This window comes from Diceros bicornis, chromosome 3 (assembly GCF_020826845.1).
Source record: "Diceros bicornis minor isolate mBicDic1 chromosome 3, mDicBic1.mat.cur, whole genome shotgun sequence".
Lineage (NCBI taxonomy): Eukaryota > Metazoa > Chordata > Mammalia > Perissodactyla > Rhinocerotidae > Diceros > Diceros bicornis.
Window position 1 is genome coordinate 45474814 of NC_080742.1, and position 72089 is coordinate 45546902.

Here is a 72089-nt window from a genome sequence, read left to right on the forward strand (position 1 = left end):
AATACCTAGAAGTGGAATTGCTGGGCTATAGGGTAAGTGTATGTTTGTAGGAAACTGCCAATCTGTTCTCCAAAGTTGCTGTCACATTTTAAATTCCCATCGGTCATTTCTGAGAGTTCCTGTTGCTTCATATCCTTACCAGTACTTGGTATTGTGAGGTTTTTTTTGTTTTTTTACATTAAGCCATTCTGGAAGATGTTTAGCTGTATCTCATTTTGGAATTAGTTTGCATTTCCCTAATAACTAATGATGTTTAGCATCTTTTCATGACATGTTGGCTATTTGATACCTTATTTGGGGAAGTATCCATTAAAATATTTTGCCTAAATTTTTATTGGTTCTTTAGTTTCTTGTTATTGAGTTATATGATTTCTTGATATATACTGGACAGAAGTCCTTCATTAGATATATATATTTAAATATTTTCTCCCAGTATATGGCTTGCCTTTTCATTTTCTTAACAGTGTCTTTTGAAGAGCAAAAGTTTGTAATTTTGTCGGAGTCCAATTTATCAACTTTTTTTCTTTATTGCCTTGTGTTCTTTTCAGTCCTAAGAAATATTTGTCTAATCAAATTCAAAAGGATTTTGTCCTGTTTTCTTCTAGAAATTGTATAGTTCTAGCTCTTATATTAGATCTATCATCCATTTCAAGTTAATCCTTGTGTATGATGTCAGCTAGTGAGAGAGGATCATTTATCTGCATACAGATATTCAATTTTTCCATCACCATTTATTTAAAAAATGATTACCATTGAGTTACCTTGGCACTTTGTATATCAATGATATTCTTTCTTCCTTAAATGTTTGATAGGATTCTATATTGAAGTCTTCTGGGCCCTGTCTTTCCTTTGTGGAAAGAGTTTTAAGGACTAATTCAATTTCTTTACTTGTCATAGGGCTTTCATATTTTTCTATTTCTATTTGAATCAGTTTTGGTGATTTGCGTGTGTGTGTGTGTGTATTTTAGAATTTTTTCCATTTCATCTCAGTTGTCAGATTTGTTCACATAAATTTGCTTATAACAGTTCTTTTAATCTTTTTCATTGTTGTAGGATGTTCAGTAATGTCCCTTCTTTCATTACTGAAAGAATCATATTGATAATTTGTATCAATTGTATATCATATGCAAATAAGTGGAACACTCATTATGATAGATCATATGTTAGTCCACAAAATAAGACTCAATAAATTTTAAAAGATTGAAATCATGCAAAGGATTTTCTTTGTATGCATGCATATGAAAAGAATGGGTATTCTGCTATTGTTTCAAAGTGTTCTATATATGACTGTTGGAAACAAGTATTGATCTCTCCAACTATAATTGTCAATTGTTTACTTCTTTCAATTCTATCAATTTATGCTTCATGCATTTTGGGGCTCTGTTATCAGGTACATAAGTATTTTTAATTGTTATATCTTCCAGTTCTATCGACATTTTATACTTATGTATAGTATTGTATACTTATGTGTCATGCCATCCTGTATTTACATGTCTGGTAATTTTGCTTGCAAATTTGTATGATAAATAATATGTGGTAGTTACTGGATTCTGTTTTACTTTTCTGAGGGTTGTTGGGTTTTTAAAAAAATAATAGACTTCATTTTTTAAGACTGTTTTAGATTTATAGAAAAATTGACAATCCTTCCTAACTAGAATTTTTCATCCAAAAGGGCTATATATTTGCCTTCCTAGTAATGATTGATAGATACCTAGACAGATACCTAGATTGACAGATACTTGCAACCTCAGGTAGGTGGAGCTAAAAAATTGGTATGATTTTATCTAAGTCCATATTTTAAAGTTTAGGTTTAAAAATATATATATATTTATTTATATAGGTACACTAATACATAAATATACATATATATAGAGAGAGAATTCTAACATACATATTCTTAGGTAATATTCAGAACATCTAAGCTATGGCCAGGAGATAAAATCCAAGCATAAAGATCCAGGTGTTTCAACATTATTATATCTGGTTACCACAAAAGGCACGTGGATCAGGGCTGAGGTGAGTGAACAGAAAAGCGTGGCTGTTTACACATTTTCGGGTCTTAAGAATTCTTGTATATTTTGGACATTAGTCCTTTATTAAGTATATATTTTGCAAATGATTTCTCTCGGTCTATGTCTTATCTCTTCATTCTCTTAACAGTGAGCAGAAGATTTAATTTTAAAAAAACCCAACTTATCATATTTTTCTTCCATGGATAGTGCTTTATGTGTTGTATCTAAAAACTAATCACCAAACATATGGTCACCTAGATTTTGTCCTATGTTATCTTCCCAGAAATTCTATAGTTTTGCATTTTGTATTTAGGTTTACAATTCAAGTTAATTCTTTCAAAAGATTTAGATCTCTCTAGATTTTTTTTCATATAGATGTCTAACTGTTCCAGCACCATTTCTTGAAAAGATTATCCTTTCTCTATAGAATTGCTTTTCTCCTTTGTATAAGATTAGTTGACAATATTTGTGTGTGTCTATTTCTGGGCTTTCTACTCTGTTCCATTGATCTGTCTAGTCTTTCACAAATACCACACTGCCTTGATTATTGTAGCTTTATAGTAAGTCTTGAAGAGGGTAGTGTTAGTCCTCTGACTTTGTTCTTCTGCAATGTTATGTTAGCTATTCTGGGTCTGTGGCCTTTCCATACGAACTTTAGAATGAGTTTGTTGACATCCACAGAATAACTTCTTGGGATTTTGATTGGAATTGTGTTGAATCTGTAAATCAAGTTGGGAAGAATAGGCATCTTAACAATAAGTCTTTCTATCCATAAATATGGAATATTTGTCCATTCATTTAGATCTTTTTTGATTTCTTTCATCAGATTTTCTAGTTTTTCTCATATAAATTCTGTACATAACTTGTTAGATGTATACGTATTTCAATTTTTATGGTGCTAATGTGAAGGAATTATGTTTCATTTCAAATTTCAAAAGTCATACAAAGCAGATGACTTTTGTATGTTAACCTTTTATCTCCCCTCTTGAATGAGTCCATGAGCTTTGCCAGTAAAGCTGCTGATTTTGGCCATCAACCTTGAACTGAGTCAACCACCACTGACCACTCATAAACCTGCAAATTTCACTGCCTAAGCTTGTGTGTGGGAGTGGGGTGGGATTAGGAGCATCCCCAGGTAAGAAGGCCACAGAATCACCATTGGTTTTCCTCAATGTAGTAGCAGTTTTTCAAGAGTAAACACATCTCATTTTGTTGTATGTCTTTGGCCACCTCCATATTAGGCATAGATGTTAAAAGAAAATACTATTCTTATGATACTTATATTCAATGATATTTCTTCCATAAAAAGAGAACTCATGGCATTACAGACTTGGAACCAGGTAGGTTGTTGGGAAATTTGGCACAAACTAATCTAGTCCATAGAATTACCAGATATATGATGGCAATCTTTTCCTTGATTTAATAAATAAGCACTAAATGCTTGAGGAGAGAAGTGAACTAGTATCTAGATCCTCATAATATGGTTCTGATGAAGTTTTAATGATTATGGAAAATGTATTTCTATCCAAACATTCATCATGCTTTCTCTCTAGTGTTGAGGAGGTTATAAGACCCATTTGGTCTCTGTTTGATGAATATAGCTCATTAGATTTAGCTGTATCACTTAGGCAACTGACTTAGGGAAAGGACTTGTATAATGAAATATTGGAGCCAAAAAAATAAAAAGCCTAATTCTTTCTGTCAAACAAGCACCAGAACTAGGAAAGCCTAATTTCCTATAGAATTTTCTTGGAAGTGGAGAATAAAGAGTTCTGATTAAATCCACATTTGATACAGCTGTCTAGAAGTAGCATGTAAATCTTAGAAAGCTGCCAAGGCAACACAAGCTGTCTTCACACATTTCAATTAATCACTAAATTAAGTCTACAGATGAGAATGAAAGGACTAAATAATAGCAGCAAAGAATAATTCAAAAATTCATGAATTATGTTCTATTTCTACTTGATGACAATTTATTTCTATAAGAAGTTCCTATTAAGTCCACTAGTCACAAAGGATAAATGAAAATGAGCTTGAACTTTGCAAGTATATTTGATTTTATACTTGCATTGCATAATAATATCTAGGGTCACCAATTTAGACACTGATACTACTAGAAATTTGATAAGTATGCTTATTTATGTGCATATTTGTCAATGCTAATCTTTGGTAATAGACTTACATGCATTAATGATTATCAAGTTTTACAAATGTGTATGTTGTTGATATTTTGGTTCCTCTATACTGTATGCTTCTTGGATTCCATAGCTCATGATTATAGACACTCATTGGCAAATTTCACTCAATTCATTGCCTTTTTCTCCCTCTGTCACTCTTGACTGTCCACAATCCAATCCTGGCAAGCTGGTGTCGCTTGTAGATGCATGGCCACAACTTCAAATGGGTACATTATCACAATGTTTTTAAGCAAGCTCCGTCTCTCACTGTGCTACCATGCTTATACCGCAGCTTTCCTTCAACCTACCATCTCCTACCTTTCTCAAATATAGCTGGAATCTTTTCCCCATATTAATGATCTTTCCTCAAAAATCATGTTCTACTCAGTGCATCCTCATCTTATTTGCTGGCAACTCTTTCTTACCATTTTATCAGGCTAAAAGTTTTGGGGTCAATCTTGGCTCCCCTCATTCTCTCACATTCCACCTCTGATACATCAGGAAGTCCTCTTTATATTCAAAAGAGTATCAGAATCTAACCACTTCTCTCATTGTCTCCACTGCTTCCAGTCTGATCTGACCTACAATCTGGATTATTGCAATATCTTCCTAACAGGTCACTGACATTGGCTTAATTTTTTTGGCTCTAATTGCCATCACTTAAAATAATGCTGGCCACATATTAAATACTCAATAAATATTTGGTACGTTAAGAAAGTTTGATTAAATGAATGAATCAGCATTCAAACATAGTTTAAAATTCCTATTAAAAATAAATTCACTTATTTCAACAAATGTGCTAGGACTTAATATTGTTAAGATGACAATACTACTCAAAGCAATGTGTAGATTCAATGCAATCTGTATCAAAATGCCAATGACTTTTTTAGCAGAAATAGAAAAATCCATCCTAAAATTCTTATGGAATTTCAAAGAACCCCAAATAATTAAAGCAATCTTGAAAAAGAACATTGGAAAAATAAATTCATTAACCATCTCTTATTTCCATATCCTCTTCCAGTTAATGCTCCCTTTTCTACCACCACTTCCCCACATCCTCATGCCCACCAAACATCACAAAAGATTTGCCTACTCCTGTTGTGTCTACCTTCTCACTTGATGCTTGCCCATCATCTTTCTCTGGATTCTGCATTCATGTCCCGCACCACTTCATGTTCAAATTCTAACACAATCCGTCCTTACCTTAAATCATTTCTCTGCAGGATTTGAAACTCTTTTATTTTCTATGTCAACAGGTCTCCAAATTTTCCTCATACCACTCTGTGTTCTCATTACTTTTCTATTTTGCAAGTTATTTCTCCAACCAGACTTCAAGTGTAAGAGATCCTCCAGATTCAGGACCAGGCCCCTTGTCTTCTCTCTCCATACTCTTGTCTTTTCCTCCAATACCTCCCACCCCTGTTCCTCATGGCACAATCCTTCTTATCCCTCAAGTATCAGCTTAAATGTCATTTAAAGAGGGCTTCTCCTGATGACCCTCATTCTCCCTTCCCTCCTTCCATTTTCTGGTCATTCTGCTTATTTCCTCATAATTCATTTTACCCTTCTTAATTTTCTCTCAAATCACACTTTGAATCAATCAGTTTTGAAGATTGTCACATATTTGTATAATCTCTTAAATTGTCTCATAATTTATTGAAAATTGTTATACTATGGTAGAACACAGTCATAATTGTTTAGGAACTTCTGTCTGAAAGCTTGAGCGATATTCTTTTTTATTTTTGCATGTGGTGACAAAGTTACCAATGACAGAGGAAAAGAAATGTTATTTTTGAAAGTGTGTTTTTTATTATTTCCCACTTGTTCCCAAAATTACATCTTACCAAAGAATTTTTAAAATATTTCTTCATAGAAATCTCAACCAAGGTAAGTATAAATATATATACTGTAGTTATATTATTATTATATTTTTATGATGTAAACATTTATTTTTTATAATATAGATTAAATACAACACACATAATAACTCATTGTTCTACTTTTATGGAAGGTGCATGACAGGCTTGCCATCTCTTGTGCATTTCCCCATTTATCCCACAGAACACCAACGTGAGCCCTTTAGCCATGGAATAGAGAGAAACAATCTGCCTCCCAAAGTCCTCCAGGATTCCAAGCTGAATTTGTAGTTTATGCCCAGTTTGAACAGAAAAATGGCTGAGCTATAGTTAACAGCATAAATTTGATTCCAATAACAACATAGTCTATGTGCATTATAGAGAGACATAGGATGTGACCTGGGTGATTTGGGGAATTGTCACTCGATTTCCATTTTCTTTTGAACCAGATAAACTCCTTGGTGAAATCATGCAAAAAATAAAAGGGAAGGAAACATAAATGAAAGACACTAATTATAAGAAATAACACCTAAAATAGGAAGAAAAGTCAAGTTTATCACAGAAAATAGTTTGGAAGGGTGCTTATGTTAGAATCTGGGATATTCATATTTGTTACCTCAACACTACCTTTGTGCAATATATATAGTCATCAGGATGTATAATACACAAATGCATTATCAGATTGTAAACTGAGTGATCAGAATAACAGCTAAAAACATTTCTTTCTATTGGGTCCATGTGGCAGGCTTCAAATATTTTGAGTGCAAAAAAAATTTTTTAATTGAATGATTTCTAAAAATCTCTATGAACTAAATCCACTAAAATAGAAAGAGCATGAGCTTGCAGACAGCCAAATCTAATCTATTATAACATTATAATAGCTACTCAGGTTATTATTAATTTTCTCAACCTCTTTGGTCTTCATTTTTCCCGTGAAATATGGAAATAAGAAAGTTTAGCTCATAGAACTATTGTGGAAAACAAATCATATGACGTAAAGCAGTAGGTACAAGTAGCAATTTTTTTTTTTTTTTTTTTTTTTTTTTGTGAGGGGATCAGCCCTGTGCTAACATCTCCCAATCCTCCTCTTTTTTTACTGAGGAACACTGGCCCTGGGCTAACATCGTGCCCATCTTCTTCTACTTTATATGGGACGCCACCACAGCATGGCTTGCCAAGCAGTGCATCGGTGCGCGCCAGGGATCCGAACTGGCGAACCCTTGGCCACGGCAGCGGAGTGTGCGCAGTTAACCGCTTGCGCCACCTGGCTGGCCCCTACAAGTAGCAATTTTTAAATGAAATTTTCCTAATTGAAGTATATTGCTTTTAAAGTCTGTCATATACCTCAATATCTAGATTATTCAATTATATTACTATTTCCCCCCACTGTCTGAAACATTAAAATGATGATGTGTATGAAAATTCCTCTCAATATCAGAGATTTTTGTAAATGTTAGCAATTAAAGTGATTGATGGTGATTTAATGCTCCATTATTCCTATCTTCCCAGTTCTCTGGAAAATGTTTTGCAATCTTTGTAAAAACCCCAGTGATCTGATAATACTTTAGTTGTTTTCAAAGATATATGAAGTCCTCTAACTTCCTTAATTGACATTTTTTAACTGCTGTGCAGAGCTCGAGGTAAACTGAAGAAGAAAGAAATTGTAAAGGGGATGAATAATTCATTTAATCTTTGAGTTAAAAAATAAATGCTATTTAGTTTGTAAAACACCAGTACTGCAGCCACCATTATTAACACCACTAATGGGTAGTTGAGCAGCATTTAGGAAAGTGTATAGTGATTTACACTGGTGATTTTCAAAGTTCAATGTGCATATAAAACATCTGGGAGCTTTTTACAATGCAGATTCCTGTTCAGTGGGTCTGGGCTGGGAGCTGAAAATCTGCATTTTTAAGCTCCTAGGTGATGCCAATGCTGTAGGCCTCACACTACGCTTCTGAGTAGCAAGGATTTTGAAACCTTTGCTTGTGTAAAGAAATTTGAACAAGAAAAGGAAATCATTTAAAAAAAGATTTGGACCATGCAAAGAAATCATCTCCAAGAAACCTTTATATTTTCAAAAGGCAAAGTAAAGAATGAATAAATACATATAGAATAAACTCACCCTTTGTACTGGAAATAGTGTGGGGTTTGGTGCTGGAGACCTGGCTTTGAATTCATTTGGGCCACTCACTAATTGTGTGATCCCGGACAAAACATCCTGAATAACCTTGATCTTCAGTTTACTTATTCATAAAATAAGTTCGATAACAACTACTTATGAGATTGTTATGAGCATTACATGATAAAACTTATCATCAGCATGATGAAAAATGAAAGTATTTGTTTCTCTTCTTCAGCATATAGAGTTGTATTTTTATATGCTGTCTATACTTTATACTATATATTATGCTTTATACTAGCAGTATTTACAATATGGATATGCCAAACTGTTTTTCTATTTTAAATAATTATGCAACTGTTAATCATGTCATTGCAATTACTAAATAATGTCAGTCATATTTAATGGTGAGTCTTTGATAGGAATCAAAAGATTTAATTATATAATTATTCCCATGCTAATGTACAAGTTTTTTATAATACATCTACTGAAACACAGTATCAAAAAATTGTAAATTGTCTATTTGAGTTTTCTACATGTACACAGTCAGAAGATCTGAATTCAAGGCTCAGCTCTGCCAATAATTTATGTTTCCTTGGGAAAGGCACTTAATCTCTGTGGACCTTGGTTTCCTACACTGAAAAATCAGATTGGATTACAACTAAAATCTCTCCCATCTCAAAGCTTCTAATCCCCACCCAATTAAGGTTCTTACAGCTTATTGGCTGAAAGTTTAACCATGACTATGCAGACACCATGGCACAATCAACAGTCAAGTATGAAATGAGCTACATAAATTCAACACTCACCACATGAGTATATTTACATTCAGGTAATATTTGATGTTGATAAAACCACTTACATGAATCTAAAATAACAATTAAGTATTGAGCTTTTGCTAGCTACTCTTCCAAGCCTCTGTTACAAAAATTAAGTCACTTCTTCCTCATTATAACCCTATGATGTAAGTACTATTATTATCTTCATTTTACAGTTGAGGCAACTGAGGCAGAGGAATGTTAACTTGCCATGTTCACTCAAGGTTTTGATCCCCATAACTTGGTTCTGGAGGTCACATTCTTAACCACTATGATAAGCAACCTGTGTCACCATAACGATAAATGTTTCCTAATTCATAATTTATTTAGTCTGTTAGGGAGGAGCATTGAATTGACTTTTTATTAATTGATTTATGTATATGAGGCTCCCATAAAATCATTCTTTCAACCACGTTAAAGATTGACCCCACAAACGTTTTGACCAAAACAGCACCGTATGTAGACACACACTTAATGACAGATTTTTGATACCTGCTTTACCCCACCACCCCTTGCCTCACCACACCACCCTTCCCTCGTGCATGGAAGAGAAAAACATGCTTAAGGGACCCAAGAAATAAAAATCATCAAAAAGTCACTCATTCTTTTTTTGCTAGCACATTTGAAACTCTTAGGGGAAGGTTTTTCTTCTTGGTAGCATTGCGACACATTATGCAATATCTAAGGAAAATAACTCACTGCATTTTGTTAGTAACAAGTCGAGTAAACATAAATTCAAGACCAGGTTAAGTAGTTATGCTTTTTGAAGATTTTATATCTGGTGTGGTCTGCTCAGTGTCACCAGGTTTCCACAGCAATATAGCTGTAACATTCCTTCTGAGAGAACTTGCATCGGGCACACTGGGGGAGATTTATGTCATCGACTCCCATAAGGTATTAATCATTCTTCGAGGTCATTTTCAACTATCAAAGTAAGCGCATTTGAAAAAATTGCCAAAACTGCCTTCAAGCCAGGTCTCGTGGTTAGATTGCAGTGGTGGAAAAACAAAAGTTGAAAATTCACAAAACAAATTTCTTGGCAGAGAGAGTATGAAGCTTGAGATTCAGATGGGGGTGTTGCCATTCATTAGCACACTTACAAAATGTCTGTGTTATGAAAACCAGGGCACACTTGGAGAAAAATAAACAGATTTATCAGCCTGGCTACGATTTTATGAGGTACAATGTTGAAAAGTTTCCACTGTCTGTGTGAAATCCTGACAAGATAATTTAGACATGGCTGGACGGATGTGTCTTTTCTGTCAGGTGCTAGAAAAAGTATTAAGAGCCAGGTACACTTTTCTCATTCAAGACTGGGCCAGGTTCTAAAGAACTGTTTATATTTTCAAGATTTTATCTTTGTAAAAGTCAAACAACTAGCTTTGGTACATGTTTGGGAGCTGGTTACTACCTCACTAAATATCTGTAGTCAAACTGAGGGGAATGAGAGTGCTGACATTTAGTCAGGAGTAGTCCATTGTCAAGTGCCTCAGAACTTGGCTGACAGAGGAATTGCATCTCCATAGACTTGAACTATTCCTGAATCTGGGCTTGCAGTATAGGGAGAGGGGGTAGATATTAAAAGGTCATCTAAGATATATAAAGATTACAAGTCCGTGGAAAAGAGACTCATAAAGGGTCATATCTGAGGTTTCTATTTATGTGTGCATGGGTGTATTGTACTTTTATGTACATAATTTCATTAGAGAAATAGATATAGATTTTTTTTTTTTTGGTGAGGAAGATTGGCCCTGGGCTAACATCTGTTGCCAATCTTCCCCTTTTTGCTGAGGAAGACTGGCTCTGAGCTAACATCTGTGCCCATCTTCCTCTGTTTTGTATGTGGGATGCTGCCACAGCATGGCTTGATGAGTGGTGCATCACTCCCCGCCCAGGATTCAAACCTGCAAAACCCCAGCCACCAAAGCGGAGTGTGGTATCTTAACCACGATGCCACTGGGCCAGCTCCCTAAAATTTTTAAAAGGAATAACCAACTGAAAGCATCTTTTCTGTCCTCTCAAACTATTCTTTCTCATCACTTTCCTCCCCACCTCCAAGTGAGATCTTTCATCTGGAGGATGTTCTGTGCACAGTTGATTTCAAAACCCACATCTAAGAGGGAGAGTCCTGGCATCCTTGGTGGAGCTATTCACTTTGGGACAATACTTCTTGGTTTCCACGTGCATTTAGGATGGTTGGGGACGCAATTCAACTATTTTAAAGCAATTATGTGCATGATGTTTCTCCTTTTCCAATTGTAATAGTTTGAATAATAGCTTTTTCTTTTCTACTCTAAAAATCTTTAAGAGTAGTTTATTCCACACTTCCTTGAAACACTTACCAGTATCTTAAAGTCTTATCCAAATTCACCTTTATATTAAGGAAATTTCACTCCAAATTTTTGAGGCTTACCAAATTTTTAAGCATAGTGTAACAGATCTCAAAAAAAAAAAAAAAGATTTAGGAAGTAAAAGAAGGAATTTAGTGATTTTAGGAACTGCAATTCCTTTTGAGAAGAAACAAGTATTGACTAGATTTTTTAGGGTGAAGAGTGACTTCATGAATAATTTCCCAAGGCTGCTTGGAAGTTTAAATGTCTTCTTTCTTTCTCTGACCAACTCTTTACTCCACAGAACTTCTGTTCAAGGGTCTGGTATCTCATCTCACAACCTTTAGAAATGAATGTGCTTTCTTTGTCCATTTTCTCTCATGTGTATCAAAATCCAACATAAGACTTTAAGTCAACAAATATACAAGTATATATACAAGTATATATTTGTTAGACTCTGTCCCAATTAGGTACGGTACCTGGAAAACCTTGGGTCAAATGAAAAATAATGAATCTATTAAGTATACACTTGGTTACTCCACTATGGCAGTCATAGGATTACATGAGGTAGAGGGAAAATTCTGGACAGGAAGATAATTCAACTTCAAGCAGCTATTTACCACTGACTCACTACCGATCACTTCGTGTACATGAGCCCCTCAAAGAAAAAATTATAAACACTGAAAATTCCCATGCACAATGATGACCTTCAACCCATAAAAAGTTAGTTATGAATCCCATTTCCTCCCCCTTTCCACTTTTACCTTCTGATTCCAATTTTGCTTCAATAGAAAAGCCGTCTAGTGGGCTATAAGTGACTATCTCATTCTATCAAATATTTTCTACAACTACCTTTATATCAATGTAGAAGGGAAACATTTGGCATGGAACAGCACAGCAACATTCGAAGATATCCACTTTCTTAGACTTAGCCTATGTGTGATTCAACACCCTAATTTGACTTCTTACTGGCTGCTATAGAGTGAATGTACGTGTCCCTCCAAAATTCATGTGTTAAATCCTGATACCTAACGTGATGGTATTTAGAGTTGGAACCTTTGGGAAGTGATTTGGCAGAGCTCTCATGAATGAGATTAGAGCCCTTATAACAGAAGCTTCAGAGAGCTCTCTTGCCCCCTTTCATCAGGTGAGGTTACAGTGAGAAGGCAGCCATCTGTGAACCAGGAAGCCGGCCCTCACCAGACACCGAATCTGCCAGTGCCTTGATCTTGGACTTTTCAGCCTTCGGAAGTGTGAGAAATAAATTTCTCTTGTTTATAAGTCACCCAGTCTATGATATTCTGTTACAGCAGCCCAAATGTACTAACACACTGGCTCATGGCGCTCTTTCATAATCTGAAGTGTGGGATAGTAGCTCTCTTTGATGTTTGAAGCAGATGACATATTTCTTCATAATTTTGTGTTTGTGTGTGTTATATGAGTCTTCCAAATCTAATTATGTAATAGCCACCATTTGATTTTCAGAGTCTTTTTTTTGTTATAGCTATGACACAGAGTAATAAAATCCATAGAAAATTAAACATTGTCATTTTATAGCAAATAATGTACTTTTTCAAATCTAGGATAACATTAAAAGGCATCATTGATTTACTAACACCTTTTTTAAAAGTATCGCTGCAAAGGTACACATCAATTGTAAAAAAAATTACATACTAACTGTGGAAATGTTAAAATGTGAATATAAGTATGTCTTATAATTATGGAAATACAATAGTTTTTCTCTTTTTCTTTATTATCAAATATTTTGCTAGACATGTTATTAAATTATACTGATTCATAAATATTTGAATGCCACCCATTTATACTATAACAATACTTTATTATTCTGGGTGGTCAGTCATACAAAACTTAGAAAATAGAGTTCTAAAATGGAAAATTATTGTGTTCTCCTTCTATCCAAACTTGTTCTTGGAACAATCCTGCTTTGAAAACTATAATAATGCTAAGGTTCATGAACCTTCTCTCTGTCTTCTCAGAAACTTATCCAGATCAGCATTTCCCCATCTTTCATGGAATAAAAGGTGAGGATGTGGTCAGTTTTTATGAGACATGTTGCCAAAACTTTAAGGTTATATCAACAATAGAGTGGATACAAGAATGAACCATCCTTTCTATTAAAATGGGAGGTAAAGAGACCCAACTTCATTTAGAGATTTGCTTTGAACATTTTCTCTGTGTTCTGTAGTGACCTGAAGTTGCTTCTACCACCACACCCAATCCCACAAGGATTTTAATTGGCATTCCTGATAATATTGTTTTAAATTTAGTAGGGAAGGCCTCCCACCACTAACTGTTTCTATAGAGTGTTATTGAACTCTAGGGGAATTTTTCCTCCAAAGAAAGCATGGAATTCCTCTCTGAAATATTTATTTCTCTAGAACTCTAAAAGGAAGTGTCTGGAATAAAAAAGAGAGTGAGAACGAGAGAGTGAAGGAGCAGGAGAAATGCAAAGGGCAAAGAGGGAGGGAGGAAGAGAGAGAGTCTCAGTAAATAATTCTTATTATTCTCATTCATTTAGTGACTCCATTATTATATTAAAAGTAAAGGAAGGCAATTTTAACAATTATGAAATTTTCCATTTAAATTTTACATTTGCCTTGTCATTCCATAGGTTGTACCCATGGGGGAGAATTCTCTTTTTGGATTTTTGCACCCTTGCCTTAAGCTGAGAATATATGTGAGTTTTGCCAAGAGATATTTAGACGATACTAACAAACTAACATCAGTAATGTGAATGAAAAGTCTACTGATCATTTTCCCTGTCTTTGGAAATATACTTCTTTTCAAATTATCCAATAGTAAGGAAACAAATGACTGTTTATTTGCTGTTTGTTGTCTAATAAACAAACGTCATTGAACCTAAATTCATCTTTTTTCTTACCTTTTAGGTTGCATCTAAACTCAAGGCTGATAATAGACAACACACCATTTTGGGTAATGCCAAGATTTTTTTTTCTGATAGTAATTTTCCAGTAGTTCCCCAAATTAAATTCTAAGATGTCCATAATATTTCGGCCATGTCAGGATGAAATGTCCCCTGTTCTGCCGTTTAGATGAATGACATACTACGTCCGAGTCTATTGAAAGAAGCTAATCTACATTTTTTTTAATTTGCTTGTTCTGGTGTAAAACTTCACTGTTGGATACTTTTAGAGAATATATAACCATGTTTGATTTCCTTCTTATCATATCCTTCAAATGATCTCAAATGACCCACGTGCTTTCTTATGCATCCTGTAGAGATAATTACTAAAGAGTGGATGTTGGCTGATAGATACTGACGTCAGGAAAACCAATCAAAATGAAGACACAGAGTCAAGATCCTGCTTCCTTTCCTGCTATCACTTCCAAAGTAGCCTTTTTAATGCATCCAGGTAATACTTGGGCTCTCAATCCAAGATGGAAAACATCTGCTAGAGGAGTTGTCAAACAGCCTTGGAACACTTAGTCGAATTCACAGGAACTCCATCTGGGACTGGTGATACTTACTTCTTTCATATCTTTAATTGTTTCTAGCACCTCCATAGATCAAAGTTCTCTCCATAATCTTTTCTTTCCATCATGGCATATTTACCCATTTTATATCAAAATATATAATCTTTACCATCTGGTTTCATAGGAGACTATAAATCTTTATCAAAGTAGATTAACATTGAGTAACTTTTTTTTCAGCTCCGTGTGCCTGTATTTCTTTCTTATGTGCAAATTTAAGAAAATCATCTCCTCTTCCATGGTAGACTTTAAATTTGGAAACAAGATTCCTGGGCTTTCCTAACTGTAGAGTATTTTTACATTTTGCTTTGTGCTTGAATTTGAAGTTCAAATGAAGTCAGTGTTCTGTTATCCCTCATCTTCTGTACTAGAATGATACATATTGCTCTTATAACACATATCACACAATCTTGATTATAATTTTGCAATTTTGCAAATCTATGTCATGTCACAAAACTATGAACATCTAAAAGACATGATTAGGTTTTAACAATTTTTAGTACTTGGCCCAGTGACTAGTTCATAGTAGATACTCAATAAATTATTATATTAATGACACTTTAAATCATTACGTTATTATGTACTCAGTAAGTATTTTGTTAAAATGTTAAAATGAAGATTTTCATGTTGAAATGAAAATTGTAAATCAGCAAAATGTGGCAGAGCCTTAAATAATAGAAGGCTAAATTTATTATACGTACACAGAAATATTATATAATAATCTGATTCATACAAATGAATGCATCCCTTTAGTTGTTATAATTGATAAGCTTCTAAAAAATTATTCATATTATATTCCTATGACACTTTATATTTCCCTACTATTGCACATCCAGCATACTGTTCTTTTGCACACAGTCTAGTAGCTTATCGCTTCGATTCACCCCTCTCTTTCTATCATGCACACAGTCTGGGTCTTTAACATATACAATATATTATTTATAAGAGATGAAAGTAGATGGTTAAATTTTAAAATTTTGTGTCATTAACTTCTTTTCAGTAGCCAAATATTAGTTTTTTATCTCAAGTATCTGATCAGTTGTCAGTGAGTCACTCTTGAAAGCACAGACAGAATTCTCCTTAATTACTATCAATAAGATATATTCACATTCTCTCTAATCTCCAACACTGAAAAGAAGGCATAGACTGAAGAGACACTTTAAACTGAAGAGATCCTCCTATAAAAAATGTTTTGGAATTTGGTAGACTTACTCTTTTTCTCCATTTTGGGTAATTACCTATTCTCTAATCCTAGTGTTAAGGGTAACACCTCAGTCCTCTTATCCAAGGCTAAATAAATGTCTCTTCCTAAGTGAAAGACCACTTCCAAGCAGCACACAATAAATTCTAAATATACCTCATCTTCTGTTATGACATATGGCATTGGGAACTACGAAAAATGAGCTAATTTTAAGGCGCAGCTTTGAATAGACAACATTTCTTATAACGGCTTCTATCCTATTGAACTTCAAACAGAGGTATTTCAGGAGCAAATGTCAAGGCAATGTTGGGGAAATCTGTAGAAAGAAAAGAGAGGAAATATCTAACCATAAGGTCATGTGAATGCACAATTTTTATTGAAATTGTAGCTCCAGAAGCTTTGGGATTTTGCTATAATATCATATTTACATTGATAAAGTGAAACATTTATGTTTAGACCATTAAATTTACAAATATATAGTTGTCTAAAAAAACAAAATAATTTTTAAATATTTAGGATGGTACTCTTTTATATTCTGAATTAAATGTGGCTATACAATCTCTTTTGATTAGCAAAGGAGAAAGAGCCTTGAAGTGGGAATCCAAAGACTTATGTTTTAATCCAATATCTGATACTAACTAGAAAGTATGATCAGGCAAAATATTTAATTTGTCTGGGCCTCATATGTAAAACTAAAGGATCAGACTATTTGATTTTTAAGGTTCCTTTAAACATTAAAATTCTATGATCCAAGACAGAAAACATTTAGATAATAATCACTATACTCAAGGCAAACACCACCTAAAACTCTGTCGTGTCACTCCAACCCTCATCCGTAAAAGGTGAGTGGGGACTCTAGAATTCACTTTCATAGGTTGTAATAAGGCACCCCAACACCCCCACTGTTGTGATATCAGGGACAGCCCAGTAGAGAGCTGAGACTTTCATCCTTGCTGGCCAGTAGTAAGCTCTCATTCTAAGCCTCAGTGTCAGTTCAGACCAAGTAGGGAGCCTGGACTTCTATTCCCACCCAGAAGTGATAAGGCATCCCTTCCCCTCTGCTCTGGGGCATATCACAGAGGAGCCCTAATGGAAAATCAGAACTTTCAAAATAGCTAAGACCACCTATCAGTTATGAGGAGTTTCTCTTCCTGTGTCAATGGAGGATGAGTGGGGAATGTGAACTTCTACCATCACCTAACAATAATGATGTAGTGCTCCCTCTTCCCTTGCCAGAACAGTGTCAGAGAAAGGTAGCTAAAACAGAAGGTTTAAATGAGATCCAGAATCTCAGAACATAATACAAAAATGTCCTAGTTGCAATAGCAAATCATTCATCATACCAAGAACGAGGAAGATCTCAGACTGAATGAAAAGAGATAATCAAAAGATACCGACACCGGGGCTGGCCCGGTGTCATAGTAGTTAAGTTCTTGCACTCCAATTTGGCAGCCTGGGGTTCGCAGTTTCAGATCTGGGGTGCAGACCTATGCGCCGCTTATCAAGCCATGCTGTGGCAGGTGTCCCACATATAGTAGAGGAAGATGGGCACAGATGTTAGCTCAGGGCTAATCTTCCTCACATATACACACACAAAAAGAAGATACCAACACCAAGATGACCTAGATGTTAGAATTATCTGGGGCCCGTCCTGCGGCTTAGTGGTTAAGTGCACGCGCTCCGCTACTGGCGGCTCGGGTTTGGATCCCAGGAGCGCACCCACGTACCGCTTCTCTGGCCATGCTGAGGCCATGGCCCACATACAGCAACTAGAAGGATGTGCAACTATGACATACAACTATCTACTGGGGCTTTGGGGGAAAAAAAAGGAGGATGATTGGCAATAGATGTTAGCTCAGAGCCTGTCTTCCTCAGCAAAATGAGGCAGATTGGCATGGATGTTAGCTCAGGGCTGATCTTCCTCACAAAAAAAAAAAAAAAAAAGAAGAAGAAGAAGAAGAAAAAAAAAAAAGGAATTATCTGACAAATATCTTAAAAGAACCATCATAAAAATACTTCAATGAACAACTAAAAGTGTATTTGTAACAAATGAAAAATTAGAAAGTCTTAGCAAAGAAATAGATGATATAAGGAAGAACCAAATGGAGGGGCCAGGCTGGTGGCGCAGCGGTTGAATGTGCGTGCTCTGCTGCGGCAGCCCGAGGGTTCGCTGGTTCAGATCCCGGTTGCGCACCGATGCACCCCTCATCAAGCCATGCTGTGACCTTGTCCCGTGTAAAGTAAAGGAGGATGGGCATGGATGTTAGCCCAGGCCCAATCTTCCTTGGCAAAAAGAGGAGGATTGGCATCAGATGTTAGCTCAGGGCTGGTGTTCCTCAAAACAAAAAAAGAACCAAATGGAAATTTTAGAACTGAAAAAAGCAATAACCAAAATTAAAAGGCTAATGGATGGGCTCAAAAGCAGAATGGAAGGGACAAAGGAAAAGAATAGCTGCAATTGAAATTACTCAATCAGAATAACCAGAGATTAAAAAATGAAACACAAATGAACAGAGCCTCAGGGACCTGGGAGATTATAACAAAAGATCTAGTATTCATGTCATTGGTGTCCTTGAAGGAGGAGAGAAAGAGGGCCGAGCTGAAAAAATGCTCAAGGAAATAATGGCTGAAAAACTTCTCAAATTTGGCAAGAGATGTAAACCTACAGATTTAGGACACTGAAAGATCCCCAAAGAAATCAATGCCAAAGCACATCAAAATTAAACTCCTGAAAATTAAAGACAAAGAAGGCCTGAAAGCAGGCCTTCAATACAACACCTCACGTATAGGAGAAAAACGATTGGAATGACAGGTTTCTTGTTAGAATCCACGGAGACTACAAGGAAGTGGCACAATATCTTTTAGGTGCTGTAGGAAAAGAATTGTCAACTCAATCCTACAAAAAAGAATATATCTTTCAGCAATGAAGGGGAAATCAAGAGGAAGGAAAATCAAGAGAATTTGTCCCAGGAGACCTACTCTAAAAGAATGGCTAAAGGAATTTCTCTAAACAGAAAGGAAACAATATAAGGAGGAACCTTAGAATATCAGGAAGGAAGAAAAAAGCATAATAAGCAAAAATATCAGTAAATACAATAAGTTTTATTCTCCTCTTGAGTTTTCAAAATCGTGTGTGATGGTTGAAGCAAAAATTATAACTGTCAGATGTTCTAAACATATGCAGAGGAAATAGTTAAGACAATTATGTTATAAATGGGTGAGGGTAATAAGACATAAAGGGAGCTAAGGTTTCTATACTTCACTTGAATTGGTAAAATGAGGCCATCAATAAACTGTGATGTTATGTATATATAATGTAATACTTAAAGCAACCACTAAGAAACTGATATAAGGAGGTATACTCAAAATACTAGAGATAAATCAAAAAAGAATCCTAAAAAATGTTTAAGTAACTCACAGAAGGGCATGAAAAAGAAAACAGAGAAATGAAAAACAGAAGAAAGAAACAAAAATAAGATGACAAACTAAAGCCCTAATATATCAATAATAACACTAAATGTAAATGATCTAAATATACCAATTTAAAAATGGAGATCGGCAGATTGGATTGAAAAACATGACCCAACTATATGCTGTTGACAATAAAATCACCTCAAATATAATGATATAGGCAGGTAGAAAGTAAAAGGTTGGAAAAATATATATCATGGAAATATTAATCAAAGGAAAGCAGGAGTGGTTATATTAATATCAGATAAACTTCAGAAGAAAGAAAATTACCAGAGACAGAGAGGGACGTTATATAATTATAAAAGGACCCATCCACAGACATAGAAATCTTAAATATGTATGCACTAGACAATAGAGTTTCAAAATACGGTAGGAAAAAACTCACAGAACTGAAAAGAGAATGACACAAATCCACAATTATAGTAGATCTGGGGTTTGACAATGAATTCCTAGACTTGACACAAAAAGCAGAATCCATAAAAGGAAACTCTGATAAATTGGACTTCATCAAAATTTAAAATATTTCTTCTGCAAAAGATCCTGTTCAAAACACGAAAAGATAAGCTACAGGCTATAAGTCCAAGATCGGGGGCCAACTTCGTGGGTTTCTGGTGAAGACTCTCTTCCCTTGTAGCTTGTAGACAGCCACCTTTTCACTGTAGCCTCACATGACAGAGAGGGAGAGATAGATCTTTTCCTCTTATCACATCACGAGGGCCCCACCCTCATGACTTCATCTAACCTGTTACTTCCCAAAAGCCCCATTTCCAAATACCATCACACAGGGTTAGGGCTTCAACATGTGAATTTGTGGGGGGCCGGGGGGGGGGGGCAACACACAAACATTCAGTTCATAGCAAAGGAGGAATACTAAAAACTCTAAAATTAGGAAATATGTAGTTGAATACTTACTTGCTTATACAATTTCATATTAACCTCCAGGATATGTAAGGAGACCTGACTGTTTCAGAGTTCAGTTGGAATTGGGAAGGAGTTTAAAAGAATTGCAATAACCCCTCTGGTCTTTTCGATGAGAATGATCAACAACATTGTTTGATTTTGTTTGTTTGAATAAGTATGTCTGTTTATGGATAATGTTAGGGTCTCCTCGAATGAATGTCTTCTACGTAAATAGACCTGAAATCCATACTGTTCAAAACTGTCTATTGGTTTAGATTATTCCACATTGCACTGTTTGTAAGGTATTAAAACATGCTGATCCCTTTGCAGATCTGCAGCCCCAGCCACATAGTAGATGAGTTTCCAAGGAAGCTGTCTAGGGAGCTGGGCCCTAGATAAATAAATATAGAGAAAAAAATACTAGGTAAAATATTGAGAAAGAATACACACACCTATGTTTATGGAAATATGATCGCTATTTTTTAGGGTTAATTCTCTTCCACCTTTTTTTTTTTTTAAGAAAGGAACTTAAGAAAATAACTGTGGCCTGGTGCCGGCTGCACATTGGATACAGATGGGAATTCCCAAGTAACTTGTGCTGTTACTGCAAAAACCACAGACAATCCATGTCTAAAAATTTGAAGGGAATCTTTAATCTATTTAAAGAATTTGAGGTTTGAAATAATTCCACAGCGAACACAATTTGCAATGAGCAGTTAGGAATAGTCCTGGTGAGTGAAGCTGTAAACATTCAGAAAGGGGGTAAGAGAAGGAAAAAAATAACGAGGAAACGAAGAATATTCTTTGGGAAATGAACATGAAGAAATTGTAAACATTTCAGAATTATGGGAGGTCAGAGAATGCAGAGTGATCAATATAAATATTGACAGAGTCTATAATTAGTGAAGAAAAGTTGATGAATGTGTTTTTAAATTCACTATCTGCTATTTTACAGATATGTATATATTTTATGTGACATCTCTACCTTCTAATAGCATCGTATTGGCGATTTCGATTTAACATATGAATTTTGGGGAGACACAAACATTCAGTCTACAGCACAGTACATAGAAATAAAGAAAGGAATATGCATATGTACATATGGCCATTTTTCTCACACAAAGGTAAAATGTAATAGAAAATTTTTGCCCCTTGCTTTTTTCCCTCTAATGTACATATCCTTGAAATCCCTCAATATCAGTTAATAGAGATAGTCACTCTTTTTACAGGTTGATAGTCCTCCATTGTATGAAAGTACCATAGTTTATTCAACCACTCTCCTAGCCTATGTGTGGGCATTTAGGCAGTTTCCAGCATTTTGATATTGCAAATAATGCTGCAATGAATAACCTTGCTCATATGTTTTTGTATTTTGGTGGTTGTATCTTTAGGTTAAATTACTAAAAATGGAATTGCTGGAAAAAAAATTAAATATGAGCATCTTTTCATATATTTAAGCGTCATTTGCATACCTTTCCTTGTAAATTGTCTGTTTGTTTTTTGTACCTTTTCTTAATGGATTTTGGCTTTTTTATCTCTCGATTTTTTAAGAGTTCTTTACCATTGGTTCTAAGAGTAAGTTTGCTTCACAGTGGCATATTGTAAAAAATTCCCAAGCAACATTATATTAAAAATTAAGGGAGAGAAGTCAAGGTGGCGGTGTAAGCAGACTCTGAACTCACCTCCTCCCCCGGACACAGCCAATTTACAACTACTCGTGGAAAAGTTACCCCTGAGACAGAACTGAAAGCTGGATAAGAGGAACTCCTGCAACAAAGGACAATCCTAATTGAGGTGGAAGAAGCAGAAACTCCCTTCAGGAGAGAAAAAACGCCGCCTTCACCAGCCGCCATCTTCATGACCACCCGGGAACAGCCCAGAGGTCCACAGCCCTCCCTGGAGGAGCGGGGCCCTGAGCTGGGGAGCATTTTTTGCTGTAGGCATTTTTTGGACCCAGCACAATCGAGACAAGTGGCATAATATCTGACTTTGCCTGCTACTAAAACATTGGGGAGTACCCCCAGAAAAGCTGGTTCACAAAGAAATTAAAACCGGCTCTTAAAGGGCCCATGCGCAAACTCACCCGTTTCAGAAAGCAACCTAAAATCACCAGAAAGAAAGGTGCACAGTGCTTTGGTGAAAAGAGACTCACCTAATGGAGCCTGAGTGCATCTTGGTGAGAGGTGAGACCTCTCCAGGGACTGGGACATTGGTGGCGGCCATTGTTGTGACCTGGTGTGGGTGTGCGGACACAGATGCCATTGGAGATCTCCCTGGGGCCTGCTAGCCCAGGTCTGCCCCACCCACTAGAGCACCAATTTAATCCAGCTCAGCCAGGGTGGGCAGCCCACCCTAGAGACTGGCCCCACCCAACAACAAGCCCTCAGGCAACTTGTGGGCCTGCATAGATTGGTGAATGGAGTCTCTGCAGCCTGGCAACTGAGCCCACTTCAGTGGGGCAGGGCGTGCACAAGGAGCTGGTGCAGAGTGTGGGGTAGTGGTGGAGTGTGTGGGGCTCCCGCCGTGGAGAGACTGGGTTCACTTCAGGAGGTCAGGGCACACACACGGGGCAGCACTGTGTTGACTGTGTGTGTGGACCTGTGGGTGGCAGGGCTTGTCAGCTGCAGAAGACTTGTGCTTCTCAAAGACCCACATAGGGGGTTTGCCCCACCTTCCAAAGCCTGAAACAACTGGGTGCTCCCGTGCCTGAGGCCAGCCCCACCCAGCTGCAATCCTCAGAGAGCTGACAAGAGACCTAAAGGCTGGAGGCTTATAGCAATTGTAAGCCCCTGAGCCTAACAACCTGCCATGCTGGGGGCCTACTCACTTAAAAGAAATACTGCAACACAAATGTGGTATTAGAACTTGCAGCCAACTGTGCTGGGGCTCCCTACACCTGATAAAGAGGCTGAAGGGCCCACAACAACTACAAGCTGCTGAGCATTACAACAGCTGGCAAGGATCATAACTCAGCCTCCCTGGGCGCCTACAGGGAGGGCAAACAGGCCACAACAGAACGGCTCATCTAGCCCACATAGGGGTTACCCCTGGAACATTGAGAACTGAGGGAAGCACACTGCAGGTCTCCTATGGCATCATTTATATAAGGTCACCTATCCAAGAGCAGGAGACGTAGCTGACCTACGTAATACGTAGACACAAGCACAGGGAAAGAGGCAAAATGAGGAGGCAAAGGAATACATTCCAAGTAAGGGAACAGGACAAAACCCCAGAAAAGGAACTAAGTGAAACAGAACTGAGCAACTTACCTGATAGAGAGGTCAAACAAAGAGTGTTAAGGATGCTCACTGATCTGGGGAGAAGAATAGATGAACTCAGTGAGAATGTCAACAAAAAAATGGAAGATATAAAAAAGAACCAATCAGAAAGGAAGAATACAATACTGGAAATGAAAAATTCACTAGAGGGACTTAAAAGCAGTGTAGAGGATACAGAAGAATGGATCTGCGAGCTGGACGAAAGACTAGAAGAAGTTACCCAAGCTGAACAGGTAAAAGAGAAAAGAATTAAAAAGAGTGAGGACAGTCTAAGGGACCTCTGGGACAACATCAAGTGCACTAACATCCGTGTTATAGGTGTCCCGGAAGGAGAAGAGCGAGACAAAGGGGCAGAGAATCTATTTCAAGAAATAATAGATGAAAACTTCCCTAACCTAAGGAAGGAAACAGACATCCAGGTACAGGAAGCACAGAGACCATCAAACAAGATAAACCCAAAGAGGCCCATACCAAGACACATCATAATGTAAATGTCCAGAATTAAAGATAAAGAGAGAATCCTAAAAGCTGTAAGAGAAAGACAAGTTACACAGAAAGGAAACCCCATAAGACTATCAGCTGACTTCTCAGCAGAAACCTTACAGGCTAGAAGAGAGTGGCACGATATATTTAAAGTGCTAAAAGGAAAAAACTTACAGCCAAGAATACTCTACCCAGCAAAGTTAGCATTCAAAATGGAAGGAGAGATAAAAAATTTCCCAGACAAGCAAAAATTAAAGAAGTTTGTCAACAGGAAACCAGTGCTACAAGAAATGTTAAAGAGACTGATTTAAAGAGAAAAAAGAAGACGGCAAATAGGAAAAATTATCTATTTCCATGATAAGAGGGTAATGGATACAAATGCACAAAAAAGAGGTTGGATATGATATCAAAAACATAAAATGAGGGAGGAGGGGAGATAAGAGTAGAGCTTTCAGATAGAGGTCAAGCTAAAGAGACCATCAATTCTGTATAGAAGGAGAAAGGAACAGAGAAGGACTCCTAAAACACTGAGGAAAAAAAAAAGTTAAAAAATGGCAGTAATTACATACTTATCAATAGTTACTTTAAATGTCAATGGACTAAATGCTCCAACTAAAAGGCATAGGTTGGCTGATTGGATAAAAAACACAAGACCCATATATATGCTGCATACAAGAGACACACTTCAGACCTAAAGAAACTCACAAACTGAAAGCGAAGGGATGGAAAAAGAGACTCCATGCAAATGGCACTGAAAAGAAAGCTGGGGTAGCAATACTAATATCAGACAAAATAGACTTTAAAACAAAAACTGTAAAAAGAGACAAAGAAGGGCATTACATGATGATCAAGGGAACAATCCATCAAGAGGATATAACACTTGTAAATATCTACACACCCAACGTAGGTGCACCTAAATATATAAAGAAATTATTAACAGACATAAAAAGAGAAATAGACAGTAACACAATAATAGTAGGAGACTTTAACACTCCACTTACACCAACAGATAGATCATCCATACAGAAGACCAATAAGGAAACATTGGCCTTAAGTGACACACTAGAACAGATGGACCTAGTAGATATACACAGAGCATTCCATTCAAAAACCGAAGAATACACGTTCTTTTTAAATGCACATGGAACATCCTCCAGGATTGATCACATATTAGGCCACAAAACAAGTCTCCATAAATTTAAGAAGATTGAAAAAATACCAAGCATCTTTTCTGACCACAACAGTATGAAACTAGAAATCAACTATAGGAAGAAAAGCCACAAATATGTGGAGATTAAACAAAATGCTACTGAACAACGATTGGGTCAATGAAGAAATCAAAGGAGAAATCAAAAGATACCTGGAGACAAATGAAAATGAAAATACGACATGCCAGAATTTACAGGATACAGCAAAAGCGGTTCTAAGAGGGAAGTTTATAGCAATACAGGCCTATGTCAACAAACAAGAAAAATCTCAAATAAACAATCTAAAAATGCACCTAAAGGAACTGGAAAAAGAAGAACAAACAAAGCCCAAAATCAGTAGAAGGAGGGAAATAATAAAAATCAGAGCAGAAATAAATGAAATAGAGACTAAAAAAACAATAGAAAAAATTAATAAAACCAAGAGCTGATTCTTTGAAAATATAAACAAAATTCACAAACCTTTAGCTAGACTCCCAAGAAAAAAAGAGAGAAGGTACAAATAAGTAAAATCAGAAATGAAAGAGGAGAAATTACAATAGACACCTCAGAAATACAAAAGATTATAAGAGCATACTATGAAAGGCTACATGCCTACCAATTTGAGAATCTGGAAGAAATGGATAAATTCTTAGAATCATACAACCTTCCAAAACTGGATCAAGAAGAAATAGAGAATTTGAATAGACCAATCACCAGCAAGGAGATCAAAACAGTAATCAAAAATCTCCCCCAAAATAAAAGTCCAGGACCAGATGGCTTCCCTGGTGAATTCTACCAAACATTCAAAGAAGACTTAATACCTATCCTTCTCAAACTCTTCCAAAAAATTGAGGAAGGGGTAAGCTCCCTAACTCATTCTATGAAGCTAACATTACCCTGATACCAAAACCAGACAAGGACAACACCAATAAAGAAAATTACAGGCCAATATCACTGATGAATATCGATGCAAAAATCCTCAACAAAACACTTGCAAATTGCATACAACAATATGTTAAAAAGATTATACACCATGATCAAGTGGGATTTATTCCAGGTATTCAGGGATGGTTCAACATTCTCAAATCAATCAACGTAATACACCACATTAATAAAATGAAGAATAAAAATCACATGATCATCTCAATAGATGCAGAGAAAGCATTTGACAAGATACAGCATCCACTTATGATAAAAACTCTGAATAAAATGGGGATAGAAGGAAAGTACCTCAACATAATAAAGGCCATATAAGACAAACCCACAGCTAATATCATCCTCAATGGTGAAAGACTGAAAGCTATCCCTCTAAGAACAGGAATCAGACAAGGATGCCCACTGTCACCACTCCTATTTAACATAGTACTGGAAATCCTAGCCAGAGCAATGAGGCAAGAAAAAGAAATAAAAGGATCCAAATTGGAAAGGAAGAAGTGAAACTCTAACTATTTGCAGATGACATGTTTTTATATATAGAAAACCCTAAAGAATCCTCAAAAAACTTTTAGAAGTAACAAACAAATACGGTAAAGTTGCAGGATACAAAATCGACATACAAAAATCAGTTGCATTTCTATACACTAACAACAAAGTAGAAGAAAGAGAAATTAAGAATACAATCCCATTTACAATTGCAACAAAAAGAATAAAATACCTAGGAATAAACTTAACCAAAGAGGTGAAAGATCTGTAGACCTAAAACTATAAAACATTGCTGAAAGAAATTGAAGAAGACACAAAGCAATGGAAAGATATTCTGTGCTCTTGGATTGGAAGAATTAACATAGTTAAAATGTCCATACTTCCTAAAGCAATCTATAGATTCAATGCAATCCCTGTCAACGTTCCAACAACACTTTTCACAGAAATAGAACAAAGAATCCTAAAATTTATATGGAACAACAAAAGACCCCAAATAGCTAGTGGAATCCTGAGAAAAAGGAACAAAGCTGGAAGTATCACACTCCCTGATTTCAAAATATACTGTAAAGCTATAGTAACCAAAACAGCATGGTACTGGCACAAAAACAGACACACAGATCAATGGAATGGAATCGAAAGCCCAGAAATAAACCCACACATCTATGGACAGCTCATCTTTGACAAAGGAGCCAAGAACATACAATGGAGAAAAGAAAGTCTTTTCAACAAATGGTTTTGGGAAAACTGGATAGCCACATGCAAAAAAATGAAAATAGACTCTTACCTTACACCATACACAAAAATTAACTCCAAATGGATTAAAGACTTGAATGTAAGACCTGAAACTATGAAACTTCTAGAAGAAAACATAGGCAGTACGCTCTTCGACATGGGTCTTAGCAACATATTTTCAAGCACCATGTCTGACCGGGCAAGAGAAACAATAGAAAAAATAAACAAATGGGACTACATCAAAATAAAAAGCTTCTGCACAGCAAAGGAAACCATCAACAAAACGAAAAGGCAACCTAACAATTGGGAGAAGATATTTGCAAACCAAAAATCGGATAAGGGGTTAATCTCCAAAATATATAAAGAACTGATGCATCTCAACAACAAAAAAAGTAACAACCCAATTAAAAAATGGGCAAAAGACCTGAACAGACATTTCTCCAAAGAAGATATACAGATGGCCAACAGACACATGAAAAGATGTTCAACATCATTAACTATCTGGGAAATGCAAATCAAAACTACAATGAGATATCACCTCATGCCCATCAGAATGGCTATAATTAACAAGACAGGAAACAACATGTGTTGGAGAGGATGTGGAGAGAAGGGAACTCACACACACTGCTGGTGGGAGTACAAACTGGTGCAGCCACTATGGAAAACAGTATGAAGACTCCTCAAAAAATTAAGGATAGAACTTCCATATGATCCAGCTATTCCACTGCTGGGTATTTATCCAAAGAACTTGAAAACACCAATGCGTAAAGATACATGTACCCCTGTGTTCATTGCAGCGTTATTCACAATAGCCAAGACTTGGAAGCACCCTAAGTGCCCATCAAGGGACGAATGGATAAAGAAAATGTGGTACATATACACGATGGAATACTACTCAGTCGTAAGAAACGATGAAATCCAGCCGTTTATGACAACATGGATGGACATTGAGGGTATCATGCAAAATGAAATAAGTCAAAGGGGGAAGGTTAAAAACCATATGATTTCCCTCATTAAGTAGTAGATAATAACAACAATAAACAAACACATAGAGACAGAGATTGGATTGGCGGTTACCAGAGGGGAAGGGGGAAGGGAGGATGGTCAAAGGGATAATTTGGCACAAGTGTGTGGTGATGGGTTGTAATCAGTATTTGGGTGGTGAACATGATGTAATCTATGCAGAAATAGAAGTATAATGATGTACACCTGAAATTTATACAGTGTTATAAACCAATGTTACTGCAATAAACAAAAAATTAAAAAAAAAAATTAAGGATAAAATTTGTAGACCCCTTCCTTCTTTTATAAAAGAAAAAACAAATAGAAGGCCATCTGTAGAATAATAATACTCTCTATTAATTGCTTTCCAATCCAGCTTGTTATGTAGAAGAGAAAAAACAGGAGTTCCCCAGCCCTCAGAGAATTGCACCTAACCCTACGTAAGCCTACTGGAACATGTTCTATGTTTGACTATCATCTTTCTCATATGATGAGATACAAATATACAATTAAGCGGTTTTGTTCAAAATAATCTGTATGGAATGTTTAAAATAGAAATCAACCCAGCAGGGTCATATATTACATGTTTGTAAAGTGTTATGTTCAAACTTTAGCAATTTATTACCCCTGCCTAACTACTATTACATTGTTCTGAAACCTTTTAATTATTATTTCTCCTTTTTTCCCTTTTGCTACTATTCAGATTCATCCCCTTCTGATTTATAATTAAATAAGTTGCTTCTTGACATACATAATTACTCAAGTCTGCAACCTGAGGCAGAATTTCTTTCAAGAAGAATCAGATTAATCTCAAGTAATGAGTCATTAAGTTTCATTTCTATTGCCAAGTGCACATTATCTTTTATTCAATATGATATGCTGAATCCAGAAACTTCCCTGAAGGCCAAAATATCGTTTCTCTTTCTCCCTACTCTTTCTCCAGAGAACCCACGCATTTCTGTTCACTCACCTCAACCGTGATCCACATGCCTGCTATTGCCATTCCAGCCGTTTCTGCGAGCTGCCAATCACACTGCACTTGGCCAGAAGGCTTGGGGCTTTTCAGTTTGTACAGCCAAATATCCAAAGACTGTGTTCACTCCACCCAACACTTTTGGATTTTGATTTCAGCATTATTTTTCACAGACTTCCAGAAATGAAATGTGGCTTTACCAAATCCCCATGTCACCTGGCTCTTGCTACTTATTTATATTTTGCATTTTCCCAGCTACAACATAGCAGCCAATCTAAGAGGAGATAGCAGAGACCCTTGGGGATGCAGTGAGTTTCACAATGAACACGTGCTGCCTGATGGCTGGCCAGGGGCCTTATTTCCTGAAAATTTTACTGTTTTGTGTTTCCTTCAAAGCCCCCTCAGCAAGAGCTTTTCTTTTGGATTTCAGTGGTAAGGGATGATAGAATGATGACAGGTTGGCGTGATGCAGCTTTTACTAATTGAATAGAAAGAAACTTAAAGACTTTAGAGAAAATGTCTAGGAATAGCTAAAGATCATCTTCTTTGAGAACTCTTGAGTGGTTCAATCAAGGGAGTGTAAACCGCCTTTAGTGGATGGTTACACCATCCTATTTGCTTCTCACGGTAACGTTCTTATTTCATCTCAAAATTGAAGTGAAGTGTTTGAAATTAGCAGATAACTATGTTTTATTATCTCACATTTGATGATGCTTATTTTTAAGATATACAAATACCAGTCAATTTGACCAAAAGGGTTAAAAAATACCCTATTTCATTTCATCCTATGTCTATTTCATCATAGACAATTTGTTGTTTGTGCCGCATGAATTAAAAAAATCATTTCATTTCTTGAATCCATTCCCCTAAAATGGGGGATTTATTATTAATTAAAACTATGTTTTCCTGCACCTAGAGGGTAGTTTTTGCTGCCATTTTTTTAAACAGGTGTTTAAATCATCACGGATACCAAATGAGGACAGCCTTGTAACATCCTCCCCATACAAACTGAGAAATCAGAATTACAGCACACTAACTCGCAGTAGTGCACACTTGACACAGTTTTCTCATCTGCATCTAGACTGAAATATACCCTGCATATTTCTCATGTGGACACAGGAAGGTAAGCCTGCAGGCCATATCATGATGACATCCATGGGTTTTCTGAGTCTTGATGGAGTTATCATAGTAGCCTAGTATTTGGCCCTCAGCTTTCTGTGTCCAAGATTTCAATATACCAATTCTACAGTGAGGTCTTGGGAAATGTATGAGTCTGATTATGTATGTATCAAAATATTTATAAATTTATTTATAAAGCAAATTTCAGATATATGTATTTATTCTGGAACACATCTTTCCAGTAATCAAAAAGATCATTTCTTCCATACAACGTACCCCACTTCTAATATCAAAGTATTTAGAAATCAAATTAGCAAGCAGAGATTGTTTGGGGAGTGTGAGATCATACAGAAAGACTGGAGTGGGATTGAAGGCTTCTTCATTAAGCCCTTTGAACATTGTTGCTCCACAGATTACTTCCTTCTGAGGACCAGAATATGTTACTTGAATCTTCCAAATACAATCAATCTCTCTTGCATACTCTTTTGTTCTCTCACTCTTTCTTGCTCTCTCTTTTTATTCTCTTCCTTGTAAAATTGTTCTGATAACCATTAGTACATTTTTTTTCTGGCAAGCTCTCCTTGTCTCATATTCCATTATATCTGCCTTTCATTTTCATTACAATAACACCTTTCTTCATGTCAACATACTTTCATACTATGTTACAATTCACACGGGTATAAATTTTTCTTAAAATTCCTCAGCAGAGTTACGATTTCCTATTTTAAAAAAGATTAAATCTACCAATAAACCATTTTCAAATGCTTTTTTTTTTTTTTTTTTTTGCCTTGAGTAATTTTGGAGAAGGAATCCCATCCATCCATGGTATACACTTTCTGTTTAGCTTCTGTCACAATTGCTAACATTTCCTTTGGGAGCCCATCTATCTTTTAGGACTTAAAATCTTATACATCCCCTAAACATTTTTCCCCAAACGGCTCTTTTATAAGAGTCATGGAAATTAGAAGTGCCATCTGCAGTGAAACTACATGGGAAAATAAACTGGCTTTGGCTACCTTAGCTGTATCCAACAATTATAGCCAAGAAGGAATAGATCAGAGGGGCAACGTTGAGTGCAGTTCGGAAATTGGGTTCTCTTGTTAGAGATTTGGGTTTGAACCACAGCTCCACTGTTCCTTCAGCTGTGGAACCATGGGACAGTTCCCTCTCTTAGCTTTAGTTTTCTTATCTGTAAAATGTAAACAATAAAGCTCCCTCCTCCTCTTACTCTCGCTGTCCCACTCTACCACTAGGATTGTTGTAAGGCTTTGATGAGAAAAACATGAAATGCTGAGCACAGTGACTAGCAGGAGTAGGTCGTCGACCAATGTTGGCCAATGTGTTAGCATCTGAAACAGCATAAGGATGCTGGGATGGATTGTCTGCTACCAACTCAGCATGATAACCATACCCTTCTAAGTTCTGGGAAATTACATTCCTCAAACTCCCCTTTCCTATTTCATTCTAGGTAGAATTTCCCTTTGAGAGGAAGTTGCATGAGGTTTGGACAGCAGAAGAGAAGTTGAATCCAGAATTCTCTGGATGTGGTGGCAGCCAGACTTGTAGGCAGGCATGAGTCACAGTAGCATTTCATGAGCATATGAGAACCACCCACATCATTGCTGTAGACGGCAGAGGTCTTCACCAACTTCCCTGCCTTTCCAGCTTCAGTGTCCGTGATTTTCCATGGCAATTCTCTGATCTTTCCTCCCCATCTCTTCCAACATCATGTAAAGCCTAATTTCTAAGTTAAATCTTTTATTCTTGGAATAGTTACAGTGGTTTTGTTTTCTTTACTGATCCCAGGCTGATAGAGATGGCTGTAGTCGGGTTCAGGAAGCTGCCGGAGAGTGGAACTCACCTGGCACAGGGCGACTGCTCCTGTCCTCCATTGAAAGGGCATATTTTTAGATTATTTGAATAATATATTATCCTCCACTAGACTGTGGCACCAAGACCAGTGCTTGGCACATAGTTGGAACTCAGTAAACATTTGTTGAAAGCCAGTATGCATATATGACTGCTTCTGTTTGCCCTACTACTCATTCACCTTATTCTCCAATGTGTTCTTTCTTCCTCTCCCACACGGCATATATATAAATTCCATGCACCACTTTAAAATATTTTCTAGAATTCAGAGTGAAAGAATTTGGAAATACTATGAGGTAATTCTTTGGTGTCTCTTCCCTATCTCCCTCCCACCGTTTCTTCTTTCGGAGGGTCAGGTCATATGCTATAGGAGCTGGGGATACTAACATGCACAAGCTCTCAGTCCTTCCTTAAGATAGATGGTGAGATCTAGTGGCAGAGAGTAGAAATGGACACATTGACATCTATCTACCTATCTGTTTGTCTATCTATCATGCTCAGAGTTATTAGAGATTATTATTATTTTATAACCAAATGACTAGTAAAGGATCCAGTAGCAATAGTGAGTTTGTCTTAGAGCAAATATTGACTAAGTTTTCAGCCCTCACAATATTGAAAGATGTTATAAAAATTTAACAACTTAAACAAAAGTGGGGCAAATATGTGGAAAAGAGTACCCAGAGTGAGTACTTTGGAATAAGAATAATAATGATAATAATAATGTCTAATATTTATAGGGGTTACTAAGTACCATGAACTCTGATAAATGTGTTACCTATGGTGTCTATATTAGTCTATACTCACAACAGTCATATGAGGGAGACATAAATTAATATATATTTTGCGGGTGAAGAAAATTGTGTTTTGAGGTGTTAAGTAGCTTTCCCAAGGTCATATAGCTAACATGTGGTGCAGCCAACATTCGAACCCAAAGGTGTCTATCTGAAGAGCCAGCATTCTTCCATAAAATAGAGCAGCACTGTTCAAAAAACACACTTGACAAAGAGGAAAATCATACCATTACCATTGATAACATAGAGTGTGGACCATAAGAAGCTGTGTGGAACAGGGTCTAGCAGAAGCCTGGAAACTGTGCATTTAGGGGAATTGAGAATGAAGTTTAAATATATAAGAGATGATGTTAGCGGGTAAAGGCAAAGGTTCATATTGTCAGAGGTGGAAAAAAGGCTTCAATTAATATTTAACTGAAATACACCATAAATACGCTATCAAATGGATGATAATCTTCAACAGATCAGATCGCAGAGTTCCCAAAGGTTAGATTGGAGACTATTCTTTTATCCACTTTGAAATGTTTACTCTACAAATGTCTACAACTTTGGGACAATAAATCTAGACATACACAGATTAGCAACAAGGTTGCCCCTAGACAGAGAGGTTCAATTTAAGCTACAAGGACTGAGAGTCTAGAAGAGGAAAATTGGAGTTTTCTTATCAAAGAAAGTCATGCTGGGCAGGAAAAATAAAAGCAGACATTTACTTCACGTAGCATTTGAAATACCCATCTGAATTCTGTCTAGAATCTTTAGCTGGAGTTTTGAGTCTTCATGTGCTCCTCAGGCCTTGACTTCTCTACTTTTTCTGTCTGCCCTTGGTTTTACATGTGCCTTGTCACTCCTGGCTGTAGCCTCAGTCTATTAAATAGGAGATCTATTATATAGGCTCTATTATATAGGCATTACGGTGGAAAGAGTACCAGATTGAGAATCCTGAATTCCAGGCAAGACTCTATAGATTCTTTGATCTGGCTACAATTCAAGAAACCTCAACTGAATTTGTTCTAAATCACAGGAGATAAATGACCCTAAGAACCCATTCAGTTCTAAAATTCTATTACTCTTTGCTGATCCTCATCCCTTAAGTTGTAAAATCCCTTTTCTACAGCACTCCTCCTCCTGGTCATCCTGAGTTGGTACTTCCTTTTCCTATACACATCGACATGTGAACTTGTGGTCTCTGCCAAATAGGTTTTGTCAAGGTTAGAACATTTATTTACCTGAACACTTATATGTGAGCTCGGCTCTGAATTATTTTTTAAAAGTGCTATGACCATTGCACACTATGACAAATACATATTGAAGGCTCAATATATAGTTGTTTCATTGACTGGAAACTGACAAGCAACTTCACTATCTCTTACAATGGAAAAAAAAGTACTCTGTCTCTAAGAATTGTTATTATCATTAGAAATGTTAGTGCAGCTTTATTTTACAGAGTAAATTGAAATGAAGGGAAGTTATGATTCTTGTCTAGGTCGTACCTCATGTCTTCTGATTCTAAATCTAATCTTCTTCCATCTATATCACATAACTGTTTTCTATAAAATGTATGTTTGAAATTAACAGTCCAACAAGTTGATTCTTTTTCCAAATCCCCATCCATTTATTTAACTATCATGTGTTTTGTACTTATCCTGTGTCAGGCCCCATGCTTGGCACAGGCAATAGAAAGAAAAAGAAGCCAATGATTGCTCTAAGTTGGCTTATGAGGTGGTAGTGGGGTGCACGAGGGCAACAAAATGGCAATAACAATATAGTGTGAGGAGTAGAATGATGAGCCAAGATACAATGTAGGGGCACCTAATCCAGACCAAACGGGACAGGGAGGGTGTTCTGGAGGTAATGAAAACTAAGCTAAGTCTTAAAGGGTAATAGAAATCAGCCAGGCACAGAAGGAAAGAATGGACATTTTAAGCAAATGAAGCGGCATACACAAAAGCAAAGAGAGGTGAAGGTGCCTCATCGTTGTTAGTGCCGTTGAGTTGATCCCTAGCAACACTGTGTACAGCAAAGCTGAAACCTACCCGGTCTTTTTGCATCATCCTCTCACCTTCCAGTGCTATATTGGACAATGCTCCACTGCTGTTCATAGGGTTTTCACGGCCAATTATTTCTGAAGTGGGTGGTTAGGTCCTTCTCCCTAATCTGTCTTAGTCTGGAAGCTCCGCTGAAACCTATCCACTATGAGTGAGCCTGCTGGTATTTTAAATACCACTGGCATAGCTTTCAGCATCACAACAACACACAGGTACCAAAGTATGACAACCAACAGAGGGGTGGTGTGGTTCCCTGACCAGAAAATGGGCTGCAGTGGTGAGAACATGAATCTTAACCACTAGAACACCAGGCCTGGCTAAGGTGCCTTACGCCTTCAGAGAATAGCAAATAGTTCAGCTTCACTGGGACCAGGGGCAAAAAGAAGACTCTACATAAGAATTCTTCTTTTGTAAAATAATTTAATAAGTTTATAATATACTTAAAGGGGACCTACAGTTAATCACAAAGTGAAAATAGTTTTAAAAAAAAAAAGGCGTGACAATAATATAAGGCTTGAAAGAACAAGATCAATCCCAGAAAAAAGGAAAATGAGACAGAGAAGCACGAAGCTAGCTTGACCTTTAGTTACTGGGAAGCAGATGAAGGTCTCTCTGTGGTACCCTCAGCACAAATCAAGTCAGCCAGGGTGAAAGTCACCTGAAGAAACAGACATAAGTCACTGTGTGCATTTATTTTCCCTACCACAATCCAGAAGGAGGACCAAATCAATTCAGAATCCATGGCTTTGCCTGTATGAGTGATAGCAGGTTGTTTTCAGTGGGCCAAGTCCAGCACTGTATTTATTCAGCGTTGAAATGTAGTGAGGGAACAGGGAATTGGTTGACTTCCAGAATTATGAAATAAAACATTTGGCTACAAAATTAACCAAATGAACAAATGTCTTTTGAGATTTGTTGTGGTAGCTGTATTTTGCATCAAGCCTACTCTGGAATGTACAGGATTTTCATCTTATATATTAATTTGCCTCAGCCAATGAAAATCATTAATGTCAGAATACATATGATATTGTATATTTTGAAATCCTCAATATTTTCCCTCAACCCCAACAGAAATCGATACCGGGATCACTGTAAAGGAGATTTCCTTTCAACACTGGCCATCTCACCAGGGAGGTAAGTCTCTCAATTTTTTTTAATTCCCCAAAGCCAATATTAACACACACCCTGAAGTTCTATTCACTTAAATTCTATCAGTTTCCTTTCAGCTGAGGTTTAAGTTGACTATCCAACTAGACTTAATTAGGTTGTATTCTCTTAGCTCTGGATTTTATTACTATTCAATAAATGCCTGAAAAAATGGGAAGGGCCCATCAACTCTATCAAAATCTCCAAATTGGGAAGGAATACATCAAGTTATTTTCAGTATTCTTTGCATTCCATTGTGAATTCTAAAGCAAAATTCTAAAATGCGATTTCAAATAAGAGCTATAAATTACCATCTTGTAGTAGAGCAACTTGTTGCTTTAGTATAGCAGAGAAATCACTGTGTTTAGGATCAGAAGACTTGTTTTTCCCCCTAGATCTGGAACTAACTACACTCTTTATATTGAACAAGTCAAACCTCCTTGTTCTTCAAATTCTTCCTGTATAAAATAAGGTGTATGGACTAGGTGCCTCTATGATTTCTTCCTATGATTTGCTGAATGTTTAAACAAATGTAGTTCATTCAAGGCTTCTATTAAAAGAGAAATATATAGACAAAACATATCTTACCGTGAAGTCACAGCATCAAATCGTTTCTGAAGAGGCTTCATAATCACCCTAATAATGATAGCCACAACTATCATGATAAAGTAGTTGTCAAATGTCTACCTGCTCACATCACCATGCTAGACACTAAGATATATCAAATAAACTAAACAGATGTGGTCCTGGGTGGGCTCCTAGGAGCACAATAGATAAAAAGAGAAAATGGTTTCCCACATGTAACTTCTCCCTCAAAGGAACTATTCTTCAGGCTTTTCCTTCAACATGATTCATGATGTGTAGTATTTTGTTCACTTCCAGGTTAAGAAAGAATAACCAAGAACAGAACTGACAAGTTTGTCAGTGCCACCTGCAGTTGGAACATTGACATAAATCCTGCCTCATTTTACAGGAAAATTTGATGGACACTGTCAGAAGAAAATCAATGAAGCCATCAAATATTGGGTACTTGTTAGATATAGTTTTCAGAGGAAGGAGAGTGGGAAGTATAAGATGAAAGTCAATGCCTTAGTGCATTTATACTCTAGGTAAGAAGAAAAGATGTGTGATTACAAATTAAAATTGACTCCAGAAATTAGTTAGCATTTTCTGATAATAGTTGAAGCTTATGTGCATAGAAATACGTACCAGTGAACACAAGACATAATGATTGACATAAACAGAAAATAGTCTATGAGCTGAACATGGAATGACCGCTAAGATCTTTCTAAAACTCATCTTGCCTTGAATGAGTTGCAAACATGGGATCTCTTTCCATTTATTTGTGTCTTCTTCAAATTCTTTCATCAATATCTTACAGTTTTCAATATACAGATCTTTCCCCTCCTTGGTTAAATTTATTCCTAAGTATTTTATTCTTTTTGATGCTATTGTAAATGAAATTGTCTTTCCTTTTCAGTTAGTTTATTGTTAGTATGTTGAGATGCAACTAAGTTTTGTATATTTATTTTGTATCCTGCAACATAAATGAATTTGTTTATTAGTTCTAACAGTTTTTTGGTGGAGTCTTTAGGATTTTCTACATACAATATTATGTCATCTGCAAACAGAGACAATTTTACTTCTTCCTTTTTCATGTGGATGCATTTTATTTCTTTTTATTGCCTAATTGCTGTGGCAAGAACTTCCAGTACTATCTTGAATAAAACTTGTGAGAGTGGACACCCTTGTCTTTTTCCTGATCTTAGAAGAAAAACTTTCAGTATTTAACCATTGAGTATGATGTTAGCTGTGGGCTTGCCATATATGGCCTTTATTATGTTGAGGTATATTCCCTTTATACCCAGTTTATTGAGAGTTTTTTTTAATAATGCAAATAATCATTTCAATTCACTTATAATTAAAAAAGAATAACAACATATGACCATCTTAATTGATACAGAAAAAAATATTTGACAAAATCCAATATCCATTTCTGAAAAAACAAAAAACTCTCAGCAAATTAGGAACAGAATTGAACTTCTTCAAACCTGATAAAGGTTATCTATAGATGACATCATAATTAAAACTAAATTATTTTAGTTTTTTTTGTTGTTGTTGAGAGTTTTTATCATGAAAAGATGTTGAATTTTGTCAAATGCTTTTTATGTACCTATTTGTATGACCATATGGTTTTTATCCTTCATTTTGTTAATATGGTGCATCACATTTATTGATTTGCTTATGTTGAACCATTCTTTAAGCCCAAGAATAAATCCCAGTTGATTACGGTGTAGGACTCTTTTAATTTACTTTTGAATTTTGTTTGCTAATATTTTGTTGAAGATTGTTGCATCTATGTTCATCAAGGATATTCACCTGTAATTTTCTTTGCTTATAGAGTCCTCGTCTTGCTTTGGTATCAAGGTAATGTTAGTCTCCTAAAGTGAATTTTGAAGTGTTCCCTCCTCTTCAATTTTTTTTGAAAGAGTTTGGGAAGGATTGGTATTAATTCTTCTGTAAATGTCTGGTAGAATTTGCCAGTGAAGCCATCTGGTCCTGGACTTTTCTTTCTTGGGAGGTTTTTGATTACTAATCCAATCTTCTTACTAATAATTGTTCTGTTCAGATCTTCTATTTCTTCATTATTCAGTCTTTGTAGGTTGTATGTTTCTAAGAATTTATCCCATTCTTCTAGGTTGTCCAATTTGTTGGAGTATAGTTGTGCATAGTAGCCTTTTGTGATCCTTTCTATTGGTATCAGTTGTAATGTCTCCTCTTTATTTATAATTTTGTTTACTTGAATCCTCTCTCTTCTTGGTTAGTGTAGCTAAACGTGTGTCAATTTTGTTTATCTCTTCAAAAAAACACTAGTTTCATTGATTTTTTTCCTATTGTCTTTCTAGTCTCTATTTGTTTCAGCTCTAATCTTGATTACGTCCTTCCTTCTGCTAATTTTGGGTTTCGTTTAATATTTTTCTAATTCCCTGAAGTGTAAAGTTAGGTTGCTTATTTGAGATCTTTCTTTTTTCCTAATGTAGGCATTTATCACTATAAACTTCCTTTTTAAAACTGCTTTTGCTGCATCTTATAAGGTTTGGTATATTGTGTTTTCATTTTTGTTTGTCTCAAGATACTTTCTGATTTCCCTTTTGATTTCTTCTTTGACCCACTGGTTATTCAGGAGTGTGTTAATTTTCATGTATTTGTGCATTTTTCAATTTTTCTCCTATTATTGATTTCTAGTTTTATATCACTGTAATCAGAAAATATTCTTGATATGATTTCAATCTTTTAAATTTGTTAAGACTTGCTTTGTGGCCCAACATATGCTCTATCCTTGAGAATAATCTGTGTGCACTTGAGAAGAATGTGTATTCTACTGTGGTTGGATGGCATGTTCTCTATGTGTCTGTTAGGTCCATTTGGTCTACATTATTATTCAGGTTTGCTGTTCCTTATTAGTTTTCTGTCTGACTGATCAAGTGTTGGAAAAAAATGGATATCCATATGCAAAAGAAGGAAACCATACACACCATACACCATACACAAAAACTAACTCAAAAGAGATTAAGAACTTAAATGTAAGACCTGAAACCATAAAACTCCTAGGAAAAAACAGGAGAAAGCTTCTTGACATTAGTCTTGGCAATAATTTCTTAGATATGATACTAAAAGCACAGGAAAGAAAAACAAAAATAGACAAGTGGACTACATTAAACTAAAAAACTCTCCACAGCAAAGGAAATAATCAACAAATGAAAAGTCAGCCTACTGAATGGGAGAAAATAATTGCAAATCATATATCTGATAATAGGTTAATATCCAAAATACATAAGGAACTCATAGAACTCAATAGCAAAAAACCAAAAAACAAACAACTCAATTTAAAAATGGACCTGAATAGATATTTTTCCAAAGACACAAATAGTCAACAGATATATGAAAAGGTGCTCAACATCACTAATCAACAAGGAAATGTAAGTCAAAACTACAATGAGACATCACCTCAAAACTGTTTAAATAGATATTATCAAGGAAAAAAAGATAATAAATGCCTGTAAGGATGTGGAGAAAAGAGAACTTTAGTACACTGTGAGCATGTAAATTGGTGCAGCCACTATGGAAAACAGTATGGAGGTTCTTCAAAAGATTAAAAATTGAACTACCATAAGATCCAGCAATACTACTTCTAGATATATATCCAAAGGAATTGAAATCAGGATCTTGAAGAGATATTTGCATTACCTTGTTCATCGTAGCATTATTCACAATGGCCAAGACATGAAAACAACCTAAATGTGCATCAACAAAAGTATAGGTAAAGAAAATGTGGTATGTATAGTTACAATGGAATATTATTCAGACTTAAAAACAGAAGGAAATTCTGCCATTTGTGACAACATGGACGAACCTGGAGGACATTATGCTAAGTGAAATAAGCCAGACACAGAAGGACAAATTCCACATGAATCCACAAATATGAGGAATCTAAAATAGTAAAACTCATAGAAACAGAGAGAAGAATGATGATGCCAGATGCTGAGGGGAGGGGTAAATGGACATATTAGTCAAAGGGTACAAAATTTCAGCTATAAACAATGAATAAGTCCTAAAGATCCACTGTACAGCATATTGCCTATAGTTAATGATACTGTATTATATACTTAAAAATTTGCTAAGAGGGCATATCTTACAGTAAGTATTCTTATCGAAAAAAAAAAACTCTACATACTGTATGATCCTACAAGGATGATCTATAAAGACAGAGAATAGATCAGTAGTTGTGAAGGACTGGGGTTTTGGAGAGGGTTACTACAAAGGGCACAAGTGAATATTTAGTTGGGGGAGGGAACTGTTCTATATCTTGATTGTGGTGGTAGTTAACACTACTGTATATATTCGTTAAAACTCATAGAACTGTACACCAAAAAGAGTAAATGTTACTGTATATAAATTACATCTCAATAAACCTGGTTTAAATATATATTTGTTAAATATATGTTTATTTATATATTTATATATATATATAAAAGGAAATGAAGAGGCAGTCAAATAGTTTACTAGGAAAAAATCTATTAAACAGAAAGAAGGCAGTATTGGAGGAAATGAGGAACAAAGATATAAGACATATAGAAAACAAGTAGCAAAATGGCAGAAGTTAGTTCTTTATTATCAGTAATCACTTTAAATGTAAATCAATTAAACCCACCAGGTAAAAGACAAAGATTTGTAGAATGGAAAACAAAACAAACCAAAACATGGTCCAATGATATGCTGCTTACAAGAGACTCACTGTAGACCCAGAGACACAAATAAGTTGAAGGTGAAAGGATGGGAAAAAGATATTCCATGGAAATAGTCACCAAAAGAGAGCTAGTGTAGTTACACTAATATCAGACAAAATAGATTTAAAGTCAAAAATTGTCACAAGAGACAAAGAAGGAAATTATATATTAATAAAAGGGTCAATTTATCCAGAATATATAAAAATTACAAATACGCACCAAACAACAGAGCCCCCAAATATATATATATATATGAAGCAAACATCGACAGAATTGAATGGAAAAATAGGAAATTTGGCAATTATAGTTGGAGACCTCAATAATCCACTTTCAATAATGGGTAGAATATTTAGAAAGAAAATCAGTAAAGAAATAAAGGACTTGAAAAACGCTGTAGACCAAGCAGACCTAATAGTCGTGTATATATTTCACCTAACATGTACATGTATGACCTACTGGTCATATACAGAACACTTCACACAACAAAAGCAGAGTGCACATGGAACATTCTTCAGGTTGGAAGATATGTTAGGCCATAAAAGGATTGAAATCATGTTAAGTATCTTTCCAACTACAATGGAATGAAGCTGGAAGTCAATAACAGAAGGAAAACTGGAAAATTCACAAATACCTGGAAATTAAACAACACACTGTTAAACAACCAATGGGTCAAAGAAGAAATCTTTGGATTTCTGGAAATTAAACCTGGAAATTAAACAACACACTGTTAAACAACCAATGGGTCAAAGAAGAAATCGTTAGGGAGATTTTTAAAATTTTAGATATGAATGAAAATGAAAACACAAATTACCAAAACATGGGATGCAGCAAAAACAATGCTCAAAGGGAAATTTGTAGCTATAAATGCCTATGTTAAAAAAGAAGAAAGGACTCAAATTAACAACCCAACTTTACACCTTCAGGAATTAGAGAAAGAAGGGGAAACTAAACTCCAAACTAGTAGAAGTAAATAAATATAAAGATTAGAGCAGATTAAATGAAACAAGAGAATAGAAATACAATAGAGACTCAACAAAAGCAAAAGTTGGTTCTCCAAAAAGATCAACAAAGTTGACAAACCTTTAGCTACACTAAGAAAAATGGACAGAAGACATAAATAACTCAAATCAGAAATGCAAGTGGGGACATTACTTCTGACTTTACAGAAATTTAAAGGATTATAAGAAAATACCATGAGCAATCATAGGCTAAAAAATATATATATATTATAGATGAAATGGACAAATTTCTAGAAACACACAAATCACCAAAAGTACTCAAGAAGAAATAGAAAATCTCAACAGACCAAAAACAAGCAAAGAGATTAAATCAATAGCTAATCAAAAACCTTCCAACAAAGAAAAGTCCATAATCAGATGACTTCACTGATGCATTCCACCAAACGTTTAGAGAAGAATTCACACTAACCCTACACAAACTCTTCCAAAAATTGGAAGAGGAGGAAACACTTTCTAACACATTCTGATACCAAAGCCAGACAAAGACACTACAAAGAAAAAATAGAAAACAACAGATCAACATCCCTTATTAAAATAATATGCAAAAATACTGGCAAACCAAATTCAATAGCACATTAAAATGATTATATACCATGATGAAGTGGGCTTTATCCCAGGAATGCAAGAGTGGTTCAACATAAGTAAATCAATCAATGAAATATACCACATTAATAGAACAAAGAAATTAAACAAATGATAATCTCAATAGACACAGAAAAAACATTTGACAAAATCCAACAACGTTTCATGATAAAAACACTCAGCAAACTAGGAATAGAAAGGAAATTCCTCAACATAATAAAGGGCATTTATGAAAAACTCACAGTTAACATCATACTCAATGTTGAATGACTGAAAGCTTTACCCCTAAGATCAGGAATAAGACAAGGATACTTGTTTCATCGATGCTATTCAACATAGTCTTGGAAGTCTTAGAGTAATGAGGCAAAAAAAAGAAATAGAAAATATCCAAATGGAAAGGTAAAAATAAAACTATCTCTATTTGCAGATGACAAGATTCAACATATAGAAAATCCCAAGGAATCCAAAAACAGATACAAAAAACCCCTACTGGAGCTAATAAACTAATTCAGCAAAGTTGCAGTTTACAAAATCAACATGCAAAAATCAGTTGTGTTTCTTACACCAGCAATAAAATAATTCCATTTACAATAGAATCCAAAAGAACAAAATACCTAGGAATAAATTTAACCAAGGAGGTGAAAGACTTGCATGCTGAAAACTATAAAACATTGCTGAAAGAAATGAAAGAATATCTAAATAAATGGAAAGACATTCCTTGTCCATGGATTGGAAGATTTAATATTGTTAAGATGGCAATACTCCCCAAAGTGATCTACAGATTCAATGCAATCCCTATCAAAATTCTACTTGCTTTTTTTTGCAGAAATGGAAAAGGTGATGCAAAAATTCACATTGAATTTCAAGAGGTCCCAAATAGCCAAAACAATATTAAAAGAGATAAAGTCAGAAGACTCACGTTTCCTGATTTCAAAACTACTACAAAGTTAAAGTATTCAAAACGGTGTGGTACTGTCACAAGGATACGAATATAGACAAATGGAATAGAATTGAGAGTCTGAAAATAAACCCAAACATCTATGGACAATTGATTTTTGACAAGGGTGCCAAGACCGTTCAATGAGGAAAGAATAGTTCTTTAACTTATGGTGCTGAGACAACTGAATAACTATATACAAAAGAATTAAGTTGAACTCCTACCTCACATCATATGCAAAAATCAACTCAAAACAGATTAACAACCTAAATATAGGAGCTAAAACTATTAGAAGAAAACATTAAGAGCTAAAACTATTAGAAGAAAACATAGGGGTAATTCTTGATGACCTCATAATTGGCAATGGATTCTTAGATTTGACTCCAAAAGCACAAGAAGTAGAAGAAAAAAATAGATGAATCGGACTTCATAAATGTTAAAAACTTTTGTGCATCAAAGGATATTATCAGAAAAATGAAAAGACAATCTACAGAATGGAAGAAAATATTCGCAAATCATATATATCTGATAAGGATTTAATATCCAGAATATGTAAAGAACCCCTAAAACTCCACAACACAAAGACAGTCTTATTAATAATTGAACAAAGAACTCGAATAGATATTTCTTCAAGGAAGAAATACAAATGGCCAATAGTACATGAAAAAGATGCTCTGCATCATTAGTCATTAAGAAAATGCAAATCAAAGCTACAATGAGATACCACTTCACAACTGCTAAAATGACTATTATTAAAAACAAAAAAAATGGAAGATAATAAGTATTGACAAGGTTGTGGAGAAATTGGAACTCTTATACAATGTAGAAATGTAAAACAGTGCATCTGCTGCACAAAACAGTTTGGCATTTTCTTAAAAAACTAAATGTAGCATTACCATATGACCCAGCAATTCCACTTCTAGGTATATACCTGAAAGAATTGAAAACAGGGCCTTAGACAGACTCTTGTATGACAATATTCGTTGCAGCGTTTTTTGCAGTAGCCAAAAGGTGGAAAAAACTCAAGTGCTCATCAACGGATGAATGAATAAACAAAATGCGGTATATACATACAATGGAATATTATTTGGCCATAAAAGAGAATGATATTCTGATACATGCTACAACCTCCATGAACCTTGAAAACATTATGCTAAGTAAAAGAAGCCAGAGACAAAAAGTCAAATATTGTATGATGCTTTTTATATGAGATATCCATAACAGGCAAATAGAGACAGAAAGCAGATTAGTGGTTGTCCAGGAACAAAGAAAGTGGAGAATGGGATGTGATTACTTAATGGGTACAGGGTGTTCTTCTGCGGTGATAAAGTTTTGAAACTGAGAGAGATGGTAGTTACACAACATTGTGAATGCACCAAATGCCATTAAAGTGTACACTTTAAAATGGGTAATTGTGTGTTAAATGAATTACACATCAATAAAAAAATAAAGTTGTTGGGCTAAACATATAAATGTTTGGTTTCTTACCGTTCAGCAATTATAAAAAAAATTAAACAACTCTTCAGTTCTGAAATAATCACTGTAAATGTCACCTTTCTCTTTCCAAATTTGAATTTGTCTTCCATTATTGTCTTAATCTTGGCTCCACATACATGCTGAGGATGAGGTGGGGAGCTAGGGAAAGTTTTCTTTTTCTTTTTTACTTGCTTTATGCAAGTAAAAAAAAAGTTGAAATAATTTGAAAAGATAGATATGTTTGGATGGGGGTTCTGAAGCATTTTGCGTAAGTCATGAGCAACACATCAAATATTTCAGTAGTCTTCTCCTAGAGGTCTGAAATGTGAGCCACGGATACTGTTTAAGCATGCTTTCTTCATTTTCATGAATAATTGTCATTTGTGTATGTATGGTATCTGTGTTGCTGCACAATCATAGCTCCTACCGTTGATCTAATGAGTAACAAACAAGGGGGATCAGGCAGAGAGAAGTCATGAAGATGTAATTTCATGACTGCCGAGTCCATAAAAATTGCCCAAGTCACCTTAGCTTCCAGGGAGATCATCTGTGCTTGCTCTGAGTTAAAAGCAGCATTGAGTAATGGAAAGGAGACTACTTTTGACTGTACCTCAGCTAGGAATTATTTAATGTCAAATATTTAATGTCAATAAATGGACTTTGTTTTAATAAGTCAAGTCTTCAGCATGATAATTCTAACGTAATTCAGTAGCACAGCCATATTTTCAAAATAATGCAATGTAAACAATAAATATTTTGCAACACACTATAAATTATCACAATTAATACATATATACAAAATATAAATAAATAAATCCTCAAAACAATAAAATATGCCATGATTCCTGCCCTTGAGGGAAAAAAATGCACAATTGCATGAAAATTAAGTAGCATTTCAGCTTTCTTCTGTTGGGGGACATTGAATGAAATATTCGTGTTTAATATTTGTTTTTAACTATACCTGAGTAATAATTCCAATGAGTCCTATAGTGTTCAAAGTTTTAGTACCCAAAATTTCAACATTCATTAAAACCCTATTTCACTATTTATATGTGTAACAGAATTAATCTATTTAGGAATGCATGGTGTAAAATGGTCCCATATTTAAAGCAATACTCCACCCTGTGGTAGAGTATGAAAACTGCATAGAAATTTTTCAACAACAGAGATGATTACAAATTCATTGACTCTGAAATAGCCCTTATCTTTCATGACTTTTTCTCTTGATAAAATGCTAGAAGATGCATAGGTTTTTAGATAACGATTTCTCCAACAATGATCACTTAACAGCAAAATTTCCATTTAATTAGGAGAAAACAGATCTTTGAGAAGAATAAAATAATATTAACTAATTTTAATATGTATAAATTAAATATATTTTAAATTTAATATAGAAGTACTGGGTTAGTTTTCTATAATAAAAAAACAAGGCAGATACTCTTTAAAATCTTAGAAAAGTCAAAACAAAAAATGAAAATTAATTTATGTATATATTTTATACATTTATAATATAAATGATTTTATAAATCATGGTTACACCCTAAGGAAAAGCACACTTGATAACCAAAGCAGTTTACAGTGAAAAAGAACCCAATGTTGAAAAAAGAACTGCAAAAAAATGTTATCCTGAAATCTCTATAGCCTTACAGTTTTTAATTTAAAATCATCATCATTTTGAATTTTAGTAGTAGAAGTATTCTTTTTATCTTGAGATTTTTAAGAGTGTATTTTTTTCAATATAGTAATTTTTTTGTTGTTTTTGCTTTTTAAGGAAGAAAATCTCTGATGTATATAAATACATAATATAAGAACAAAGTTTTTTTTGGATGACAAACCAAAGAACATCTGTTAAGAAAGCTGAGTTCTCTTTTGCAAAAAAAAATCTGTAGGTAGCAGAAGTAATTGATATTTCAAATAGTTGCCATTAATTGTGGGCCAACCACTGCCAGCCAATGGACGAAGTCCTTTTCCTGTCCCTAAACCTATAACATTCCTACGAAACAAATCTTATTGTCCCCACTTGAGAGATGAGGAAATAGAGGTACAGAGTTAAGTAACCTGCCCAAACATTTTGACCTAATTCTGCCAAGGTTCAAACCCTTACACTCCCTGAATAGCCTTTCCATTTGCACGACAAGGGCAAAGTGGCTCATTTATGAAACAAAGCAAATGTCACAAATTATATGAGAAGGACTAATTTTGTTTACAAAAAATGAGAAATAGTATTAAATTTATATAAAATGAATGATTAAAAAAATATTGCTATAGTCAAAGAAGTTTTAAAAAACTTGGGCTATATACGTACATATTTAAAAGTATGTTAGACAGTGTACGAGTTTAACATGTATGTGTGGATGAGTTAACGATGCAAGGGTTAGAAGATCAGTTTCACCTTAGGTCAGGATAAATCAGCCTTTTATTAAAATGTGAGGTCTGTTTTAAGTATCATGATGAAAACCAAGGTGAACAAATTCATGAAGAGCTAACAGGACTTATTCATGGGCTGAAAATACTTTGTCATTACATCCTGAGTTAACTGACAAGGGCTCTGCCAATTTACGTGGAATATCTTGAAAGGACTCAAGAGGAAAAGCTGAAGAGTGGAGATATAACTTTACTGAGGGAATAGGCTAACAACATATTTATCAAAATTGTCCAACATATCAAAAACATGGGGTGAAGGATATCTCCTTTGGTGAAATCATCATGACTCTTTGATTTCCCCAAAGTGCTTACTTTTAAGGAAAGTGAAACAAAAGTGCTTTGGAGATATTATAAACAGTTTGTAAAAAAACATACAACTTTACTTGCCATCTCTGCTTTCAAGAGTCTTTTCCAGGCAGGAAGAATCCTCTTAAAAATGAGGAAAGCTGCAATCGTCAATCTTGGGGTCTTCTTGGTCCTCACTCAAAGAGCTGGTATCCTAAGCCCTCTTTTAATTAACAATGTGGTTATACAGAATATAGTAGGAACAGCATTTTACTAGGAAAATTATCTATACCCACAAGCCACTTGGATTAATAGCATAAAAATCAACCCTTAAAATTCAAACTGAAAGAAAATGTAAATGTCATTTTACACGAGTTCAAATTAAAACATCAGGAAAGAAATATTGACTGAATTGTTTTGAAAATCTATTTTTTTAACTCAAAAATGAAGATTATCCTGAATCTGGATAAATTTAAGACTAAATTGCACTATTTAAGAATTAATAAACTGCAAAAGGAAAACACGAGGGCCAGTTTGTTTCACTGGTGAATTTTATCAAACATTTTAGGAAGAAAAAATATTAACTCTCCACAATCTCTCCAGAAAAAAAAAAAAAGCAGAGGGAACACTTAGTTTATTCTATGAGGCCAGTATTACCCTATTTCAAAATCAGACAAAGACATTACATGATAGAAAACTACAAACCAATATCTCTCATGAATATATACACAAAAATCTTCAACCAAATATTAGTAAATTGAATACAGTAATATAAAAAAATTATATACAGTGACCAAGTGGGATTTATTCAACACATGCAAGGCTGGTTCAACATTCAAAAATCAATTGATGTAGTCTGCCATATCAAAAGGCTAAAGAAGAAAATCATATGATCGTATCAATTAACGTAGGAAAAAGCATTTGAAAATATCTAATGGCAATTCATGATAAAACCTTTCAGCAAACTAAGACTAGAGAGGAATTTTTCTAACAATAAAAATATTTACATAACACCTTTTTGAAACAGGCTTGAAAGAGGCTTATTTTTGTAACAGTTTAATACTGTATTTAATGGTGAAAGACTGGATGCTTTTCCCCTAAGAGTGGGAAAAAGACAAGGATGTCATTTTGTACCACTGATATTCGGTATCACACTGGAAGCCCTACTTAGTGCAATAAGACAAGAAAAGGAAATAAAAGGTATACATATTGTAAAAGAAGGAATAAAACTGTTTTTAATTGCACATGAAATGGCCTGTGTAGAAACACCAGAGAATCTACACAATAATTCCTGTAAATAATGGGTGAATATAGCAAGGTCACAGAATGCAAAGTCACTATACACGACAAAATCCTTGGCTTGGCATTCCTGGCCTTGAGAGTCCTTTAAAGTTCAATCTGAGATTCCTTATAAAAAGTTCCAGCAAAGCAGATTTAAAAGATCTTATATGATTAATTGCTATTCTTGCTGTGCTTATGTAAATAATTGGGCCAACTTTATTGGAACTAGACTTATTTTGCAAACTAGTTAGTTTTAATTTGGCTATCTTAATAAAAATGAGGGTGATTTTAAAAAGAAAAATTATATTTCAGTAAAAACTATAGTGTACATTTGCGGATATTAGATCCTAGTTTTGTTAATTGTCTTTTAAGGTTTTTGTTTTATATTTGTTGACTGGACTGGATCCTGATTTCTTCTAGTCTCCTAAAATATCTGGCTACAGATGTCCAAACTAACGTTTTTGATTTTTTTCCATCATTTTCATTTGAAATCACTGAAAACTGAACCTGCCCTTTTTCCTGAAGCCTTACAAACTGAAGCTGATGGACTTGATATAAACTTGAGATGACCTGACGACACCATCAGAGACAATTTAAACTGCAAAAGATACTTTGACGCTGACATCTAAAAATCTTAACTGGCTGTCCTCTTAACTCAAACTCGTTTCCAATTTGCTCCAACCATTAACTTTGTTTTTCTTTTGTTTACATAGAAATGCTTCTATTAAATACTTGATTGCTTGCTTCCATAATATAGGCGTAACCTTGAGAGCCCACCTGCATCACCACCTTCTAAAATGAACTTAATTGAACTGATCTATTACCAGGACTAAGAAATGTGTTCAGTGAGATGAAACAGCCTACCAACTCAGCTTCTGGACTATGAAACTTCTTTAAGTTTCAAAAGGACTGTGAAACTTCTAGTTTCAAAGGCGCGACTGTGGGAGATCAAGATTTGGCCACCCTGAAATCTATCTCTTTACCTTGGTTGTTTTCTCTGAGGACATTTGACCTCCCCCACTAACTGCCTAAAGAATTTGACATGGTGGCTCCTTCCTGGAACAGATCTATCATGATGGCTGTAAAGATAATGTAGGATAAATGTTACAATAGGAGAGGCACCAACAAGCCCATCTTATCGGAAGTTCTGTCTCTCTGGCCACATTCTCTGGATGGCCCTGCAAGGAGTTGCCAGACAAACATTTACATTTATAAGGGAAATCTCCATTTGTAAAGGTATCTCCCTCTCTGTTTTGGGAAGGGGGGGGATGGCCTCATTTCTAGAGGCTTATCAATGTGGAAGGTGAGGCCTTAAATCTGCATAATAACCTTACTTGTGTTTACTGTGCTTTAGTGGTAATCTCCTGTAACTGACTCCTCCCACCCCCAACATCCTCCTTGGTCATTGGCTGAACATGGTATTTAAGACGAGAATTTCTGCTGTTGTGTTGAGAAACGCAGTGTCCCTGCTTTCTCCCATGTATACATGCTATTAAACTTGGTATTATTTTCTCCTGCTAAAAAAAAAAAAGAATGCAAAGTCACTATACAGAAGTCAATTTCTTATCTATATACTATCAATGAACAATTGGAAGTTAAAATTAAATAAACAATACATTTACAATAGCACCAAAAATGAAACTCTTATGTATAAATCTGTTAAAATACGAAGAGCATTAAATGCAGAAACTACCAAGTACTGAAGGAAGAAACTGAAGATCTAAATAAACCGACAGATACTCCATGTTTACAGATTTGAAAATGCAATATTACTAAGGTGTCAAATTGTTCCAACTTGATCTTTAGATATAATGAAATTCCAATAAAATTCCCAGCATGTTATTTGTAGATATCGACAATCTTATACTAAGATTTATATGGAAAGGCAAAAGACCTAGAACAGCCAATACAATACTGAAAAAGAAGGACAAAGTTCACAGACTCACACTACCCGATTTCATCACCATCACTATAATCAAGACATCATGGTGTTGGTGAAAGAATACATGCATAGATTAATGGAACAGAATAGAGAGACTAAAAGTAGATGCACACCTATAGAGTCAACTTATCTTTGGCAAAGGTGCAAGGCAATTCAAAAGGGAAAAGGTAATTTTTTCCACAAATGGTGCTAAAATAATTGGTTGTCTGTAAACAAAAAATATACATCTAGACACAGACCTTACACCTTACACAAAATTAACTCAAAATGGATGCTAGATAGAAATGTAAAACAAAAAAGTATAAAACCTATAGAAAAAAACACAGGATAAAATATTTGAGCTTCTATTTGGTAATGAGATTTCAGATATGTTACCAAAATCATGATCCTGAAAAAGAAAAAGTTGGACTTTATTAAAGGGAAAAATTTCTGCTCTGTGATAGACACTTAAGAAAATGCAAATATAAGCCACAGATTGGGAGAAAATATTTGCAAAACACATATATAATCAAGGACTTTTACCTATATGCAAAAAAAAATCCATTAAAACAACAATAAGGGAAAAACCTATCAATTAACAGACTGGGCAAAAGATCTAAAAAGACACCTCTCCAAAGAGATATACAGATGACAACTAAGCATATGAAAATATGCTCAATTATTATTTATTTTTTTTGAAGAGTTTACCAAGGAGGAAGGTGGTGATGATTTCAATCAAGGAAGGAATCGGTATTGGGCCTTTATTTTTTTTTTAATTTTTTTATTTTTTGTGAGGAAGATCAGCCCAGAGCTAACATCCGTGCTAATCCTCCTCTTTTTTGCTGAGGAAGACCGGCTCTGAGCTAGCAAGATGCTCAATTATTAACCTTTTAATTGGAAGTTTGTACCCTTTAACCATCATGGTGACTACAGTTAATAATACTGTGTTGTGTATTTGAAAGTTGCTAAGAAAGTAGATCTTAAGAGTTTTCATCACAAGAAAAAAAATTGTTAACTATATGTGGTGACAGATGTTAACTAAACCTATTGTGGTAACCATTTTGCAATATAAACAAAAAGCAAATCATTAAGTCATATACCTAAAACGAATACATATTATATGTCATTTATAAATTTAAAAAAATGATGTTCGACCATCATTTGTCATTAGGAAAATAGAAATTAAAACGAGATACTACTACATACCTATTAGAATGGCTAAAATAAAAAAAAAAACTGACAGTACTAATTGCTGGTGAGGATGCAGAGCAACAGGAACTCTTCTTCATTGCTGATAGTAATGTAAATCGGTACAGCTATTTTGGAAGACAGTTTGGCAGTTACTTACAGTTAAATATAGTCTTATCATACAATCCAGCAATTGCACTCGTAGGTGTTTACCCAACTGATTTGAAATGTTGTACCAGCCTTACTCCTACTTGCCAAAAGCGGAAGCAACCAAGATGTCTCTCAAAGGGTGAATGGGTAAACAAACTATGACATATCCATACAGTGGGATGCTATTCAGCAATAAAAAGGAATGAGCTATCAAGCCATGAAAAGACATAGATGATATTAAATGCATATTGCAAAATGAAAGACGCCAGGATATATATTGTATGAATCCAGTTACAGGCATATCTCATTTTATCATGCTTCACTTTATTGTGCTTCCCAGATATTGTGTTTTTTTACAAATTGAAGATTTGTGGCAGCCCTGCATCAAACAAGTCTATCAGCGCCATTTTTCTAACAGCATTTGCTCACTTTGTATCTCTGTGCCACATTTGGGTAATTCTCTCAATATTTCAAACTTTATCATTTTATTATATTTGTTGTGGTGATCTCTGATGTTACTATTATAATTGTTTTGGGGCACCACTAACCGTACCTATATAAGATAGGAAACTTAATGGATAAATGTTGTACGTGTTGACTGCTCTACCGATAGGCTGGTCCACCATCTCTCTCCCTCTCCTTGGGCCTCAGTATTCCCTGAGACACAACAGTATTGAAATTAGGTCAATTAACAACCACAATGGCCTCTAAGTATTCAAGTGAAAGGGAAAGTTGCATGTTTCTCACTTAAATCAAAAGCCAGAAATAATTAAGGTTAGTGAAAAAGGCATGTCTCAAGCTGAGATAGGATGAAAGTTGGGCCTCTTGTGCCAAACAATTAGCCAAGTTTTGAATGCAAAGAAAAAATTCTTGAAGGAAACTAAAAGTGCTACTCCAGTGAACACACAAATGATAAGAAATCGAAACAGTCTTATTGCTGATATGGAGAGAATTTTAGTGGTCTGGAGAGATCAAACCAGCCACAACATTCCCTTAAGCCAAAGCCTAATCCAGAGCAAGGCACTAACTCTCTTCAATTCTATGAAGGCTGAGAGAGGTGAGGAGGCTGCAGAAAAAAAGTTTGAAGCTAGCAGAGGTTGGTTCATGAGGTTTAAGGAAAGAAGCCATCTCCATAGCATAAAAGTGCAAGGTGAAGCAGCAAGTGCTGATGCAGAAGCTGCAGCAAGTTATCCAGAAGATCTAGCTAAGATCATTAAGGAAGGTGGCTACACTAAACAACAGATTCTCAATATAGACGCAACAGTCTTGTATTGGAAGAAGATGCCGTCTAGAACTTTCATAGCTAGAGAGGAGAAGTCAAAGCTCGGCTTCAAAGGACAAGCTGACTTTCTTGTTAGGGGCTAATGCAGCTTATCACTTAAAGTTGAAGTCAATGCTCATTTACCATTCTGAAAATCCTAGGACCCTTAAGAATTATGCTAAATCTACTCTGGTGTGCTTTATAAATGAAACAACAAAGCCTAGACGACAGCAATCTGTTTACAACATGGTTTACTGAATATTTTAAGCCCACCGTTGAAACCTACTGCTCAGAAAAAAAGATTCTTTTCAAAATGTTACTGCTTATTGACAATGCACCTGGTCACCCAAGAGCTCTGATGGAGATGTATAATGAGATGAATGTTTTCATGCATACTATTCTGCAGCCCATGGATCAAGGAGTAATTTCAACTTTCAAGTCTTATTATTTAAGAAATACATTTCAATAGGCTATAGCTGCTATAGGTAATAATTCCTCTGATGGATCTAAGCAAAGTCAATTGAAAACCTTCTGGAGAGAATTCATCATTCTAGATGCCATCAAGGACATTAGTGATTCATGGGAAGAGGTCAAAATATCAACATTAACAGGAGTTTAAAAGAAGTTGATTCCAACCCTAATGGATGACTTTGAGGGGTTCAAGACTTCAGTGAAGGAAGTAACTGCAGATGTGGTGGAAATAACAAAAGGACTAGAATTAGAAGTGGAGCCTGAAGATGTGACTGCGTTGCTGCAATCCCATAATAAAACTTTAATGGATGAGAGGTTGCTTCTTATGTTTGAGCAAAGAAAGTGGTTTCTTGGGATGGAATCTACTCCTGGTGAAGATGCTGTGAAGATTGATGAAATGACAACAAAGGATTTAGAATACTACATAAACTTAGTTGATAAAGCAGTGGCAGGGTTTGAGAGAATTGATTCCAATTTTGAAAAAAGTTCTACTGTGGGTAAAATGCTATCAAACAGCATCACACACTACAGAGAAATTATTCATGCAAGGCAGAGTCAATCAATGCAGCAAACTTCATTGTTGTCTTAATTTTAAGAAATTTCCACAGCCATCCCAATCTCCAGCATCCACCACCCTGATAACTCAGTAGCCATCAACATCAAGGCAAGACCCTCCACCAGCAAAATATTATGACTCACTGAAGACTCAGATGATGGTTAACATTTTTTAGCAATAAGCTATTTTTTAATTAAGGTATGTATATTGTTTTTTTAGACATAATGGTATTTCACACTTAATAGACTACAGTATAGTGTAAATATAACTTTCATATGTGCTGGGAAACCAAAATATTCGTGTGACTCACTTTATTGCTGTATTTGCTTTATTGCAGTAGTCTGGAACCGAATTCGCAATATCTCCAAGGGATGCCTGTATAGGATATTCAAGAAAAGCCAAAACTATAGAGATAGCAAAAAGATCAGCAATGTAGGGATAGGGGAATTGTTGAATAAGTGGAGCACAGGGGATTTGTTTGAGCAGTTACACTATTTTTGTGTGATTCCATAATGGTGGATACATGAAACTATGTATTTGTCAATATTCAAAGAGCTTTACAGCAAAAGGAGAGAACCTTAATTTCTGCAAATTAAAAAAAAATCATTTAGGAGTTCAGAGAAATCCTAGGATAGAATGCAGAATGTGACAAAACAATCTAGGTATTATAAATGTATGAAACAACTTCACTGAAGGGAGTGGAGAAAAGGTGCTGACCCAAGCAACTTTGGAGGTGAGAGGAGCCTATAACACTAAAAACAAAAGAAGCTGCACATAAGCACCATACTCTAGTTGATAAAGTTGTTTCCCACAGGCATATGGGTTAACAATTCTGAAACTACCGTATATACTGTATACGTGTGCTGAAATTGAACAGTATAAGTAAATGGGCAGTGGAGCCAGGTTTCTTACTGTTGGAGAAGGAGGATATAGCAAATACCTTCAATACCACATAATCTGAATACTGTAGTGTGATATTAAATATTAAAATGGGATAGTGTCAGTTCTCCAACAATTTTCTTCCTTTTCTATTTCCTTTATCTTACCGTATAAATTTTAAAATCAGCTGGCCTATAGTTTCAAAAATATCCGGCTAGGATTTTGATTGGATTTGTGTTAAACTATAAATCAATTTGGAGAACTAAGAAGTTTATTTTTCAATTTTTCATTATTAGTATACAGAAATAGGATTGAATTTTTTTGTGTTGGCCTTATATCCTGTAACATAGTAAACTCAAATATTGGGTTTATTTGTAAATTTCTAGGGATTTTCTATGTAGACAATCACAACATTTTCAAAAAGGAAACATTTTATTTCTTCCTTTCTAGATTGTATGCCTTTTATTTCTCTTCCTTGCATTATTATTGCACTGACTAGGACTTCCGGTACTATATTAATCAGGAGTGGTCAGAGTGAACATCTTTGCCTTTATCCCAAACTTAGGAGGAAAGCATTTTCTCTTTCATCATGATGTAAGATGTTGGTTGTGTGTGTTTTGTAGATTCCATTTATCAGGAAAAGAAAGTTCTCTCTTCCTAGTTTGCTGAGAGGTTTTTTTTTAATCACGAATGGATGTTGAATTTTGTCAAATGATTTTTCTGCATCAACTAATATGATCTTGAAGCTTTGCTTAGTTTGTTAATTTGACGAATTACATTGTTTATGTCTTGAATATCGAAATCGCCTTGGATTCCTGGTATTAACCCCAGTAGATTATGGTAATCAGACTTTATATATTGCTTGATTCAATTTGTTTATATTCTGTTGACGATTTCGTATCTATGTTCATGAGAAATATTGGTCCTTAGTTTCATTTTCTTGCACTGTCTTTCTCTAGTTTTGGTATTAGAGTAAAGCTAGCTTCATAAAATGAATTGGAAAATGCTCCCTCCTCATCTATTTTCTGGACGAGATTGTATAAAATAGTATTATTTCTTCTTAAATGTTTGGTGGCATTTGTTAAGTTGAAGTAATGAGTTCCTACCCTCCTTCCATAGGCTGTAGTTTCAATGTGAGTTCAGTTTCAAAGTGCTATCCATTAGCCAGTATGAGACCTGAGTGGTAGTCTAAACCCATGGTTCAGGTCTTGAAGCCTTTAGTATGCTGTTTAGGGTTGAATCCATGCAGTAGTAGCTAGAGGGTAAGTGAAAACAATCTAATACAAAACCTTAGGGTATTGCTTTCTTGAGCTCCCTCCTCTCTGTACACTCCCAACCATTCCTGACTCTCAGAGGCCCCTTTTACTGGTCCTCTTTATAAAAAGCTGTGGCTTCAGTTTCCCTACTCTCCCATGCATCCTGAAAGTGTGTCTGCCTCCAGAGCCAAGTGGTGACTGGGTAGAGAGAGAGAATAAAGCAATGGGCATTCTCCCCATGCTCTTGAGACCACAGTTCCTCTGGTCAAAGGAAAAAATTCCTGTCTCTATGAGTTTCAGGCCCTTGTCCAGCCACTGATATTGTTGCTGCCACTGCCACCACAGGCTTGCTTGGAAGTCAGAGCCAGAGAGAATTAAAAAAAAATAAGGATTTCCTCTACTATCTCACAGGGCCCTCCTTTCCCACTCTTTGGATGGACCGAAAATAGAAATGTTCTCTTGGAACTCTTTTTACCTGCATCCAGTGCACAGTTCTTCACTTCAGGATTCTTTTAAGTCTAGGTCAGGAGATACCAAGGAAAAAAGATAGGGGAAACTCATTACTGGCTCCATGGTACATGACTTTCTGCTTTGCTTCCCCAATCCACCAGCTACCATTACTCCCCAAAGTCCTCAGATAACTGCTCCATGTATTCTTTTCAAGGTTTTTAATGAAATTCAGACAGGGTGGATCTTCCTTATTCAGTCTTGACAATAACCAGAACCACCTCTAAAAATTAGAAAATATAATTATCTTTAATGTGCTAGCATTGGTTAAGATATGTTCCTGAAGACTTGGAGTGTACTTCAAGAGCTAGTTTTTTGTTGTTGTTTGCTTGTTTTGTTTTTGTTTTTGTTTTTTTCCTGTCTGATAATTCTAAGGATAGAAGAGAATGAAATAGACAAAGTGGAAGTGATAATTAATTTCTCAGCAAAATTACATTAAAATTCCACATGTGTTAAGGACTTAGTAGTGAAACATGAATAAACAAAACAACGATAAGTTCATTGAATTATGATTTACAGGTGGGAAGACTAATCCAAACAAAATAACATCAAACAAATGAAGAAGCGATTGGTACTTCAAATGAGAACAAGAGAGGAAGGTAGGGAGCTCTCATCAAATATATTAGCATTAGTGTTTATTGATTTTTTCTTCATAAATGTTTATTTTTATTTTTAATTTTTTAAAAGACTATTTTCCTAGAGCAGTTTTAGGTTCACAGAAAAATTGAGGGGAAGGTACAGAGATTTCCCATATACTCCCTGCCGCCACACATGCATAGCCTCCCCCATTATCAACATCCCCCCACTAAAGTGGTACATTTGTTAAAATTGATGAATGTACATTGACACATCATTACCACCCAAAGTTCGTAGTTTACTTTAGGGTTCACTCTTGGTGTTGTACATTCTGTGGGTTTGGACAAATGTATAATGACATGTATCCATCATTATGGTATCATACAGAGTATTTTAACTGCCCTAAAAGTCCTTTCATCCCTCTCCTTCTGCTCTCATCCCAAATCCTTGGCAACCACTGATCTTATTACCATCTCCATAGTTTTTCCTTTTCCAAAACGTCATATAGTTGGAATCACACAATACTTTTCATACTGGGTGCTTTAACTTAGTAATATGAATTTAAGGTTCCTCCATGTCTTTTCATGGCTTGATAGCTCATTTCTTTTTAGCATTGAATGATAAGGATATTTGGTTCCTTTCAAATTTTGGCAATTTTGAATAAAGCTACTATAAATATCCATGTGCAGGTTTTTGTGTGGATATAATTTTCAACTCCTTTGGGTAAATACCAAGGAGTATGATTGCTATACCGTATTGTAACAGTATGTGTAGTTTAACAAGAAATCTTCTTTTCTAATATATACATTCCATGCTTTAAGTTCCCTTTAAGAACTCCTTTTACTGCATCTCATAAATTTTGATAAGTTGTTTTTGTTTTCATTTAATTCAAAATATTTTTAAATTTCTGTGAAGATTTCTTCTTTGACCCATATGTTGTTTAGAAGTGGGTTGTTTAATCCCCACATATTTTGAGATTTTCCAGTTATCTTTCCATTATTGATTTCTAGTTTAATTACACTGTGGTCTGAGAGCAGACATTGTATAATTTCTAATGTTTTAAATATGTTAGGATGTGTTTTATGCCCCAGAATGTGGTCTATCTTGGTGAATACTCCATGTGAGTCTGAGAAAAAAATGTATATTTTGCTGTTAGTGGTTGTAGTAGCCTACAACCCATTATATCCAGATGATTGATGGTGTTGTTGAGTTCAGCTATGTCCTTACTGATTTTTCTGCCTGCTGATCTGTCCATTTCTAATAGACATATGTTGGAGTCTCCAACTATGATAGTGGATTCATCTATTTCTCCTTGGAGTTCTATCAGTTTTTGCCTAATGTATTTTGATGCTCTGTTATTAGGCACATACACATTAAGTTGTATCTTCTTGGAGGATTGACTCCTTTATCATTATGTAATGCCCTTCTTTATCTCTGACAACTTTACTTGCTTTTAAGTTTGCTTTGTCTGAAATTAGTTTAGCTACTTCTGCTTTTTTTGATTTGTGTTAGCATGGTACACTTTTCTCCATCCATTTACTTTTAGTTGGATATGTGTCTTTATATTTCAAGTGGGTTTCTTATAGACAACATATAGTTGGTTCTTGTTTTTTGATCCACTCTGACAATCTCTGTTTTTTTATTGGTGCATTTAGACCATTAACATTCAAAGTGATTAGTGATATAGTTGGATTAATATCTACTATATTAGTTACTATTTGTCACTGTTTCTATTTATTGCCCTTGTTCTTTGTTCCTATTTTTGTCTTTTACTCTTCTTCTGCTTATAATTGAGCATTTTATGAATCCATTTTCTCTCTTTTCTTAGCCTATCAAACTTCTTACTTTTTTTAGTGGTTACTCTAGAGTTTGCAATATATATTTACAACTTACCAAGGTCCACTTTCAAATAACACTGTACAGTCATGCATCGCTTAACGATGAGGATACGTCCTGAGAAATGCATCATTAGGTGAATGCATTGTTGGGCGAACATCATAGAGTGTACTGAAGGGGAACAAAATTTGCCACCCAAAATCTTTCTCTTTAACATGAGGGTTATTTTAGGCTGATTATTTTTAAGAAACAAAAGACTCAGAAAAGTTTTCTTGTTACCTCCCCCTTAATTGCCTAAAAAAATTCAGACCAAAAAAAAAAAAACCTGTCTCAGGAAGCAAGCTTAGCATAACATGAACTAGGTGATACACAGGGAGGCACCTAGAAAAGCCTATTTGTTGGGCTCCCTTCTGTGTTCTTCTGATTGTATGTGGCCAAACACTTGTTTTCCAAATGTTTGTTCCTTTTCACCTACCTGTGAATTGCCTTCCTTCCCTTTGAAGTCCCTGACTCTCTCCACCCCCAACATCTTCTTTTGTCTTTAGCTGAGGATGCTAGTTAAGGTGAGCACTTTGGCCATTTTGGTGAGTTACTCAGTTTTCCTGGGTTTCTCCTATGTATACATGTTATTAATCTTTTGTTTGTTTGTTTGTTTTCCTGTTAATCTGACTCCTGCCAATTTAATTCTTAGACCAGCCAGAAGAACCCGGAAGGCTGGAGGAAAATTTCTTCCTCCTCTACTGTACTTACACAAACTTAGATGGTATAGCCTACTACACACCTAGGCTATATGGTACTAAACTTATGGGACCACTGCCATGTATGAGGTCTGTCATTGACCAAAACGTAGTTATGCAGAGCATGACTGTACTGATGCATGGGTAAGGTGAGTAGCTTGTAATAACAAAATAATTCTAATTTCTACTTCCTGTCCCTGTATCATTGTTTTCATTCATTTTACTTATATATAAGCATACTTAAGTGTGCGGATATGTACTTATATGAACAATAATAACAAAATAATAATAGCAACAATGTATTTGATTAGGTATGCTTATGTATTATATATATAAAATACTTAAATATATATATGCTTATAAGTATTGTATATAATACATAAGCATACCTAATGAAATACATTATTGCTATCATTATTTTGAACAAACTGTTATCTGTTAGATGAATTAAGAATATGTAAAGTAAAAGTTTTCATTTTACTTTCAGTTGTTCCTTCTTCAGTGTTCTTCCTTTTGTTATGTATATCTGAATGTCTAAACTATATATTTTCCTGCTCTCTGAAGAACTTCTTCTAATATTTCTTGCCAGGTCTACTGGCAATAAATTCCCCCAGTTTCTGTTTCTCCGATAAAGTCTTTGTGTCTCCTTCACTTTTAAAGGGTAATTTCACAGGATGCAGAATTCTAGGTTCGAGGTATTTTTCTCTCAACATTTCAAATATTTCATTTCACTCTCTTCTTACTTGCATGGTTTCTGAAGAGAAATTAAATGTAATTCTTATATTTGTCCCTCTATAGGTAATGTGTTTTTTTCCTCTTGATTCTTTGAGAATTTTTATTTTTCTTTGATTTTCTGTAATTTGAAAATGATATGCCTAGGTATTGTTTTTTGGCATTTATCCTGCTTTGTGTTCTCTGAGCTTTGTGGATCTGTGGTTTGGTGTCTGGTATTAATTTGGGCAGATTCTCAGTTACCGTTGTTTCAAATATTTCTTCTGCGCAGTTCTCTCTTTTGTTCTCCTTCTGGTATTCCCATTACATGTATGTTACACCTTTTGCAGTTGTCCCACAGTCCTTGGATATTCTGTTCTGCTTTTTTCAGTCTTTGTTCTCTTTGTTTTTCAGTCTTGGAGGTTTCTACGGAGATATCCTCAAGCTCAGAGATTCTTTCCTCAGCCATGCCTAGTCTCTAATAAGCCCCTCAAAGGCATTCTTCATTTCTGTTACAATGTTTTTAATCTCCAGCATTTCTTTTTCATTCTTTCTTTGGATTCTGTCTCTCTGCTCACATTGCCCATCTGTTCTTGCACGCTGTCTACTTTACCCATTGAAACTCTTAGCATATTAACATAGTTGTTTTGAATTCCCAGTGAATTCTCAGTCGGATAATTCTAACATCCCTGGTATGTCTGGTTGTTATGCATGCTCTATCTCTTCAAATTGTATTTTTTGCCCGTTAGCATGCCTTTAATTTTTCCTTCATATCTGGACATGATGATGTACCAGGTGAAAAGAACTACCGTAAATAAGCCTTTAGTAATGTGACGATAAGATATGGGGTTAGGGGAAGCATTCTATAGTCCTATGATTAGGTCTCAGTTTGATGAGCATATGCCTCTGGACTGTGAACCTCACAAGTTTCTTGGATTTCTTTTCCTCCCCTTAGGTGGGACAGGATGGCTAGGATGGGCTGAAGTTGGGTATTTCCCTTCTCCCACATGGAAGGCTAAAGCTGACTAGTGTTGGTTATTTTCCTTCTCCTGAGTCATTTAGGCTCTGATTATACCCCAAGGTTGGGGTCTGGTTAGCTTGTTTCCCCTGAGGGCAGGCCTTGTTAAGAAGAATAGAGTGCTCTGGTCTATTTCAAAATGGCTCCTTTTCTCCTCCCCCTGCCAGAAGCATGAGGGGACTTTTCTCTGATATTTACCGTGGGAGCTCAGCCAAGCTCCAGGTGGTAGATATCACAATACTGTGGGGCGCCCCCAATGACTGGGTCCCCTTGAAGTTTTTAACTCTCAGATTTATCCACACTGAGCCTCCAGCAACTTGTCAATTACAGTTCACTTTTTCTTACCCCAGTACTGGTTCCCCTGGATGGTTTGCCCTCATGAGTCTCTGCTCCAGGAAGCCAGGAAGCCATGACTCCCTGTATTCACCTGTTTTGTCTCTCCAGACTTGGCAGCAGCATTTTATCCTGTGTCCTCCCATCTCTTATGAATTCAAGAAGAGTCATTGATTTTTCAGTCTTTTCAGCTTTTTACTTGTTGTTAAGATGGAGTGGTGACTTCCAAGCTATGTATATGTGAACCAGAAACTGGAAGTCCTCCCATGTGTTTATTGATTTTCAAGGTTCTTTTGATTAAGCTTTTCATAATTTAAGTACATTTATGAGAAATAGTAAATTAATGGGAAGGATATTATGAAAGAAATAATTATATTGCTGATTTAGTAACTGGAAGGGATTTCAAGGGATCATCTGCTATAGGAATGATTATTTCCAGTATACAAAAGATTCGAGTGAGGAAAAGTGAAGGAAAATATGGGGAGAGGTGGAAAAGAAGTTTATACAATAGAGTATCACTGGAAGGATATGAGAAAGTGAGAGGAGTTAAGAGACAAGAACAGTGAGAAAAGTGTTATTATTGTATCCTGGGAATTGAGAAATTGGAATGTTTATTTAAATTGTCAACAGAAGCAAAAGATTAAAACAAAAATAGTAGAATGCATTCTCTCAAGTGCAAATTAAGACCCCTATTTCTCTCATCTTCACTCACTGATAGTGTTGGGAGGGCTCAAGCATACTTCTATTTCCTTGACCTCATTCTCTTCACAGAAGACATGAGTTATTAGGATTTGTTTCCTAGATATTTTGAAGAAAAATTATATGATGTCTTATTAAGTTTACTTCAGACCTTAAAAATGATAAAAACAGAGTTGACTTTGCATGAATAAAATCATTTCTTCCGGACGATGATTATCAGTCCAGTTAAATTTATCATTATTTCTTTTCTTTTTTTTTTTTTGCTGAAGATTAGCCCTGAGCTAACGTCTGTTGCCAATATTCCTCTTTTTTTTTGCTTGAGGAAGATTATTTCTGAGCTAACATCTGTGCCAGTCCTCCTCTACTTTATATGTGGGCCACCACCACAGCGTGGCTGATGAGTAGTGTAGGTCTGCGTCCGGGATCCGAACCCATGAACCTTGGCTGCCAAAGCGGAACGTGCCAAACTTAACTACTATGCCATGGGGTTGTATCATTATCATTAAACCTATCACTATGTTTTTATCTAATATTTCATGTGAGTTTTTGTCCAATTTTATACTATTATAATCAATTTTACTTGTGCCTTAATTTTTGAATGTTCAAGTTATTTTAGTGATTACTTTGTCATCCACTTAACTGTAATTAAGCTATTATTATTGAGTTATTAAAGTATTTTAACCTTGCATAAATCTCTCTCGTCCTTAATTATTTCTATTCTTCTCAAAATAACCTTCAATTTGATAACATATCCATATCTTTGATATATAGCATTATAATTTTTACCATAATAGCATGGCTTTTACTTTTAATTATAATAACTCCTTGAAAGTTTTTAGGATCTTTTTCATATTGACTTTTAGGGTTGGACGTAGTTTGCATTAGGAAAAAAAAAAAGAAATAAAATTGCCAAGATGTAGGTCAAATATCTTCCCACCCACATTCATCATATCATAAATTTGCAGTCTGAACACCAAAAAGTTAGGGCTGAAATTTAATTATGTTACAGACTGTCTTACAGTGTTGTAATAAAAAGTGTGGGTAAACGTTACTGTAAGCATTGTTTCATCTTACAAAATAACTCATTTATCCTTCATTTCAGAAAGCATACAATATTTCTATAATATCACTTACTAGTCCAATAGTTGACTGATTGATGATTAAAAGCATTGTTAATCCCCTCACCCCTCCCATATACACATGTTTTATCTGTTTTTTGGTTTTGGTTTTTAAAAGACTAACCTAAATCTTGCTACTGGGTGAAGAATTTCTTAGGTTCCTTGAGAAATTTATTAAACATTTTATAAAAATAATATTATAGTGACTTTCAGATTTACCCTACAAATCCTGTCCATTTTGTAAGAAAGGTGACCTAATCAGCTTTCTAAATATGGTTCTCCACCATCAGAGAACATTAGCTGCTCTGCTTTTTTTTTTGGCCATCATAGTGAAGAAAAGTTTGAATGATAGTTACACAATCCAGATCATGGACCACTGCTTTTCAAAAGATTTTCTTTAGTTCAAAAGTTCTTCTATAAGGGAAGGAACAACGTGGGTATTACTTGTTAATCACAGTTGTAGCCCTCTTTGTACTTAACATAAAACCTGCAAATAGTAAGCTTTTAATGGTTTTCCAAATAAAATGTAGTACAAAGCTTTTTCTCTCATCAGTGTTCTTTATATAGTCACTCTGTTATCATAAAATGAGGAAAAAAGAGAAAAAAGGCGGTAGTTAAAAGGAAAATTGTTATATTTTCAAGTTACTAAAGAAATGAGGCCCATTCACATTTAGATGAGGGTAGTTACAAGTCTAGATATTTCCCCCAAATAGTGAACACACTACATACTCACAAGTATAACTTTACAGTGCCCAAATGCAGCAGGGTAGTCACTAACTCAACTTTATTCAAATGAGGAAGGAGAAGAGAGATGCCTTACTTATTTTTCAGTTAAGGATATCTATCAGATATCTGAGCAACTTTCTATCATATTTAAAGAATATTTTAAAGGATGGCTTAAACAATGCAACAATCTTAATTAACATAAGTCAAATCCTTACAATAACCAGTCCTTAACAATAGTACAAGGCTTCTCTGGTTGCGAGAAACAGAACCCCCTCAAAAGGGTTCAAATTAAAAGGTTGTTTATCATAAAGAGAATACTCTCATGGAAGCCAACAGCAGGAAATATAGCCAGGTCTTACATGAAGTAGAAATTTGGCTGGCAGCCAGTCTCTCAAATTCTATCCTTCTGGGGACATACAATCTATCAACTTCTCACAGAAAACAAGCTCTTTGCAAGCTCCTAATTTTTGCCTGTCAGTGATTTTAGCTTGCACTAGAATCTAGCTGGTTATTTTTTCTGACATTATCTCTACTCTCTGTGAATTTACAGCTCCATTCTCCAAATAATATGCTGATTCAGTCTCTGTTTAGATATCCCAAGTTCTTCAGAAAGGGAACATGATTATTTCAGCTTGGATCATTGTCCATCCCTGATCAAATCAACAAGGCTAGAAAACTGTAGTGGTATGATTCAAAGGCTGTGCTTACGACCAGACTTGATTGGCTTAAAGAGGGTATACATGGGAAGAGAGGAACTTACTTTCTAGTTATACCTAAAGTAAATTTCTCTTACCACTTATTTGTGATGAGGATTTTAAATTACATACTCACTTCCTTATGGCACTAATTCGTATGGTTTCATTGCCATACTCACTATCAGACTAGATATTTTTACAAATTTTTTAGTACTATATATGTCTAAGCATATAAAAAAATCATGCCTGAATCAATAATTTAACTTACTGGAAGATAAAATAACCAAAAATTGACATTTGGAAGCTACTATATCATCTGTTAAACAGGACTAATGCTATTTGATCTAATTATGGTATACCAGTTGAAAACCCAGGAATATATATTTTTTGTAATTTGAAACCAAAACAGATAAGGCATATTTCATGTGACACTTAACATTTTAAATATGTTTTTTCAATTATACATTTTCAGTTATCCTGCAATAATTGATATTTAAATAATTATTAAGCAAACACCAATAGTTCTTTCAAAGTAGTTTCTTTTTTTTTTTTTATAATTTTATTTATTTATTTTTTCCCCCAAAGCCCCAGTAGATAGTTGTATGTCATAGTTGCACATCCTTCTAGTTGCGTATGTGGGACATGGCCTCAGCATGGCTGGAGAAGCAGTGCGTCAGTGTGCGCCAGTGCGCGCCAGGGATCGAACCCAGGCCGCCAGCAGCGGAGTGCACGCACTTAACCGCTAAGCCACGAGGCCAGCCCCCAAAGTAGTTTCTTTAATCTAGATTATCAACCAAGGTTAAATGATGTCAAAGATACAAAGATGTAAAATGAAAAATTAACTTTCTCTAAACTCATCATGTCTCATTCTCCACCTTGCTCACGCTGCTGTAGCCACAGAGGCATCCTCTGTCTGGAAACTTTTCAGAAATCTGAAACTCAGGACACTCCTCTCGTCTTGGGCCTCTTCACTGCCTGCCCTAACTCTGAAATTCCCTACCTCTAGAATCCATCTCCTTCAGTATTTGCTCTAGTTTTATCTTCTAATGAGGACTTTACTCACTATCCTATTTAAAAAACTGTAACCCTCATCACATTGACGTGTTTGCCTTATTTTTCTCCATAATATTTATCATCATCTGACATACCACCTATTTACTTATATTTCTGTCTCTCTCCTACAACTAAAATGTGCCTTCCATTGACAGGCAATTTTGTCTGTTTTGTTCTCTGATATAATTCCAGTGTCTAAATCAGAGTCTGTCACATAGTAGGCAGCCACTAAATATTGCTTGAATAAATGAATGGCTCAGAGGTGAAAAAAAAAAACAAACCTTACAACTATCTAAATATAACAAAGCAAATGGCCTTTTAAGGTGAGGTTATATTCACATTCAGCCTCAAAAAATAACTTGGGGCCACCAGCCTGCTAAGTCTAGACCTTATGGTACACTATCACGTGGTATCAAATAGGATATGTAGGCTGAAACCAAAATTAAAAGAAAATACAACTTTTAGTTTAAAACAGCATATATTTACATGATAAATTAAATGCAAAACTCTTCAATTTTATTAGGATTATAAATATGCTCCCAAGAAAAACTGACAGAAACTCCTCAGTTATGATTTGTAGAACCATATTGATCTCTATTTGAGATTAGAGCTGTCACTTTTATGATTTGAGTTGTTTCGGTCTATAAACTCTATTTGGAAAAAATTCAAAGTCACTTTAGAATGTAGTTGGAGAAGTCTGACTTATTACTCCAATCTTCTCTTCTTCTCTTTAAATCATAGTTGATGTTCTAATGGCTAATAGAATAAATTGGGAAAGAAATATATGCATAGAAAATATATTTAAAAATGTCTCACTACATAATCACTTTCAAGACATAAAAAAAAAGGTATCCAAAAATAAAGTTGGTCATAGTTTTTTTTTTTTTTTTTTGAGTTTTAGTCATATCTAGTCCAAGTCTGCCTCTGAAGTGTTCGTTTTCGACATTTTGGAGACCAAGAAGTTTTCACCATTTGTTTTTTAAATGTGTTGGCAGTACAGGTTTTCCATATTTTGAAATAAATCAAGCTCAAATGTACAGACAGTTAACAAAGGAGCCTAAATCTAGGCTGTGTGCACATATTATTTCTCTCTCCCCGTCACATGTGGATTGGTAAAATATACAGAATCTCCAACATTTGGCTGGATGAAAACAATACCTCTCTTGGCTTTTCTTTAATCTGCTGACTACACCCACAAAGGCACTTTGGCAGCCTTTTTATGTTTGCATTTGTTTTTCTTGTACAGAGCAATAAACAGTGTGCCAGCACCGCAAGCCACAGCCTCCAGGGCAATGAAGGCAGACTCAAACAATTGAATTGGAAGACTGGAATAAACTGCTGCTCCGGGGCTGGCTATAACTAATGAGTGATTTAAAAAATAAATGGCTTCTTTCCCATTTTTTTAAATTTATGATTTTTGAAAGGAGGAAATGGATGAGCCGTGTATTTCATACAATAAAATACAAACTTCCAGTACTATAGCTTAATAAATTTATAAATGCCTCTCCTAAGGCTCCCACCACTTATGACCCCTTGTGATGACACAGGCATATTACCTCTGGGTTATAAAAACAGAACGTACGTCTTCTCAAAGCGGTATGTTGCCAACTTGACTGATTCATTTACCAATAGCCTGATCTTGCAATTCGCTGGTAGATTCAGATGCTAATAATATACGGATTAGGATGATTCTCCATGACTCTATAATGTTGCTACTTCCATCTCATGCCTTTTTCACTGAATAGAAGATGCAACTCAGTCAAGAACTCTATGGGGAAAGAAAAGATACAAAAAGATACAAAAATTTCACCATTTCAAAATGCTTAGTAAGATGAAAAGGTTATGTTTATTGAGTACCAGGGTATAGAAGTCACCTTTTGGAGTATCAGCCAGATAATAATGATCCCCCATTTTCTGAGACGTGTTCTTATAAGTCCTCACAAGTCCTCACAAATTCTCACAAGTCTGGGTGCCAGGCAGCCATGTTAGTATTATCAGGAGTGGACATCATCCCCAAACTGGGCCAGATTCTTTCTCCTGAGAATTTACCATTGAGACTGAGAGCCAAGGAATCACTCTCCATATGGTTGGGACTGCAAAATGTCTGTAGGGGATGCCTATGAATGATCAAGAGAAATTCTTGGTACTTTCCAGTAACTTCTAATCTTTCTTGAGGTCCAGCTGCATTCTTGTCCTGGAATTCCTATGGAATCCCTAAATTTTTATAGCAGCTCTCGTTCTCACTTTTTTGAAGCTTAAGTAATTTCTAGTAGGCTTCATTTGCTTGGGAAAAAAATAATCGTAAATTTATATCGGATTATGGGGAGAGAAGTCAATAAATTGTGAAATTCTTGTTTGCTCCAACAGAACCTGTCAAGGTGGAAAATGTTAATTTGATGGGACAAGACAATGTGGCTCTGAAAAACAAAGCGGAACAAAAAAGTTTTTGTTGTGATTATTGGCATATAGCTCTAGAAAGAGAGAAAGCCTGAACTATATAATATTAAAGTAGATGTAAGAAGTGCTCTTCTCTCCTGAGCGTGAATTACTCAGACCCTTTGCCTGCACTCAAAAGAGCAACAGAACAAAGATTCTGCCCAGTGGATCTCCTGGACTAAAGAAGTACACTTGGTTCCGGATCTCCTGGACTAAAGAAGTACACTTGGTTCCATGATCATCCTATGTACTTCCATAATAATCCAGCCTTAAAGTGGTTAGAGGTTACAAGTAGAGGGGTTAGAGTGTAATTTTTTCATTCATTCAACAAATATGTATTGAGTGCCTAACAGGTGACCAGCAATGTACTAGTGCTTGGGACTCAGAGGCAATCTGGATAAACCATGTTTCTGCTCACATGGAGGGAGATAGGCAATCTTCCTGCTCTCGTAGAAGAGAGGGAGAGAAGAGGGAGGGAGGGGATTTCCTGGTTTATGGACTACAGAAGTCCAAGATGTTTCTGGCTTCAGGTTGACCAGTTGTAGGAATTCAAAGAATATTATCACTTCTCTACATCTCTCTGGCTCTGTTGTCCTTTGTGTCTTCTTGATTCTCAACAGGCTCATTCTATATAACAGTCAAAATAGTCACCATCACCTTTAGATCCTACTAACAGCTAGTGATCTATTTTAGTCAGGTCCTCCAAGAAAAAGACAACTAAACATGATTAAACAAGTAAGGATTTTATTAGGGAAAATGCCTGTGAAAGAAAATGGGGAGGGGAGTGGGGAAGATGGGGTAAGCTGTCAGACCACAATGTAAGCCTGACCCAGAAGGAAACAGAGAGGAAAGGAAGGTTAGGCAGAAAAGTTCTAGGTTGCTGTGTAATCTAAAGGTTCAGGGAAGGGCCATCAGGGTGTCGTCAAGTCAAAGTTGGTTGTTAGAAAAGTCCTGTGTCTCTCGGGAATGAGTCTGCCTTAATATTCATGCAGCATGCCATCATTGACTGGGAGCAGCAACAGAGAGCATGGCCTTGATGCAAATGTGGTGATGGATTTCGGGGTGCAGCAGCTAGGACACACAGCTAATTAAGCTCCCTGTTTTGGAGGTGTGTGGGGTATATTCTTATGGAGGTTGAATGATCCTAGAGATAAGAACACAACCTTCTCTCCTACAGGATCAAAATTAATACTCTCAAAGCTCCCCCTGCCATTTACTCAATCACTTGGTTATTTCAGAACCCATGATTCACGGGATGGGGTCACATGGGGCCCCAATACTAGGTCCCGTGATTTCACAACCCCATGTGAATCCATGGAGTAGAGGAGAGGTGGTTTCTAAAAGGGACGTTAGAAAAATTAGCAGACATCCACTAATATGTGTGAGTGTATGTTTAAATGTACGTATGTGTGGGTGTAGTGCACCAAGATGTTAGCACTTTATTTGACATGTATTAGTTTTAAAATAAGAAAAAACTACATAAACAATAAGCAACTTGGAGTTTTCTAAAGATAAATCTAAAAAATAAAAAGCATTAATGAACAGTGAATAGTTTGACATTAAAGTTGAAATAATGGATTCTATATTATGAATATATTATTATATACATTTACATAGGTTGTATCAATCTGTAGTGATATATACTATATGTATAAACTATTTAGAGGATATCAATTGACATTATCTTTTGGGCTGAGGTGACGTTGGGAGGCAATTTTCCACAAGTTTCTTACATTTCTGCACATCCTGTGAACAAGAGGCACTCACAGCTTTTGCTCCAGACTAACTTTTCAAGGATGTTTATATAGCTCAAGCCTTGGAAAATAAAAATATTTTCTCCTTCCAGAGTAGAGGCCAGCCTTGCTTACTCTCCAGTGTAATAAAGATGATGGCTCCCTCTGGGGTAAGGGTTGGGCAGGTTTGCTTGCAGCCATTATAAATGATTAGAGTCCCAAAGCATAGAGATTCTCAGCTGTGACACAAGCTTGCTTCATGCACAGCATGGGGCCCTCAGCACTGCCCCCATGGGACTTGCAGGGCAAGGGGAACTGACACAAACAATAAGCTCATGCTGCTCGGCGTGCCATGAGTAATAAGTGCTGTGGCTCTGATCTAGGAGTCTCATGTCTTACGCCAGCATCCATGAAACTGTGGCAGACTAACTTGTTAGCTTGCAAGTAGTTAAAATCTCTGACTCTTCACAGTTCTTAATAGATGCTAGTA

At 35.6% G+C, this 72089-nt stretch overlaps 1 long non-coding RNA gene across 2 annotated transcripts; it reads left to right on the top strand.

Annotated features, from left to right (window-relative positions):
- The first annotated feature begins 12463 nt into the window (after positions 1-12463).
- On the top strand, positions 12464-37888 carry LOC131395011 (uncharacterized). Of its 2 annotated transcripts, XR_009216257.1 has the most exons (7): positions 12464-12568; positions 13313-13357; positions 13948-14013; positions 14225-14270; positions 14577-14710; positions 36373-36435; positions 37330-37888. It is a non-coding gene; the product is annotated as an uncharacterized LOC131395011 (long non-coding RNA). The 2 variants fall into 2 exon arrangements; XR_009216256.1 differs by lacking the exon at positions 13948-14013.
- The last annotated feature ends 34201 nt before the right edge of the window (positions 37889-72089 follow it).